Here is a 72,089-nt window from a genome sequence, read left to right as displayed (position 1 = left end):
CAGGGTAGAGCCCTAGAGTCTGAGAGTCCCCATTCGTGGGAAGGTTTCTGTCCCATTCTTCTTGCCTTCATGCTGTCTTCCCACTCCATTCTTCATTTTTCTTACTAAAATAGGGCCTGGCCACTCTGTCCCTAAAAGTGCCTCTTTCTATAGCAGGCATCTCATCATGAACTTGAATGAAATCTAAGATCTGGCTGCCAAATGTCCAGCTTATTTAAAGGACTCTCAGGACCGGAGAGATAGTTCAGTAGAGAAAGCATTTGCCTTGCATGCGGCCAACCTGGGTTTGATCCCTGATACCAAATATGGCCCCTCAGGTATTGCAGGAGTGATCCCTGATAATAGAGCCAGAAGTAAGCCCAGAGTTCTGCTAGGTGTGTGCCACTCCCCATCCCCGCCACCCCCCAGAGAAAGACCCCCAACCTGCCCACAAAGGCATTTCATTCACCTATGGAGTCTGGCAACCATAACAATACTGGAAATAATAAATGTCATTTGTTGAGCTTATTTTAGGTGCCAGGGACTTTTCACAGAAGTTACTATTTGTGTTCTCACAATGGGACAGTTGAGGAAGCAGGTTCAGAAAAGCTAAGTGGATTGCTCACCTACCAAGAAGTGAAGAACTGCGACTCAGGCCAGGTCTCTCTGAGTCCAGGGCCCACATTACTAGCCACATCCATGTTACTCTTCCTTCAGGACCTGTTGAGTCACTGTGCAGTGCCACCTCTTGGTCTCACTGAGTAGGGAAACCAGCCCCATTGGACATGTTGGTTTGAGGGACAAGGCAAGGACTGGGGTAGGCAGTGGCACACTCTCAAATGTAGTTACTACTGTGAGACCTCCAGGCATGGATCCTAAATGCTGGCAGTGTGTTGACAGGTCAAAATATTGCCAAGGCATTCTGCAGCCTTATGTGAAAAGGATATGAAATTCCAGAGAAATCTGGCTGGATCCCTAGAGGTAGTGCCACGTCAAACTCTCTCAGAGGGTCTGTCCGCCTGATACCACTAGAAAGGCCACGACACCCTGCTTCCAACTCTTGTCACATCTGCCTCAGAGGAACTGTCACCAATGGGAATGGCTACAGTGCTAAAGGGAACCATTTCTGGGTTCTAATTTCACTTTTGGAAAAGGTACTCTGATTAGTTCTTGCGGATGGTAAGTAGATGCAGGCAGGTGGGCAGTAGGGTGTTAGGAAACTCACCCACCACAAACTACATTATCTCCCAAAGGTGAGTGTGACCATTGATCAAGGTCCTTCTTTGGCACCAGTGTAGGTTTGCTGCCTTCGTCTCTGTGCGCTCACTCCTGGCATGTTCTCAAGGAACAGAGCTCCAGCACCAAGCACTTCCCTTCTCTCTTCTCACAGGGTACCCCCATTAGGTAGCCCCCTCCACTTGCTCTTCCCTTTCCGTCCCCAGGGCCCAGTGATGGACTGGGGGCCTTGAAGTAAAGTTCATAAAATAACAATAACAACAACAAAAAACACTAACTCAAGCTGTCTTATGCATGGTCTAGATCCCCCAAAGTTATAGATTTTGAAAATGAAGACCTTTGGGACATAATTAGGTGGTAAGGGTACAGCTCTGCTTTGGTGGGCCTGATCCTCTTATAAGAAGGTCAGAGGCCCCGGGGGTGTCCCTGCCACGCCTCCAGTCTCTCTCCAGAGACCCCAGAGAGAAGGCACTTGTCTGCAAGCCCACCAGTACCTTCATCTTCAGAACAATGGAAAAAAATCTCCATTATTTAAGCTATTCAACCTTTGCTGCTCTATGTGCCCTGCAAACAGATGCAAAAGCAGGAGCAGGAGAAGGACAGGATACCCAGTCACAGCACGAGCCTCAGTGCCCCACCCAGTCATGAGAAGGAAAGTTCTGCTCGCCCCATCTTTTCATCACAGACTTCTTCAGCAACTCCCGCCATATGTTCTGTGGGCAGAAGCCACAGCCTCCACTGGGTGACTGAAGGACTCAGCGTTCCAGCTGCCACATATGTCTCTGTGGCTTAGTGCCAGGGCTACCTGCCCTTTCCTGGATAGAAAATCTCCACCAAACTTGCTAATGGGTTTGGGGAAAGGCAGGCCTCTGGAACACCAGTCTTCTTTGTTGTTTTTCTTGGGGTCCACACTGTGCTTCTCTTTCTCTTCTGGGGGCTTGGGGGTTGACAGGGGTGGGGGGAGGGTGTGACTCAAACAGAGCAGAAGCTCGTTGGCTGGCTCTTTGATGAGATCATCAAAGTCTTTGGCTCTCAGGATTCAGGTGCTCAATTCTGTGAGTTCACTGAAGTTCTGGATGATTGGTTCAGGCTAATCAAACTCATGTGGCTGGCTGACAACCACTGAGTACATTTTCCCCAAAGTGGAAAGTGTTTTTGAAAAACCAAACCATTTATTCAAGGCAAAGTCACAGAACAGGGCATAAGAGGGTTTTCTTGGATAAGGCCATCAAGTCTGATGACCTGCTGTCCTAAGGGTTGCTCTGTTAACCAACGTGGCCTGGAGGTCTTGAAGCCCATCAAGACAACAATCCAGTCAGCACCATTTTTTTCTCTTTATATTTCAAGCAGCCAAAACAAGTACTCCTTCCAATCATCCAAATGACAGTTTCTGTAGTTACTACTTATGTCAGATAACTTGTATTCAGAACCCCATCTTCACCCTGCGTTTGGAAGGCTCTCTGGGCTCGTTTAACATGCACTTCAACCATCTTTTCAGCAATGGCTCATCTCACCCCAGAATAGCTCTTTGCTGACTTTCCCCAGTCCTGTCTGCAGTGCACCCTCCTTGGAAAAGTGCAGCGCTGAAACCAAGCAATGCTAAATGCATCAGAGTCCCGGAGTAAAAGCATTTGAGAGGGCGAGTCTACTTCCTCTCCTTCCAGTGTGGGTCTGGGAGTCAGAGCAGCCTATGGATCAGAGGTGGGCCTTTTCCTCTTGCAGATGGGTGTGACAGAGAGGCAACGTTTTCCCCCTTGACAGAGAGAAGAGAATGAGGTAGAGTCATGGGGGTGAAGAATCAAGAGGCCACACAAACTCCTGCCAGGCACAAGAATCCCTTCCACTCAGCAGGCACGAGGGCAGGCCCTGAGAGGAGAGAGTCACTAGCTTTGTTGCTGCTCCTGTTCTTTATCAGGGCCTTGTGAGGCCCAGCCATGCTACCTGTTCTCAGAGGCTGAGCATACCTCTCCACCTCTCTGTCCGTCTCTGTCTCTGCATTTCATTTCCCCCTTCTTTCAAACTTGGCTTTGTGGTTTGGCAGCTGAACATCTCTTTCCTGCCATCAGATGCCTTCCGCAGAATCTCCCAGCATGCCTCCAACCTCTCCTGTGTGCAGACCAGGAATCATCAAATAGATAATCTCTCTCACTCAACCAGCATGAGAAGGGTCTGGGAGTTAGTACAGGGGTTAAGATGCTTGCCGTTTATGTGGCCAGTCGTACTTTAATCTCAGGCATACATATGGTCCTCTGAGCACACCAGCAGTGACCCTGAACATAGAGGCAGGAGTAAACCCTGAGCATTGCCCATTGTGGACATAAAAGCTAAACAAGTAAATAAATACATAAATAAGCAGGAGAGACAGGCGGGGTATTCACCAGAAAGTAGAATCAGGAAGGATTGGTCAGAAGCAGGAGTCAAGTAAAATAGATGTAGAATGAGGGGGGCCAAAAGCAAGCATATGAACTTCTCAAATAGCCTGCCAGGTAATATTTACTTAAGTCCTAACATACAAGCCCTAACATATCCAGATGGCAGTTGGGCCTGCAGAAAATGACCACCATTTAGGGGACTGAAAGCAAGGCTTATTGTACCTCAAAACTGGGCAATTCTAGGAGAAGTAGGCCTTTCACTGCCTGAATTGCCAAGACTACCCCTCACTGCTAACCATATTGTCTACCTAATTGCCCAGCTGCCCACCTCACCTCACCTTACCTACCTGCATCGCTTAAAGTGATGCTTTAACCTGCACTAATTTGACACTCCCATGTTGAGTGTCAAATTGCTGCCAAAATGCTGCCAGTCTCCCTCCAGTGACCCCTTTCCTGTCAGTGCCTGTCTATCCCCAAAGTGGAGTGGATTGATGGGATTTTACCACCCCCTGCCATCACCCCAAGAAAAACTCAACATTTGTTATTCTCAGCTCTCTGTGCCTGGTGGTGGTGATTTGAATGCTGCTCTTGAAACGGTGGGGGCGGTTGAATAGGGCACCTCTCTCTCTGGCACTGTGTAAACAGTGCATTATTCAGTGCATCCAATGGCAACGCATTTCCCTCACCCTTGGGGGGTGTTATTGTGTATTCATAGCAGAGGTATAGTTTGAGGAGCAGTTTTCTAGCCGACCATCGGAGGTGTGGCGTTACAGATGTGAGGTGATGTACCATCGGCTCATGGAGTCCATGCCAGGTAAACACTGTGTTTGTGAGGGAGCCCATTTGAACATCCTTGCGCCCCACTTGCAAGTTCTAGGCAGCTCCCCCACAGGGGTCTGGCTTACAAAGACAGTTTCAGTGGGTCTAGATCACCGTCAGGAGCAGAGTCCCAAGTCATGGCGTGAACGTGCTCCCTGGGCTAGTGCAGCCCTTGAGCAGAACTGTTCTTTGGCAAGGCCCAGTTTACTGCTTCCTTCAGCTGGATTTGCTTTTCCCTAAAACAGATCTCATACCTTTATGGGAAATCTGTCACTTTGTTCAGCAGGGGTGGGGATTTTACTCCATTTTTAATCGAAACCCATTAACTATATATTATTTTTACATATTATTGTTATTTTGGCTTCATGGCCACATCCATTTTCTCAGGGCTTTCTCCTGAATCTGAACCCAGACCTCATTCCTGGAAGGGCTCCAGCACCATGCGTGGTGCCAGGGGTGGAAACCTGGTGGGCCTCATGCAAGGCAAGCATCTTAACCCAGGTATTATCTTTCTGCTCCCTAAAACCTTTTTTTTTATTGGCAGTTGAAATAAAGCATCAGAAATTTTCACCAGAAAACCAGGACTTCTGGAATGTTTTGGCAATTGGTGTGACGTTAAGTATAGTTGGTCTCTTTAGGAGGGTCTACCGTGCTCACCCCCTTTCCCCAAGCACAGGAATCCTGCCTGTGAACAAACTGGGAGCTTCTCCAGTTCTAATTCTCCTGCTTTGTTCCCGCTGCTGCAGGAACAGCCCTCCCGGGGAGGAGTCCCACTGCTTAAATGTGGATGGCATCTTTGAGTGCAAGGGCACATCCCTCTCTGACTTGCAGAAGGGAATTTGTAGTAGTAATTACATTGGCTTTGCAGTCATCAAGAGGGAGATTATTCTAGGTGAGCCTGGGTTGGTCAGGCCCTTTCAAAGGATCAGTGGCATCCTCAGATGCTTCAGTGGCCTTGAAGAAATTAGCTGCTGTGCTGTGAATGGGCCATATGGCTCGTGCCTGAGGGAGGCCTCTAAGGCAGTGACCTCTGCACCCACCCCAAGCTGCAAACCTTCAAGAAAACCAGGATCACAATCCTATAACCACAAAGGACTAAATTCTGCCAAACACCTGGATGCATTTAGAAGAGTTCCTGAATCTCTGATGAGATTGCAGGCTCACATCTTGACTTTAGCTTGTGAGTCCCTGAACAAGAGGATCCAGCTAATTTGGCCTGTACTCCTGATTACCCCCAATTTCAGAACACACACACACACACACACACACACACACACACACACCCCCCCCCTGTGAGAGAGTTGCTGTACACCTCTAACTTTGTGAAAACTCAATAGAAAATGAATACAGTAGCTTCAATAGCTTCTCTGACAGATCAGTTGCCTTCCCCCACATGCTCCAGACCAAAGCACAATTGTGTGACTCACTTTCACTTTAGACCAGCAAATACACAGAGTATAGTATGTTAACTCAATAGAAAGGCAAAGAAAAGAAGTCGCAAACTCTGATGTTTTCAAAACCACACGGAGTTCAAGTCTCTAGATTTAAGAGAGAATCCTGGTTTCTCCAAATTGGAAACATGTTCTTCGAGATTCGCTGGTCCAGCCACCACCCCCATTTGCAGATGAGCAACTGGAACCGAGAGAAGTTAGCAGGCTTCTCCCGCTCCCCCACACCCCTCACTGCACCACGGCCCCGCGCCTTAGCATGAACGGAAGCACTGTGAAGACTGGACTCACAGCAAAAACTTCTGGCGAGTGTAGGGAGGCTCGAGGATGCTGGTGGAAGGTGTCTCTTTGCTTAAGGAATCAGTGTATCAGCCCTTGAAAAAGCATTAAAAGTCCAAATTGTTCTTCATGTTGAAAATTCTATTTCCCTATATTGGCGGCAGCAGCTGGGCAAGCAAAGAGGTGGGGTGTTTGGTGTTTGCCTTGAGGGCTCTCATGTGGCCAAGGTGGCAGAGTGGAGGACCCAGAACCCTCCGTGGGAGGTTTGGAACTCGCCAGCACTTCTGCCCGCAAACCCCCTCCTCTGGCTGAGGCTGAGTCACACCTTTCCATGGCTCTGCCACGATTTTGCTCTTCCACCCAGACTTCAGGTCATCAATCCAACTTGGTGGGGGCCAACAGCTCACGAGGCACAGACACAACAGGTGCCAGGTGTGGGCAGGGCTAAAGATGTGGGGACACTATGCCACAGTCCCATCCTCGAACGCCTGCTCTGGAACCACCCATTCAAGTTCGCAGAGAGAACAGACAAGACGTGAGACTCTTGCCTGAAACCGTGATGCTGAGGGATTCTAGCCACTGTCTTCCCGCCTCGGCTCCTGTTCACTTTGCCTTCAAAATAGTCAACCTCGTGCTTAGACCACACCAACTATTTTGCTCAGCTCCCTGGTTTCAGCAGAGCAACACCCTAAACAACAGTGACAGCTGTCTCTTCTATTATTAAACATCTCTGAGGATAGAGACTCTGAGCCGCCCTTGGCCATCACTGCTGGCTGCCCCACCCCAGGACACCAGCTGGCTTCCCGGCTCACCCCACTCCCTCTCGGCTGGCTCCAGGGTTCCTGACCTTCCATTGCCAACCCCTAGTTACCAGTAACCAATCGTGTTTCCCTGGAGCTCTGTCCTTAGGTCCAGACGGTGATACATTTGGGTCAGCTCTGTCCCTGCTCGACTCTGAGGCCTGTCCTCTGCACCACGGCTGCCAGGAATGATGGGTTGCATCAGTCATTTCAAAGGGTGGAGTCCTAGCCTGGATTGTAGAAGACATTGGAGTCTGGGTTTCTCAGTCTTTTGTGGCATTTAGCGACGCAGTCTGGCCTGTGAATGACTGCCGGTGAATTCAATTCCACATGGGCCTTCACCACATCGGCCTTCACCTGAAGGACACTCAGCTGACCTGTGTCCCCTCTTAGTAAGTAGTTGATATGGGGTGCATTAAGGACAGTAGAGCTGACCTGTGGTGTATAGGACAGCTACCTACCCACCTTTGGACAAGTCTGTGAAAGAGAAGTAACCTAATGAACACCCTTAAAGTACCCAGAACTTGAGGTTTCCATCACTTACTTTGACAATTGTAGGCTAAATGGAACCATAACACCTAACAAAACACCGAGTTCTACATCTGTGCTATTCAAGCCACTGTGTTGTGTTGTTTTTTTTTTTCAATTGCAGTTAACATTGGTTCACAAGAGTGTCAGTGTGAGTTTCAGGGGTAAAATATTGCCACATCACACTCACCACCAAACTGCCACACTCCACCACCGTTCACTGTACACTTTCACACGCAACACATGTGGTAACCTCAGTTCTCTGGCATACATAGAATTTGCTTCCATTAGACTACGTCATTCCCTCATTTTCTTTGAGTGAGATCATATGGTCTGACTTTCTCCACTTGACTTATTTTCCTTAGCATAATCTCTCTAGTTCCATCCATGTTGTAGCAAAAGGTAAGACTTAATCCACTGTGTTTTAATAGTTCTATATTTACTATTATATATAATGGGTAGCCTAACTAACACACCTCATAAATATGCTTTCAACCCTTCGTATTTCTCCAGTAAATTCCAGTTGACAGACTTGTTGAGCATTCCGCTGTCCTCATTGCCACACTCATTAAAACCAACCCCCTGACCTTTCCCAGCACTAACCTTTTCTGTGAGCTGGGAATTGCCTGTTCTGTGGTGAGATGAACGCTCTCTACCTGAATCCTATCCACAAGCCAATGGTCTTTGACCAAATTACTCTCTTTGGTCCCTAAGCTCCCTTGGTACCATGTTTTCATTCTCTCTTAGAAAAAGATGAAGGCAATGAAAACAACCAATCTAAATTTTTGACTATTCTTCTGAATTGACACAGAAATTTTCATGCACCTATCTCGGAAAGCTAAATGTTATGTTATTGCGATAAATGGTATATGTGGCGCTTGCCAATTTGCTGTGAGAAACCACAGGTGGAAAATTACTTGCTGTTTAATGTTGCTACAAAAGAACTGCAAGACTTCTCCCTAGAAATCCTTTCCTTGTGGGCATGGGCTGTGCTCAAATGCCACACCCACCAATTATTTCTGCCCTGAACATGACAAAGGCTATCTAATACCTTGAAACCAATGTCCCCACGTGATCAGAACCCAGACACACCTCCTTCCAGAAAGAAAAGGGGGAGGGAAATTGCTCTGCGATTTAGAGGAAAATTTTTAACTCTTAAGTAGAGAACTGAAATAAATAAGGTAATATGAAAACAATTATTCCATTTGGCAAATAGAATAAATGGGCAGAAACATCTACGCTCTTTGGATGGCCTGGAGCCCTGAAACGTCTCATGTATGTTCACTTACCCAAAACACCAGCTACTAAGCCTGCAGAACAAAATGCTAATAAACCCTGGAGTTTGCAAGCACCTAACCCAACAAGGAGAGAGCCCAGAGAGAAGTGAATGGACTATTTCTCCAGTCTTGCTTTGTCCTTCACCTGCCTCTATATTTCAGAAAGCAAAACTTAAGGCCCCATGTGACCAGAATCAGTACCTGGGCTCCTTCGTCCCAGGAGCAGATCTATTCTGCCTGGCTTCTCTGCGTCTTCCGAGGCTGACTTGGGGAAACAGAGAAGAATTTCCATCATTCTGAAGGATGACTGAATGAACGAGCCCCTGGTCACAGAACACGTCCAGGGGCTGCCTAGAGCCCCTCCATCATCAATTTGCTGATCCTTTCACTCTTACCAAGGCATCTTCCCCCAGCTCCTGCCCACCCCAGTCTCAGGACAAGCTGGGACCTGAGCTGTTCTGGGTTCTGACACCTCCCAGCCAGTGCTCTGGGACTTGGCAGGACAGAAAATCTGGACTTCACCATGAGAATGGCTGGACATCTGGGGTTCTCTCTTATTTCCCAAATTGGGTCACCTTTGTGAATGCCTGCCCTGGGCAGGGGATCCTGTTCTCATTTTTATCAAATTGCCCTTGGAGTCAAGGGAAATGGTATAAAGAAGGAGGAGAAAGCAAGTACCATCCATCAACCCAAGCTGAGTCCACACACATGAGCATGCGCACACACACACACACACACACACACACATACACACACACACACACACAACCTGCCAGGAGTTCACGACAATCCTAGCTCATATCATCCATTCACCCAAGTGCTTCTCAACCTTCTTCTGACCTTATTTCTGTCCTGTGGTCCCTGTCCTATCCGTTGGCCTCCTAGTCTCATGCTGTGCCCCTACATTTATGTGATTTTCATCTGTGCCCCCTGCCCCTTGGAATGTCCTGGGGGCCCAGTGGATAGGCCCCAAAGGATCCTTAACTGAGAATCGCCAATTGTACTGAAATAGAAAGTGGATCAGAGGAGTCAGGCTGCAACGCCCAGCAGGGCAGCCAAAGGCAACTATGTCCCCATGGGCCAGGCCCAGAGGCGCTGTCCTCTCAGGTTCAGCAGTGGGAAGCCAGCCAGGGGCTGCCTGGAAATAGTTCGGAGGCTGACAGTGACCACTGGCCTCTGGCTTCCAGTCTGGGCTGTGTGTTCCCACAAGCACTCGTGGCCCAGCTTTTCCAGACCCAGGAGGGATTCGAGTTTGTTCACTCTCCCAAGGTCCTGTTGTAACTACCTATCTGCTGACCTGGGTTGCCTGGTGACAAGGCTGGGTCAGGGTCACTGACCACAGAGGGATCAAGATGCAAACATTAATATTCGACCAAGTCCAGGTGCACAGATAAAACAACAACAACAAACAACAACAACAACAAAAAACAGATACATCCCTACAACCATGAGGTTCTTTTTGGTATTAGGATTCAGAGTGATTTTTCATTCTTTCTGCTTTTCAGCGTAACTCCAATTCCCTGCAATGAATATGTATGACAGTTATAATCTGTAAAAGGTTAGTTTTTTAATTCATATAAAATTATAGTTTTGCAGTAGTCATTTTGCAATCAAATCTATTTTGCTTACATGTAGAATTCTTGTTTTTACTGTTCTTCCTTAGCGCCTTCCTCCATCTCTGTTTGGACTGCCCTGTCTTCCAGGGTCCAACCGGCAGGCCAGCCCTCCTCCCAGTCATGTGCTCTGCATGAGATCTGAGCCCAGAAAACTGATTCCCCAGGCCAGAAAGCTCATGCTGTGAGAAGCAGGTGCTTTTTCCTAAGCCCACACACACTCTGTTCCCTGGCCTTCGCACTGTTCCCTCAGGCAACCTCCCGGCTTCTCTCTGACAAACATAAGCCTACGTTCCCTCATTCTCTGCTGGAAATGTTTCCCCCTTAAGAAACCTCACACAATTCCATCTATGCACCCCCATGACGGTTCTTGGGCTGTCCAGCTCCCACCAGTGTGGGGCAGGAAGCAGAGTCACAATCCGGCACGACCCCTGACTTCCCTGTAGAGCTAGTGTCCCAGGTCACTTGAGGTTGGATTACAGGCAAACTGGTGTATGGATCTGCGTCTTGTCCATGGTATTGGCTGCAGTGGCTGGACTGGGAAGCAAGGATTGAACCAAGCTCGGGAGATCCTAACCAGCAATTATCACAGCAATAACTATCACCATATGGTCATAAAACTTACCCTATTATGCTACTAGAGATATACTTATATATAACATATATACATGTTCATATATATAAATTTTTGTAATTATTTTGACAATAACCAACAGTATACATACATCATTTTTATAGTATTATATAAACTCATAACATATCATAGACATACCTATCATAGATTATGGTAATGATTTTAGCAGTAGCTAATGCTATGTCATATATTATACCATACACATAATTATATAATACATACATAAGTATGTGTTTAGATATCATAAATTAATGTAATTATTTTAGCAAGCAAGCATTAACCTAACAGGATTTAACATTTCTCTGGAACCGAGCCTGTGCTAGGCCTAGTTTATGTACTGTAACCTACCTAATTTCATTTATTCCTCCCATCAGTCCTACACCATAGATACAAACCATAACTCTCCCCATCTTCCAGATTGAAAAACAGTGCTACAAAGAAGGGAAGTCATTTAACTTAAGCTAAACTAGTCAACGACAGGTTTTGGTTTCTAACCCAGGTCTGACTTCAGAGTTGCACTAGATTGATTCCCAAGTACTGATTCTAATGATGCTTTGTAGTAAGGACAGGCCAATGGAAAGTTCCAGAACAGAGCAGATGTGAAACAAATATTAGCCCAGACATCCTGGAAGGGACAAGGTTTAAGCTGGAACTGAAGAATTGAATGTACATCGGTCAAGTGAGAGCACAGCAGGGAGAAGAGCATCCTTGAGTAGAGGAACAAGGCCACTCTTTGAGGAAAGTCATTTCATCTGGGCCCTGGGAGTGTCTCCTCTACCAAGCTGGGGCCTATGTGCGCGCTCTCACTCCATCCTCACGTCCACACTGAGAGTGATCCTCTACCACTTCAATATGGAGAATGGATTCTTCAATGTGAGGATTCCACATCACAGTGACATGAAGGTGACCTGGAGAAAAGGGTCAGGAGCACATTCAGTGAAGGCCACAGGATCGGGAACAGAATCATCTTCCCTCCTCTTGGTCTCCATTGCACTGCTTTGTAGGACTCTGCCATCCTAGTTTTCATTTGCTAGAATAATGCCTTACAGCCAGTTGTTCTGAGTTGTTCATATATATAAATATTTGTGTGTTTCTCAACTAGACGGTAAGCGGCTTCCCCCAGGGACAAGAACCACTTTTAACAAATATACCTGCCGGTTCTTAGCGCAGCACTAAGACACAGATGAGAACTGGACACAGATGAGCTTGAACTGCCTGAATGATCATGTTTGTTATCTCATGGAAATAACAGTCATGGAATTTTGTCATCTAATGGCATCTCACTGAACTTGCAGCTAAGTTTTTGAAATTCAGCTCTTTCCTTTGGGTTTATAACCAACCATCAGGAGTGAAGTTAGGTAAGAAATGTCTTCTGCCCACTCTAAACTGCATGGATGATCAATGAAAGGAAACAATCATGTGCAGGTGAAGCCTGTATGTGTGTGACGATGCACTTGTGTGTACAGGACACTACAGGCTATGTTTCTCTTACCTGTATTTATGTCAAAGCTGGATTTAGCATCTTAAGGTCCATTTTTCTTTTCTTTAAGTCTTCTGAACGATTCATGCTCCGAATAACTAAATTATGTCTTGGTAGCTAAACAAATTATGCAAAATTATACACCATGAATATTTTATAATTCTAAACCCTGAAGCCAGACTCCAGACAGTTTTATGTCTGCAGCAACCCATAACATACCCAGATGAATTCGGCTAAAGACAAATGACTTCTTTGAAAAACTTAACTTTTTTTTTTTCCCCTGTTGCATTTCTTTTTAAGGAAGTCTCAAAGGTTTTACTATTCCTAGATTATGACAGAAAGTGCAAGCCACTTTCCTCCCGGTTGGCTAAAAGAGGACTTGTGCCTAGGACAGCATAATTTGCAAAAATATACATGAAATCAAGATTAACAATGTCGAACTTCAGGCATGTACAGAACAACTATAATCTTAGTGCACAGTTGTCAATCAGCCCAGGTCCTACCACAGCCACTTACTTCCTTTCATCTTTGAATGTTGAAATTGCCTAAAAAAAAAAACATTTTTCCCAGTAATGATGCTTTTCTCACCTAGGAATAAGAGATAGCGCCCCAGCTCTGTGTTGAGAAAGATCAGAATTGCTAGTGTGTGACTATTGGTCTCCTTTTCCTTCTTTCTCAAGTACCTTTGTGAGTTTTGATCCGCTGCTTCCAGTTTTCAAAGACAGTGAACCTCCAAAGGTTCTGGGCTGTGCTCACAAAGAGGGCAGCAGAAGCAAAGGCAGAGACTGTCAGTTAATAAGGCTGTGCGCTCGCCCCTCTCCTTGGCTCCCAGGATGTGGAGTCTTGCAGGTCAATGCTTCCAATTGAGCAACTCAACTTGGCTGTGATTTGGAGGTGCACAGAGGGAAACCAGTCTCACCCCCTTCCTCCGGCTGTCTTGGAGCCCAGAAAGGAATGGAGAAACCAGAAACACAGTGCATGTCCCCAACCAGAGGCTGATGAGGCAGGTGATAATACACACTACTGACTTGGGAGTAGCGATCAAAGGGAGGGGCCCTTAATTTTGGGAGAGAGCAGCATTTTTTTTTTAATGTGAGTCTTAGCATTTCCTTTCTGCAATAACTGACGTCGACTTCTTTTTAAAATGTTGCTGACTCATGGCATTCCAATGGGAAGGACTGAGCGACTGTTCCATGTAGTCAGCACCCCATTTCCAGAGAGAGCAGTTTGCCTTTTTTTTTCCAGGAAAGAGGAAGGAAAGTGGAAGCATAAAGATGTTACTAAGAGGCCAATAGTCAAGGATGATTCTCCACTTAGACAACCTGATTTAGGCAAAAGCCTTGAGCTGTGTCCAGGAATGGGGTGTCACCCGTGAGGGCAGTGTCACAAAGGGAACCTGCCTTCCGGGACCTTGTGGACAGTGTGTAAGATTAGCATGCTGACCCCCAGACGCTTTCAGTGTTACAGCTCTTTGATCTGACATTTCTTTACCTCGCAGCTTCTGTAGCTATATCTCTGTGAGCTGCAGGAACAGCGGAAACAGGGAAGGCCAGCTTCTGGGACAGCAACTCCGGCCACAGTCCCCCTTCTTCTTGCCACTCTCCACCCTGACTTGAAGCTCACTGCTTTGCAGTCTTGTTGCTTCATTGGAGCAAGCGGCATTGTCTTCTCTTGAGTTTATTAATACTATATATCCCTCCCCCTTAGTCCTTCTGCTCTTTCATTGATCATGTCCTATGTAAAACAGGTTTTAGAAAATGGCCAATCAGATTGCATATGCCCCAGGCAAACAAGGTTTGGTGAAATAGCCAGTCAGTTTTTGATTCTCTGGCCCTTTCCTCTTCAACTCTCATTCTAACCATAGCTCTTCTCTCCTCTCCCCTGTGTGGTCAGTCAGAAGCTAGCGTGTTAAAGAGAGGGACCCATGGTCACCAGGGTCAGGGGAAGGACCCTGGTGCTGCCACATGTCAGTGACATGACCTTTCACCTGTGAGTGAAGTCTGGCTGGGCTTTTTACCTTTTGAATGACGGCAAGTCCTACTGGCTTCTCAGGACTGTTGCAAGAGTGGCCTGAAACAAGCGCCTGGAACCACAGAATCTGTAACACATTGAGCGTTCAAGAGCCTTGAAGATGAGCCTCTCTTCGCTGGTGCTGTCCCCCCGACCCACCAGGAACCCCAGTATTCCTTCTCTGTGAAATATACTCCCCTGGATTCTTCTCACCAGTCTTCCTCTCTCTCTCTCTCACTTGCTTTCAGAAACTGGCTCAGAAAAGGATTTCACAAAAAGTATCTATACTCAAAACAAACACTTTCTACATTTTCCCTGTTCTTGGAGTACTTACATTTAATTAGGACTCAAAATTTTTTCTAGCAGAGCAATTTTAGGTTCAGCAAGTTAAGAGGAAAAGTCATGTTGCTTTTGTTTGTTTTGCTTTATTTGTTTGCAGGATGGCTTTTAAGAATTTTCTCAATTAGCTCTTAAAATTCTACCATTATACATCTCCTAACATGCCTGATTGAACCTTCAAATGTACTTCTTATCCTACAGAAAGCAGAGGGGATAGAGGGACATAATGAATGGCACTGAGGGACGGCAACCAGTAAAATTCAAACTGTGAGCACTTCTCCAGAGCAAATAATAAATATTTGTTAAGTAATTAGAGAACTATTTAATCTACTAAGCGATTTAAAAAAATTGAACACATACGTGGCCCATCACAAGTTGTGAACTTTAACTGTGTCCTAACTAAAATAAGCAAATTGTAAAAACTAAAAAGATGACATTGATGAGACAATTGGAAAGTTAAACACTAATTTAATTATACAGCTGCTGATTTTAGGATCATGGTTAAGTGCATTAAATGTAATAATATTATGGTTGCATTAAACAGGGACTTCTTTATTTTTAATATAATACCAAAATCATTTTTAATAAAAGGGTCTGTGATGGGGTGTTAACTCCTAGTCAACCAAACTAGGCCATGGTGCACAATAGTTTAATCAAACACCAGACTAGAATGTTGCTATGAAAATAGTTTTTAGAGAAGATTAACATTTTAATCCATAGATTTTGAGCAAAGCAGATTATCTTCCACAGTGGGTTTGTGTGTTGAAAAGGGGTTACTCGAGGGGGATTCCGCACTGAATCAGGGGAAGGCCTTAATACCGAAGACTGAGTTTTCTAGAATAAGCAACTCTACTTCACATGACCACATAGAAATTGTGCTGGAGTTCCAGCACAAAGAATTCAGAGTCAAGGATGAAATGTATATATTTTTTTCTTTTTGGGTCACATCCAGTGATGCACAGGGTTACTCCTGGCTCATGCACTCAGGAATTACTCCTGGAAATGCTTGGGGAACCATATGGGATGCTGGGAATCGAACCTGGGTTGACCACGTGCAAAGCAAACACCCTACCTGCTTGCTATTGCTCTAGCCCCTGAAATGTATACTCTTACCTGAATGTCAGATAAAAGGAGAAATAGGTGAATGGGTGTATAGATCAATTGATTGATAGTATTGGCTTTGTTTCTCAAGAACCCTGCCTCATGTACAGTCTTCTGTCTGAGGTTTGCTTCAGAATGATACAAGAAGTCATGGGCAGTGATGGGTGATTTAATGGAGAAAGGTCAACCATGAGTTTACGGTGATTGAGATGGGTCATAGGTACTATATAAAATAGAGCTAATGGTATCTGATTTTTTGTTTGTTAAAATTGCCCAAAATAATGTCTCTATTGTGAGACTTGTTGTTTGTTTTTGGCATATCGAACATGCCACTGGTAGCTTGCCAGGCTCTGCCGCGCGGGTGGGATACTCTCGGTAGCTTGCTGGGCTTTCTGAGAGGGACGGAGGAGTTGAACCCAGGTCAGCTGCATGCAAGGCAAACGCCCTACCCACTGTGCTATTGCTCCAGTCCTTTATCACCATAGCTTCTTAAAATGTTGACTACCTATATGCTATCCATCACAACAAGCAGCATAATTATTCTCAATGTTTTCTAGTTTAACAAACGCCTGCCTCGAGTGGGCATCCTAGTGCTGTTGGCATGCAGAAATGTGGCTTTGAGCTCAGCCTGCATCGGTATGCATGGAGCTTTCACCTCCACGCTGTGCAATTGCATTCTATAGTCCGGATGTACCACAATTCATTGATCTGTTTCTCCTGTGTCAGATATTGAGGTGATTTTCCATTTTCACTGTTTACAACCAAGACTGGGAGATATGTGCTCTTGCCGTTTCCTCGTGCACAGTTGAGGGCCTTTCAATGGGGCTCTTTTCACCTCATTTCCCCTCTGTCCTCTATCCCGCCAAGGGCCTGGGTCAATACAGGGACTGTCCTGTCTCATTCCTCAGAGCAAGTCTGTGCTCTGTGCAGTTCCAGGCAGAGGGCAGGACTGTGCTGCAGAGTTCGGCAGCCATCTCACTACCCCTGACTGTCCCCTCCCAGAGCGTCTCACTGGAAGAATCGGGTTTGGGGGACTTAGTTATCTGAATAATTGCCCTGTCTAGACTCAATCACCACCTCCCTGAAGTTCTTGGCAGTCTCCAAAAGGGGTCAGCGCTCACAGAATACAGTTAAATATAGACATCGAGGAATAAAGGGCCTAATTAAGAACCAGGAAGTTGCTCTTGGGAAATTGAAAAAGTTTGCCAAGACATCCGGAGCAGTGCCAAAGCCTCATTTGGCAGGGAACTACTGCCGAGAGCCCCAATTGAGGGGGGGGGGGGAAGGAGACCTAGCCCCCAAGTTACTAGGCTCGCTGGCTGCCTCCTTCTCGTGCTTCCCCAACCAAGTCACATTTCTTGGGCGGGGCAAGAAGGAAACCACAAACAAGTGGATTCATTTTCTCCTGCGTCCAAGTGGGTCTCTTATTCTTCCAAACCACGGATTCACCAGAATGTAAGATTTCAGACTTTGAGAATGCTTTCTAATCCAGAATGCAATTTTCCCCCCTTAATTGAGGTAATACAGTTTACAATAGTTTTGGCGTCTTGGTTTTATACTCGCAGAGCTGCTACTCACCAGCATGTCAAGAACCCTCCACTACTTCCAAGATCCCGCCCCTCCTCCTGCTCCCCCAGGCTCCTCAATTCTCAGTTCTTCCAGTTACCTCTCAGGGTGCGTCTGCACTGAGGATCATCTATTTCCCTACTTTGTTTCTTTATATTCTGCATCCAAGTAAGATCATCTGGTTTTTATCTTTATTTTCTGACTCATTGTATGTCACATCGCACCTTCCTCTGGTTCCATTCAATTGCAGCAAACGATAAGATTTCCTCTTTCCTTGTCCCTTGTGTATATAGAACATGGCTTTTTGGGTCCACTCTCCTGTTGTTGGGCACTGCGGTTGTTTCCAGATCTTGGTGGGCCAGTAGACCTGCCCAAATGTATTTCCAGTCCTTCACACCTGGAAAAGACTGACATTGACCTTGACACCTGCAGGGAGGAAAGAAGTAGGACTCTCAATGGAAGCATCATTTTCAGGAGAGAACAGGGTGGCAGACCATGTCTAACTCATCAGTTTTTGTGAATTCTTGCTACATGTGGCTCCTAGACACAAACAAACTCTCTTTGTTCCTCAAAGATGGGGTCTCAGTTATAACTGTTGGGGTCAAAAATAAACCTGTAGACCCACGAGCTGGTACAGCAGGTAAGGCATGTAGCCAACCCAGGTTTGAGTCTCAGGGATCCGTCTGTACCAGGTGTGATCCCTGAGCACAAAGCCAGGAGTAAGTTCTGAGCACCACCCGGTTGACCCCAAAAGCATTAATAATAATAATAATAATAATAATAATAATAATAATAATAATAATAATAATAATGAGATTGAATAAAATAGACAAATAAAAATAAGCTTAGATTATAAATACTCATTTTTCATAGAAATATTAATAAAATTCTTAAAACTCCACAATAGACCCTTGAAACAAAAGTGTAAAGCTGTGTTTCTGTCGACCCAACAGTTAGCTTTAGGAAGATTATGGAGATGGCTCTGACTCCCCACAGTAGGAAGGTTCTGACATCCCATATAAGTAGGATGCCTATCCCAGGGTTCCTGACAGATCAATGGCAATAACGACCTGGAAGGCACTTTGAAACATACAAAGTGCAATTACATGGCTTACTGATAGTCCATTGTTAATGTTGCTTTGATTGCCCAATGTCCTTGAATGCAATGAGGCATCATTCCTAATAAACTGTTTCATAACACAGACCTCTGCAGTCAATCTGAATGACCTTCCCTCCAGTGTTTGGGCACCCAGGAATTCAACCTAAAGTCCAGGAAGTGGCTATGTGGGTGTGGGTAGGGAAAAGAACTTCAAAGGCCATCTGAACCCAATTGCTGCTCCATGCCCTGAGGAAATATCCTCAACCCCTCCCACCTCACCCTGCAGCCCTGGCTAATCCTCTGAGAAGAAGTTTCTGGTGAGCGCAGCAGGGACCCCAAGTCCCTCTGTACCTGTGAGGTGGAGAGCAGACGCTGCCCCTCAGCACGGCCAAAGAGGAGGGGTCGTGACTCCCACAGAGCCTGGACAGGACCTGGCTGGAGGCCAGGGCAAGGTGACAGCTGCAGGTGGGCAGGGCGGCTCAGCGAGGGGGAGTGAGGCAGAGCGGCTGCTCCCTGTTTGAAGGGGAGAAATGAATCCTAGCGAGGATCGCTGCTTCGGGCTGGCAGAGGGAAGGCCTAAGGAAGGACATGTGGGCGCCGGGGTGTTGGGCAAGCAGGTGTCCTCCCAGCAGACAAGTGGGATGGTGGTATTTTAAGGAACTGGAGCTGGAGGAGCAAGGCTGTCCCAAGCTGCCCTCTTCTTTCTGCTCCCTCCCCCTTACTTCCTTCCCTGCTCTTGCTCTCCATAACCAGGATTTGTTCCCTTGTCCACTGGATGCCCCCCCCTCACTCCGTGCTGCATGGCCCCTCTCCGGAAACACAGGGTCTTCCCTGTCACCTCCCGCCCTTGTCACCCTCCTCCAAGCCAAGCTGAACCCCCCTACCCCACCCCACCCCCCCGTTTCTCAAATCCGCCCTCTCTGTCTTCCTCCTCTCGGAATTTCCCATCTCTCCCTATCACTAGACATCTCTCGTCTCTCTGGCCTCCCTCTGTCTCTGACTCTGCCGGTCTCTGTCGGTGTCTGTGGTCTTTATCACTTACTCCTAGAACTGACCCGCACTTCCTGACCCTGGGTAGCCAGTTTCTGCTCCGCATCGAATCAGCCTGCCCCAATATCTGCCATTCCCAAAGTCCAGAATGCTCTCCCTGCCCAGGGCCCCTCTCCCCGCAGTAGCCATATGCACCGTCCAGGCTTTCATGGACACATCACCGCCTGTTGCCTAATCTGGCCCCCCATCCTACCCTTTCCCCACTCAGCAGAGATCTGAGGGCCTGCTGTGGAAGGTGTGTAACTCAGCAAGGGCAGGGCTATTTTTGGTTTTCCATTTCAGTTGCGACTGGACATTTAGACACTTCCTGTTGAAGTTTCTGTGCCCGTGGGTGAGCCCGTCTTCAGTAGATGCTCTGAAGAGAGATCCTGGGTCAAAGGCTAGAGGCACTTTATTTTTTGTTTGTTTAGCTTGTTTGGTTGGTTCTTGGGCCACCCCTGATGGTGCTGAGGGCTTACACCTGGCTCTGTGCTGGGGAATCACTCCTGGCAGTGCTCAGAGGATCAAGTGCAGTGTGAACTCCTGTGAGACCTCTGCAGCCCCTGCTGTGTGCACCATAAGTGGGAATTGATCCCCAGGGACTGTTCACAAGTGTAGGGGGGCTCTTTTCTCTCCAGACTCCTAGAGCTTGGCCCTTTTCAGGGTCTAAGTTTGTGCCTACACGTCTCCGGGTTTCCTTTGCTTCCCTTTGCTTTCCCTGCAGGAACCCTACGATGGCCCAGTCAGTGCTCCTGCCTTTAGGTGGTGCATTCGGCGCCTGGTCTTGCTGTTTCCTGCCCCTTGGGAGGCCGACATGCAGCCCAGTGAGCGTCTCAGAAAACTGCTTGCAGCAGCCAGTAGGTTGCAAAGTAAATATTAGGGATCTTATTTTCTTGCTTTTTTTCCTTATTTTTATTTTTATTTTATTTTTCTTCAAAAGAACTTTGTGAGTCACAAGGGTGCGGCCCCACTGAGGGCTGGTTATTTGCCAGGTGGCTTTGGAAGCACTTGAAATGCATTATTTGATGGGAGCCTCCCAACAACCCCAGAGGGCAGGCCTCACCTGTAAAAATTACTTATAGAGTTTTACGGGTGAGAACACGAAACACAAAGAGGTAAGAAAATTTGTTCGTGATCATTAAATAAATGGCAGGGCCAGGAGTGGGAGTGGGTCTCCCTGACTCTGGTTTCTGCTCTTGCCAATCGCATCATAGCAACTTATAATCCTGATCATCCCATTGCTCCACTAGACCTTTCAAACCTACTGGTCTTTATATCACTGTATCACTGTCATCCCGTTGCTCATCAATTTACTCAAGCAGGTACCAGTAACGTCTCTATTCCTCCCAGCCCTGAGATTTTAGCAGCCTCTCCTTACTCGTCTTTCCCAATGATTGGAGGCTCTTTCAGGGTCGGGGGAATGAGACCTATTGTTACTGTTTTGGGCATATCGAATACGCCACGGGTCTTTATATACTCACTGAATATTATCCCTGCTTGTTTCACCTCCTAGGACTGGGGCTATGTAAATGGTGTCCTGAATTGTGATTATCCACAACTTCATTGATGACTTCCACTTTGATGTCAGAAATATCTGTCTCCTCTCGCTCTATTATTTCCCTTACTTGTACCACAGTCGCCCATGTGCATGTCTAACACTGGGAGCTATGAGTGATGGATTCATGTGTGTGTCCATGGAATGAACCAACAGCGAATCCCATGCGTTCATTCACATTTTCACCTTGAACCACATCGAGTGGGCTGACACCGTAAAGGAAGGAGTTGCGTCTGTTATTTCAAGATGATGCAGTTTTCTCCTAGTGGGAGTTTCCTGGTGGAAAGGCTGCCTGGAAAATCCCTAAAGCTCCCTCTTCCCACCCCAGCCCCCAACTTCCAATCCCACAATTTAAAAAAAAAAAATCTATTCCTCTACTTATGCTTTCCCAGCTTCTTGCAACTTGATCCCTGTCCCTCCTCCCCATCTCTCCCAAAATAATGATTTTTGTTTGTTTGTTTGTTTGTTTGTTTCTGGGCCACACCTGGAAGTTCTCAGGGGTTTCTCCCGGCCCTGTACTCAAAAATCACTCCTGCTGGTATACCTCGGAGACCAGATGGGATGCCAGGAATTGAACCCAGGTCGACCATGTGCACCCTGCTGTACTATCACTTGGCGCACCCCACACACACACACCACACACACACCAAATAATGAATTTATAGATCCTATTGGAGTGAGCATGAAACTGAGTGGTCATGGAAACTGAGCAAAGGAATCTACGGAACCTTGGAGAAGGGCGTGGAGCCAGCGGGTGGACTGGTCCTAGAGAATGAGATCACCGTCCATATAGGCGATGGTCTTCACAAAAGGAAAGAGCCCAGGGGTTGGAGACAGTATAGGAGGAAGGCACTTCCTTTGCATGCCCTGAGTGGGGTTCCATGCCTGGCACCACCTATGGGCCCCTGATCGCCACCAGAAGTCATTTCTGAGCAGGAGCATCAGGAAAAGGCGTTGGACACCATCACGTGTGCCCCGTTCCAAAAAGAGAAAAGAAAGAAGTGAAGAAAGGAGTCTAGTGCCACTTTTCTACGAGAGGCTTCCTTTGAAAGTAATGACAAAACTTAAACCCTGACATTTCAATCTTTATCCAAGGACTTAATGCCTCTATGGTGAAATGCAACTTTCACAAATTTTCTTTTAGGGAAATATTTTTTTCACCGCTCTATTAACCAGCTAGTGGTAACAAGAAATATAAAATAAATAATCATGGGCCTGCTACGAGGCCAAGCTTGAGGAGTGGTTGGGGAAATGGAGACAGAGACGGAGGGAAGGTGACAGCAGTGGCGGGATTGGCGCTGGAGTACAGATGCCTGTAACAAATAATCATGAACAACCTTGTAAAACACGGTGTTTAAATAAAGAGTGGGGGTGGGTGGGAAATTAGTTTTTATCAAAGCAGTTTTTAAAGAAAATAGCCTCCAAGGTCTTGGCAAAAAACTAAAAACCTGAGGTATTAGACCCAAAAAGGTCAGTTTAATATGCGTGGAGTGTCTATAAAGATGTGAACCAAATTGAATTGTACTTATCAGCAGAGAACAGAGTCTGCAGATCTCCCCCAAAAGTGCCCACTTCTGCGAGCGTGTCTCTATCTAACCTGCCCTTGGCTTGGGGCCCACCGTCTGCTCAGCACATTTTTCCCTTCCGCTCTCCCGGCCCAGCGCTTGGTGTCAAAGCGAAGGCTGCTGCTCTGAGTTGGGTGATTTTTTTCCCCCAGCTACCGGCCTTTCTTTCTGTTCTGTTCCCTTGTCCAGACTGGCTCTGGAGCCTGAATCTCTCAGGGGAATCTGCTCAGCTGTATCAGCTCCTTGGGTCTGGGTTTCTGCCTCTGGGCATAGGGCTAGGGGTGAGGACAAAGGGAAGTGATTATTTCATTAGCAAAGTGCTTTATACCATTTGCTCCATTAGCATCTTCCCATCTTCCTGCCTGGAATCCTTTGAGACTGGAGAGATAATGGTCCAGAGTGCTTGGCAGCCCCTCCAAGGGAGTTAGATGGTGCCCAGGACACTGGCCGCTTCCTCCTAAAGTGATTCTGGTTATCAGCAAAGCTCAGGCTCAAGATCTAGGGAGGGACCTGCACCAGGCAGCCGCGCGGCACAGGCGTCACCACGTTATCAATCATCACCAGGAACATCCATGTAATTTATCAGGTTCACTTTGGTCCACCGGGCCAAATAGATAAAGTAAATCTATAACCATTCTGTCTGAAACCAAGTGTTTCCAATTTTCAAATGACAGAGCAAATACAAAGAAACATAAACCCATTTTGGACCCGGAAGCAAGAAGTTGGAAAATATATTCACATTCAGCATTGCTTTTTGCTAAAAAAAAAAAAAAATCTGAATTCCCATGGAAACAAATCTGAGCAGGATCAAAGACTAACCAGGTAGGTACCTCCTCTGGGAAGCACCTTGGCCACCTTGGCCAGACACACCCCCCCTGCCCCGCCCCTAGCAAAGGAAGTTCAGCAAGAACCCAGTGACATGAAAGGGAAAGATCTGGTTCTTCCACGAGCTCCTAGAAATCCACTTCATTAACAGATCAATCTGGAGTGGGAGCAGATCAGAAAATCCGTTCAAGCAGCTCTCGGGTGAAATTGACAAGAGGGTTTGGTGCAAAGATGTGGGAAAAGAGAGAGGGAAATAGATCTCAAGGAAGTGCTTCCTGCCAGGTCTCTCTGCTTGGTAGGTTTCGAGGGCAAGCCCCTTTCCAGTGTCACAGCTTCGCCAAATTTAACTGCCTCTCTGTGTTCCACCAGCAGACTTCATTTCAGAATCCCACAAAATGATTTTGTCTTCTGTTCATTTGTATTAAGAATTTAGAGGCTGACATCCGAGCAGAGCAGGCTATGGGAATTAGGGAAATCATGTTAGAGCTATTTAGATTTCTGCTTTTCATTCTACAAATATAAGAGGAGGATTTTAAATATTCTAGGGAGGAAATAAAAAATGTATCAAGAGGTATTCAGAGGTAGGTCTTTATGGATTCATAATTGCAAACCTTTTCCAAATCTCTCTCCTAATTGTGTCTTGAATACCGAATTTGCTTCCCTATGGTTTTTTTTTTTTTTTAATGGCAACTTTCACCTTTTGTAGGATTATGTTAGGCCAAGAATCATGAACACAAGGAGCTCCTGACATAGCTCTCAACCCTGGGGTCCTGACAGCTGGGAAGCACGTGGCAAGTAATCTATTACAGATAATGAATTGTAGCCGATCGATGATTTATGATGCAGCATCCAAACAGACTACTTCAAGGTTATTATCATAATGATGCGTCTCACTCTCCCAAATTTCTAATTTGGTTTTATTTCTTTTCCTTTCGTTTTGAACCACAAACTTGAGTATCAATCTATAAAGGAAGGCTGTTCCTTCCGTTGTCGCTTGCTTTCTTCCTTCCTGATCCCCACCAGACTCCTTGACTCCAATCTTTATTTAGATATGTGGATATACTTAAATAAACTTGATTTTGCTTTCTTTCTCCTTTTATCCCATCTAACTCTGCTTTTGGAATCCACCCGTGCTGATAGATATAAATCTATTTGTGACTGCCGCCTGACTTTTTGTGTTGCTGGTGACCTTGATGTTGCCCTTCCAATGGAGTCCAGCTTGACGACAGTTCTTACTACAAACAATGGGGTGAAGGAGGACCCAGATGTCCTCTCATAGACTTGTCCAAGCCTATCTCTTTGTTCCCTTCAGAAGTGAGGTCACTGCAGCACAGACTAGAGACTGTTACAATCCCCTCAGAGGTGTCAGGGATGGAGGTGATGGGGGGAGGGGTTTCCTGTTTCCTCTACATCCCTTTCAGCATTTAATATTTATAAGATTTCCAATTTTGACAACCCAAAGATTCAGAGTGTTGTCAATGAAATTTGCATTGCTCTGATAATTGGGAAAGTAAGGATCCTTTCATATATGTGCTGGTTTGGATTTCCCCTGAGAACTACCTCTATCTTTGCCCATATTTTCCTTTATTGATTTCCTATATTTTTCTTACTAATCTACAGTCATTCCTCTGGGCATTAATTCCTTATTGATTAGACACAGCAAACATATTTTCCCAATGACAATCTGTCAGGAGGTTAACTGTTTTGAAGTGAAATCCTTACTTTCCTCCCTATAATTTACGTTATTTGGGTCTTGGGTGAGACATTTGCTCCATCCTCAGAAACACAATGGTATTCATCTACCTATTCTTCTAGATATGTATCTTTTGTCTTCCTATTTAGGTCCATTCATCCATTGAGCATTAATTCTTCTGTGGGTTATGAGTTAAGAATTCAACTTTTGTTTCTTATATGGAGTTGGTGCTCCCAACCCCATCCACTAGATGATCCAGATTCCTTACCAACTGGTTTGGCACCTCATCACAATGTTTCAGTGGGAATGAGCTTCATGTATAGTGGTGGTTCCACCCTATATACTAGGTGTGTATGAAGCTTTATTATGCGTAAAGTATACTTGATAAATACATAATTATACATCAACTATACTTGTGTAAGTATACTTGATGAATAATATAAAGTATACATTTGCAGAGCTATGGCCTTGCCTAAGAATGAATTTCAGAGGATACATCCCATTGCTAAGTGATACATGACCATATACCAGTTTCCCATGGGTTCAATATCTGGGCTCTCTATCTCTTTGGATGTTTTTCCTCTCCCTGTACCACTACCTTGCAATTTTATTGTGGTAGATTTTTTTAAGTGAAAGAAAAGGATAGAGTTATGTGAGTAGACTGGGAATCATATATAATCCCACAGACTCCCTAGTCCCAAGCTAAGAGTTCCCATATTAGGAAGGTATCTCCCATAAACATTACTAATACTGCATGCCTAAATGAAGGGGAACACTAAAATGCTAACTGCTTGTCCCATACATTTCCTTGGAATTAAAATGTCATGTTTTCAAACTAAGAAAGAAATCAAGATTTCTCTTAAAATTGAAAGTTAACACCTTGAGAATCTGTTAAATAAAACTATGGATTTTTTTTTAAAACTCTCCAAGGATGATTGAATGGTTATCCAAGAATCCTAAGGGAATATATACATATGTGTGTATATATATATATGTATATATATATAACAAGAATATATGTATGAGGGACAAAATAGTACTTAGGTCCATTCCAACAGTCAATCTGCCAGGGAACTGAAATGCAAAACCAGATTTCCTGCAAACTCTTTATCAATATGACAACTGGGTGTCTAGCAGCTCCTGTGTGCTGAGCATCCCTGCACGGAGGAGAGGAAATCAACAAACAAACAGGGTGTCTGCCTACATTTTAGTACATCAGTGACCTGCCAGGAACCTGAGTCTGCAACTCACGCATGGATGAATGGGTCTATTACAAAGTTGGACAGTCCTTAGTCCAGTCTATCAGCCAGAGGCCAATTCAAACACACTTTACACAGAGCAGCTGACAATCAGCCAGAAATTCGAAGCAGAGCCTGCTGTGGTGAATTTACTGGCCAAATAAAGACCTCCCAGTCTATAACTCAGATAAGACAAAATACCATGCCAAAATGTTCTTCCTGAACAGGAATTCAATTGGAGCTACATTAAGGTTTCTGGAAACCAGAGTTGAAGAATTTCCAGATGAAGGAAAAAACGGAATATTCAGAAAAAGGAAGAATGGTAGGAAGAGAGGAAGGGAAGGGAGGGAGGGAAGGAAGGAAGGAAGGAAGGAAGGAAGGAAGGAAGGAAGGAAGGAAGGAAGGAAGGAAGGAAGGAAGGAAGGAAGGGAGGGAGGGAAGGAGGGGAGGGGAGGGAGGGAGGGAGGGAGGGAGGGAGGGAGGGAGGGAAGGAGGGAGTGAAGAAGGAAGGGAGGGAGGGAGGGAAGGAGGGAGTGAAGAAGGAAGGGAGGGAGGAAGGGAGGAAGGAAGGAAGGAAGGAAGGAAGGAAGGAAGGAAGGAAGGAAGGAAGGAAGGAAGGAAGGAAGGAAGGAAGGAAGGAAGGAAGGAAGGGAGGGAGGGAGGGAGGGAAGGAAGGGAGGGAAGGAGGGAGGGAGGGAGGAAGGGAGGGAGGAAGGAAGGAAAGAAGGAAGGAAGGAAGGAAGGAAGGAAGGAAGGAAGGAAGGAAGGAAGGAAGGAAGGAAGGAAGGAAGGAAGGAAGGAAGGAAGGGAGGGAGGGAGGGAGGGAGGGAGGGAGGGAGGAAGGAAGGATGGGAGGGAGGGAGGGAGGGAGGGAGGGAGGGAGGGAGGGAGGGAGGGAGGGAGGGAGGTAAAAGGAAGGTAGGAAGGAGGGAAGGAAGGAAGGAAGGAAGGAAGGAAGGAAGGAAGGAAGGAAGGAAGGAAGGAAGGAAGGAAGGAAGGAAGGAAGGAAGGAAGGAAGGAAGGAAGGAAGGGAGGGAGGAAGCCCCAATGATTAGCGTTTTACAAGGCAGATCATTACCTTTAAAACAGGAGCATGAATGCATCTGTCTCACTTATAATAATAAAATTAATTATTGTTCATACTACTTATTTTCACTTTCTCTAAAGTCATATTCTGAAAGTAATTAACTCATCTATTTTAAAAAACCCAAGTGAGGCCAGGATTGTAGCTCAGTGTAGAGTGCAGGTCCTACTTGTGTGAGGCTCTGGGTACAATCCCTTGTTAAAGTCTTTGGACATATCCATATTATAGAATTTTATTCCTTATTTATGACTACTTAAAATCATATGGTTGATTAAGAGTAACAGCCAGAGTTAATTACATTTAAAAAGTCTGATAGACAGTGAGAGAATGCAGCCAGACTGTTTAAGTGTATTTTCTCCTTTATTGCTTAAGTAACTGTTATGCTCTGGGCAAGACCTTTAACTCCTTTGTGCCTCAGTTTCTTCATCTAACGGGAGTGGAAGACACTGATTCTCCTTCCCCCCACCAGTAATCTATGGAGGAAACATTCCAAGACCCCCAGCGAATGCCTGAGTTTCACTCCAATTTGCAACACCATATATAGTTTTTTTTCTGCATATACAGCTCTATGATCAAGTTTAATTTATAGAGTGGGCAGAGGAAGAGCTACATAGTAACCACTAATAACAAAATAGGAAATGACAACAAAATACATGCTAAGAGGTACAGTTCTCTACATCTCAATCTATCTCATTATACCTAACAGTTTGGAATGTGTTGACCAAATCTACAGAAAACAAAGTCTTTTGCAGAGAGGCAGGCTTAGAAATTATACCTACTCCTTAGGACTCGAGATAATTTAGTCAATTAACAAAAGGAAAAGCAAAGCGAACAGTTCCATAGTAACTGTCCATAATAAGCAGCCCAAGCTGTTAGCTACTAAAAATAGTATTATTACAATGGTATCAACTAATATTTCTCTCTTTATTCAGAACAATCTATAAAAATGTTCCAGGAAATGTTGACCATGTTTATATCTGGAGGGTAAGAGTATGAAAGGCTTTTTTTTTATGTTTATCTACATTTTTCTAATTTTCCCCAACCATGAAATGGAATTAATTTTCTAATAAAGAGAAATAGCATTCTCTTTAGTTTTTGAAAAAATAACCACATGATGGGTAGGGGTGGAAGAAAGTCACATCTACAGGATCAAATGTTCCCTGCGAATAGACATTCTTCCCGCAAGACAAAGTTTTGAGTTATATACCAAATAAATCGGGGGCTAGGGGCCTGATGAGGGGAGGAGAGGCCAGTGGAGGAAGGTGTGGCATTCTCCTTCTAATTTTTCACTGTGTGCTCAAGGTTAAGGTTCAGTATAGCAACACCATGAAGACAGAAATGAAGTGCCAGGAGAGGTCACTGAGACAGACATGGCCCAGTCCTGGAGTTTTGGAAAGCACTGGATCATTTCATGAGCATTAATAACATCTGCACTCCTGCTGGGCAGGCTAATGGCAGGGGAATTAGAGCCTGTACTTGAAGACAGATGGCTGCTTGTTGCTGGAGGACAGAAAGCCCTTCCAGGGGCCACCTGTGCTGGGAAAGGTGAGAGGGAGGCAGGCAGGATATTTAGTGGGAAAGATTTCACCTGATCAGAGCAAAGCAATGGCCCAAAGTGGCCACTAGAGGCAGACTTTTAGGTGCGTTTGGGGACTTGGATCTGGATCTATAACTGGTCCGCACTTACATTTTTTAATGAAATATTTTCATACCTCACATACCTGGGTCTTAGGCTTTAAAAAGACATTTGGTTCAACCTGTTGTGAAACCAGTCAAGTAATCAGTAATTTTCCACTCTATCACCTGAAGAAGTGGCCGTTTCAAGATGGAGTCTTTCTTTGCAAACAATGGGTTTCTTGGGAATATGTGGGCTTTTCTTGTCTCTAAATCAGTCTAAATGGTTCCAATTTTTAATCAAGATGACTAAAATAACCTTCCTAAAAGTTTTGCTGTGAAATGGAAACATAAATATTCAAAGTGACAGGTTTCATCTAAAAAAGCCACAGAATGAATCCTTTGATGAAAGATACGGTTTGAGACAGAAAAATGACAAAAAAAAGTATACTTGGAACAGTACTTAAAAATGTCACAGAAGCAAAGACTATATTAAATAACTAAATAACTAGATTTCGGTATGAGCTTCCTTTTCTGGAGATATTAGACCTCCTAAAGTTATGCTATGTTATTCTAAAAAATAAGAATCTGAACCAATTTTCTTTTAAGCATTTCTTATGGAACAAAGGTGTTCATCTAATATTTCTCCTGGAAAACCATGATAGAAAGAGAGCTGGAATGTTTAAAAGCACAAAAGCTTAACATCAGTAAGGGAGATGATGGCAGTGATGTCAAGGCACCATTAGATAGATAAAAATCAAAGAAAGCAGAGAGGATTGAGGACGTTCCTCTTCATCCCTGTGACATGGTAGACATTCTGATGAATTCCACTTCTAAAATATGCCTTGATCCTGGAAAATTACACGCAACAAATCTAGGGAGAAAAGTAGCTAGAAAATATGAGGGAGAAGGTAAAGCAATTGGGAGTCAAGTGAGAAAATGTGATCAAGTCTTATTAAGAGACAACAGAGAGAATTCAAGAAAGTCGGTGTGGATGAATTACTGAATGAACCTAGGAAACAGCCAGGAACCAGGCACAAGATGGGGGAAAGGAGGCGGGACAGGGTGCAGGGCATAAGATGGGGAACAGAGCATGGGAAAGGGCCCTGAAGGTAGGCTGGAGGAAGCAAGGGAACCTCATACCCTATTAAGGCAGAGGTGGGAGGAAGTGAAATAGTAGGAGGTTAATTCAAAGTTTGTAGAGTGAACAGTGAGACCCAGATTACTTCCCCAACTGCCAGTCAGAAGTTTGCTTGGTTTTTTTTTTGTTGTTGTTTATATATAATATATAAATATATATTATATATATAAATATCATATATATATATTAATTTTGAGCCACACCCAACTATGCTCAGGAGTTATTCCTGGCTCTGTAATCAGAAATTACTCCTGACAGTGCTCAGGAGACCACATGGGATGCAGCCAAACAGATTTCGAACCCTAATTGGCCTCATGCAAGGTAAATGCCCAACCTCCTATACTATCTCTCAGACTCCCAGAAGGTTGTTATTACTCTATCCCAGAAGACTGATGGATCTCTTTCTAGGGAAACTGAGTCAAAAGGGACTAGTCTTGGAGACATGAAGAATAAAGTCACCCATATTAATAACCTTCTACTTTTTACAGTTTGGAGGTATATTTATGAATGTTGATTGCACTACTGAGATTTTAGTTATTTGTTTAGCTAGTTAGTTAGGATTTGGGGGATATTGGGAAATTGGCTTAAAGAATTTTCTCTTCTTCCCTCCCTCTGACTCCTTAGCTGATTTCGCTGCTATAATTCTAGAGTCAGAACCACTCCCACTTTAATTGATGAGCCAGAAGATGGTCTTCACTGATAATCTGCTAAACCCCACCAGAAGTAATCCCTGTGCACAGAGTCAGGTGTAAGCCCTGAACAAGGCTGGGTGTAGCCCCAAAAAAATAAAGTTTTGAGCTCAAGACCAAATATAGAACACCTGGGAAAGAGCAGTTGATTTTAATCCAATTTTAATTTATTTTTTATAAAGTTGTTCACAATAATTCATTACATTTAATAGTTGAACACCAATCCCACCACTATTGCACCTTTCCATTGCCATATTTCAAATGTTTTCACCCCAAATTCCAAACCATGCCCCCCAAAGCAGAACGGAAACAATTAATTTTGTATTATTCCACCCCTCTCGGAGAGCCCAGCAAGCTACCAAGAGTATGCTGCGCGCACATCAGAGCTTGGCAAGCTACCTGTGGCGTATTCAATATGCCCAAAACAGTAACAACAACTCTCACAATGGAGATATTACTGGTGCCTGCTCGAGCAAATCTATGAACAAAGAGACAACAGTGCTACAGTGCTACAGTGCTACTTGTTATGAATAATCTGCTAAAAATGGTCCAATAAAGTTTCCTTAGAGGAAAGTGTGTGAAGATTGTTTTATTTCATCCTGTAGCCATTAAGCCCTTGTATAAGATTACTAACATGTTTGTTAAAGGTTGAGCCTTGATGTGTGTGTATGTATACACACATATACATATATATATATACATAATGTCTCTGTCTCTCGTCCCATTGTCCATTGATTTGCTCAAATGGGCACCAGTAACATCTCCATTGTGAGACTTGTTGTTACTGTTTTTGGCATATCGAATACGCCACGGATAGTTTGCCAGGCTCTACCATGTGGGTGAGATACTCTCAGTAGCTTGCCAGGCTCTCTGAAAGGGATGGAGGAATTGAACCTGGGTCGGCCGCGTGGAAGGCGAACACCCTACACTATTGCTGCATTGTTTTATATATATTTATTATATATTCCAGAAAAGAGCAACATAGAATGACACACTGAAGATATGTCTCCACACCCTATGCCAAGCTGTCATAAACGGAGCAATTCGGAGGGGCGCCAGTGATTTTCCCTCCCCACCCCAACAGAGCCTTGGCAGCCAAAAACCTCCAGAACTCAGTCGCTGCCATGTTCACAGCCGCTCTCCACAGGCTCAGACAAGCCTCACCCATGACTGAATCTGCTGTATAGTTGTAGAATTCCTGGAGCATGCAGCCCCTTTTGCGGCCACATGACCTCTCATACTCTATCCCACTGATGTAGCAAGAGTAGCACACAACATTTGATGGGGCTTAAAGTAGAAGGTAACTAATTTTAATTTTTAAAGCCTCAATTATAGCAAAATTTTACACATCAGTTTTTCCACTTAAAATATAGTGTATATTTTAAAAATTATAAACTATAAAGCAATGGGGGGGAGAAGTAATATTACCCATGATATCACAACTCCATTCTAATCATTTTCTTTATGGCATTTTTGGTATAAATTTTATAATTGTAATCATAACTTCCATATATTTATATCCTGCTTTCCCCCCTACAACTTTTAACTGTGATCAATTTCCAGCTTGCTGTGAAGTGTTATAACCAGTCTTCTTAATGGCTTGACAAGACTTTTGGATCTGAGAGTCCCACTCAATAGCATTGACCACCTCCTCTCACTCCCTATCTTTTTTTTAACGTTTTTCAGACACTCCTAGTTTCTGTTCCCCTAAGGGCCGCTCCCCGGGATGCTTTTCTTCCTTGAATCTGCTTCACTATCACCACTGAACAATCAGCGTAAATGCAATTCCCCAAAGAGCTTCCTGGATCCTCAAACTCTAATGGGCTTTTAAATTCATGGTCTATTTTTGTTTGGGCCATTTTCATGCCCTGGTCATTCCTCCTTATTCCTCCTTCTATATCTTCTTCCCTCCCTCCTTCCCTCTCCACTTCCTTCTTTTCTGCTTTCCTTCCTTCTTCCTTCTCTTCCTTCCTTCTTTTCTTCTTTCCTTCCTGAATTCCTTTCTTTTCCTTCCTTCCTGCTTTTTTTCTTCCTTCCTTCCTACCCTCTCTTCCTCCCATTCTTTCTTCCTCCCTCTCTTCCTCCCACTCTTCCTTCCTCCTTATCGCCCTTCCTCTGTGTCTCTTTTTCTCTCTATGTCTTGTCTCTGAGTGGATTAGGATTATAAACTCCATAAAAATAGGAGTGTTCCCCTCACTTTATGCCCAACACAGAGAACAGAATGTAGAACAGAGAACTGTTAGATGCTCAGTGAATGGATGCACATGGCTAATGGATCAAATGCACATTCCTTCAGGCCACAGAGGGAAACCTAAGGCCAAACTGGAATAACAGGGAGCTCGATAATGATGAGTTAGGGGGTTGCCCTGAATCTTTACCACCAACCAGGAGCGTGACTTGAGTGAGGTACACTTAGCCTCTCTCTACCTTGTTTTCTCCCCCTTAAAAGAAAGGGATGGGAGTAGGTGGTCCTCATCAGCTGGTTTAACAATATAAATGGGGTCAGTGCTTTTGGAAGTTCAGGGTTTCTGTTGCAAATTTTTAAAAATATCTTTTTGGTTCTTAACTTTCTGGTTTCTAAGGTTGATGGATGGATGGAAATTTCAGTCAAACAAAATTTTTTCTGCATGACAACAGGCAATTAATTTCAATAGTTCTTGTCCATCTTTTCTCTTGTGAAGAGAGAAACAAACTCATTGACGAGGCAAATGAAGCCGCCTGGAATGGGAGAAGGATTTGACATGTAAAAACTTCCTCGATACCGAATGATGTGCAGGGAAATTGTGTTTGGGATGGTGATTATATTTGTCCATTAGGGCTCCATAACACAACATCATTGTCAAGGTGGCTGTTAAACAACAGAAATTCATTTCCCATAGTTTCAAAGGCCAGAAGTCCAGAGTCAAGCTGGTCACAGACCACAGTCAAGTGGTTTGCTGAAGGCCACTTCCTGGATCCTCTGTGGTCTTGTCTCTGAGTCCTTTCATGGAAAAAGGGAGTTCTCTGAGAGCTTCTTGAGTGGTTTGTCTTAAGTCCATGCAGGAAGGAACTCACTGGAACCACTGTCTCAGAACGAGACAGAGCTGCTTTTGTCTAGATGGTGCAAGTCAAGAGGTGATCCAGGGCTAAGGCCAGGTCAGTCACCTCTGTGGACTCTGATAAAGGCATGAATCCCTTTCAGGAGGGCTCCAAACTGGCCATGAAATCCCATCCCTGAAGCCCCGCCTCCTCAAACCTTCACACTGAGGGTTGATTTAATATCTGAATCTCACAGAACACAAACACTCAGCTTATAGCAGTGGCTGAGCATAGTCTGATGTCACACGTGGCTGGTTTCAGGTAATCTCCATGAAGGAACTTGGCAGGTTACTTAGACAGAGAAGAATGTATGAAATGCACTGGAGGCCAGAGTTATAGGCTTTGTCTGAATCCCAGCTCTGGCACCTACTAGTTGTGAAAACTCTCATGTCCCAGGTTCACATCTGAAAATGTAGATAAGCAAGTTCCTACATCATCGGGTTTTTGTGAGAATCAACAAATTCCAAACTCATAAAACAGTTTGGCAGCAGGTCCTGAGCACACACACCGTCAAAAGTATCTGGCCTTGCGGCTGTTGTGATGTTGTTACTTAATCTCTCCAAGTCTTGTTTTGTCATTCATTCATTCAATAAATATTTACCAAGTGCTTCTGAAGAGGCATCAAATCGCTTCATTAACTTAAGATGAAGCTTCTGAGCCTCAATTATAATGCCATTAGCCTGCAAAGCTGGGATTAGGTGCGCTCATCTCTCTTGCCGTGGGTGTCAAACATGGCCCTGACAGTATGTTTGGAGAATTGCCCCCTGAAAATGCCAGTCATTTGTGGGTGCATGTCCCCCCATCCTCAGTGAGTCTCTCTTCACCACCCAATCAGAAATCAGACCAGTCTGTGCTTCCGGTTCCCAGTCCAGGCCAGAACAAGGCATGGGAAGTAAAGGACAGAGAAAAGAGGGCAAATACATCAAGCTGGGTGTTGCATTCAAATATTCAGAGGAAGAAAGACACAGGAACAAGGAACCAGAGCTGCTATCCTATAAGAGACAATTGATACAGACAATGTTGAGATGGGGCATTCATGTCCATGCCTACTTCCTCTGTAAATTTCTTCTCTTCCATTCGTAGGCTTCAGAGAATACTTCACAAGCAGGGATTTGGGTCAATTATAGTAAATTAAATGTAAAATTATTCAGAAACAAATGATAGCTACTTTAAAAGAAGTGCTTTAAGGGGCCAGAGAGATAGTACAGGGGTTGCAGCACTTATAAGTGGCTTTCTCAGGTTCAATTCCTGGCATAGCAAATGGTTCTGCAAGTAACACTAGGAACTACAAGTTATCCCTGAATACAGAGCCAGTACAAACTGATGTGAGCCAAAAAACGAAGAGAGAGAGAGAGAGAGAGAGAGAGAGAGAGAGAGAGAGAGAGAGAACTATGAAAGATGTATTGTTAAGATTGCATTCCACACAATAATATATAGAAGAATCAAAAAATTTAAGTTAATTTGAGAGTATAGTTCAGTGGTAAAACACATGCCTGACATAGATAATGCTCTGGATTGGATCTCTGACACCCAAATTAAAAATTTTTAAAAAACCTTTAAGGTTCTGATTAAATAAAGGAAGACCTAGAGTATAGCCATTGCATAATCCTTGGATTAATAACTAAAAGACTATCATTGTAGAGATTTTTATTTCCACAATTTAGAATTAACATCAATGCTCATGTTTCACTCAACGTCTTACTAGGACTTCAAGCTTCAAAGAGATATCATCAAACATGATCTACTTCAATGTCTATCTCCAGTGAACCAAACTATAAACCCTAGCAGTTATTCTCCACGTGCTCATTCTCTCCTCATATCCAAATCCTATTAGTCTGAGTACACAAGGTTTTCACAAATTGGCAAAATATTTTTCTTAGTTCAAAATAGTTATTTATAGTTGAAAGGTAAGTGAGATCAATAATAAATCATTGAAAAATAAGCAATAGTAGCATCAAAATAGAGGAAAGAACCACTAGAAACCTTAAAATAAAAAGTATACTGTGTATTTAAAAAGTCAGTAGCTGAAACTAATATAGTCCCAAAGATACTTAGTGAGTGAAAAGATAATACTGAAGAATTCTTCCAGAAAATCATCAAAGAAAAACAAAGGAATATTAAATAGGAAAGCGGAAGTGAAAGGCTTGGGTACTGGAACCCTCCCCTAATCAGCTGCCTTGTATGTCCGCTCTGGATGCACTCAGCTAGACTCTTCTCCAGAGATGTTCCCTGACCCTGCCCTGGAAGTCAAGGGTTTTATTGCTTTATAACATCAAAAGATCTTAGGGCTAATAGCACAACATTAACAGGTCCTCAATCTGGACTTTTTGTTTTTTCAGGCCACACTCGGTGTTCACTCCTGACTCAGCCTCCAAGCTGCTCTGTGCTGCTCACATGGGATCTCTGAGGGGTTAGGGCAGGGCCCATCACAGTCGGGTACCATTTGCTGAGTGACCGCTGCACTGTGCATGTGTGTGGTCAGCCGTCACACATGACACCTGCCCCACCCCCCTTCGGACACCACCTCCTTCCCGGTGGTGCCCTTTTAGGATAAGGCCGATCTGATGAGGGATCGTGGAAATTTGACTAGAGTCATGGCAAAATGTTCTGGGGAGGCATTAAAACTTACATGGTGGTGAAAGAAAAGCAACCGGTGTTGGTGTGAATGTGGGGAGAAAGGGAATCTCTTTCACTGCTGGTGGGAATGCCGACTGGTTCAGCCTTTTTAGAAAACAGGGCTCAAAAAATTAGAAATTGAGCTCCCATTTGACCCAGCAGTACCACTCCTGGGAATATATCCCAGAAAGGCAAAAAGGTATAGTAAAAATGACATCTTCATTTGTATGTTCATTGCAGCACTGTTTACAATAGCCAAAATCTGGGGAAAAAAAACCTGAGTGCCCAAAAACAGATGACTGGTTAAAGAAACTTTGGTACATCTACACAATGGAATACTATGAAGCTGTTAAAAAAGATGAAGTTATAAAATTTGCATATAAGTGGGTCAACGTGGAAAGTATCATGTTGAGTGAAATGAGTCAGAAAGAAAGAGACAGACTCATCTGTGGAACATAAAGTAGCAGAATGGGAGACTACTACCCAAGAGTAGTAGAGATAAGAACAAGGAGGTCTGCCCCACAGCTTGGAAACTGGCCTCAGATGCTGGAGAAAAAGGCAGCTGAGATAGAGAAGGGAACACCTAGTAGAGAATGTTGGGAGGACCCACTTGGGTTAAAAGCTGCATGCCGAAAGTAGACTATAGACCGAACATGATGGCCACTCAATACCTCTATTGCAAACTACAACAGCCAACAGGAAAGAGAACAAAGGGGAATGCCCTGCCGCAGAGGCAGGGTGGGGTGGTAGGGGTTGGGGTGGGGGTGGTGGGAGGGATACTGGGATCATTGGTGGAGGAGAATGAGCACTGGTGGAGGGATGTAAACCAAATGCAAACATGAAAGTTCATAAGTTTGTAACTGTACCTCACAGTGATTCACTAATAAAAATTTTTTTAAAAAGAACAAGAAAACTTACATGGTGGTCTCCCAGCCTTTCCGCCACCCCACACACTCAGGGCCTTGGGCCTGCTGAGCTGAAGTGGGGTCTAGAAGCTGGGGGAGGGGGTACCATTGAGAGCCTGTGTTTGCTGTTAAGTATGAGCTGTATCCTGAGGGGGTTGGGGGGACAGGGCTGGAACCCCTCAGGACTATGCCCCAGGAGTGGAACTGAGCCTGAGCTGAGACAGTGCCCCCGACTACGGGTCATGCACCCTGCAGAAGGGGCTGCGGCTGGGCAATGGGGGTCACTACTTCTGCTCTGTGAAGTCAGTGGCTCTGCCTCAAGTCCAAATCTTAGTCTTTCTGGAGCTGCTTCAGCACCTTCCTCCGGAGAGCAACTAAGGAGTTAGGGCAGGAAGGGAGGAGGGGAGACAGGGAGATGCTTTCTGGGGGCAAATCTGTCCTGGAGCACCTGTACTGGAGCAGGGGCGTAGGAGGCCAGGCTCAACCTGGACGCATAGGGGAACACCCACTCTGTGAGCGGGAATATCCCAAAGCGCGTCCACGGAGATCTGCAGCGGCCAAGCAGGGCCTGCGTGTGAAAGGGCTCCAGGAGCAACCGTGCCCGTGCGAAGAACGTGGTGGCTTTAATGGTGACTCGGGGTCCCTTATCTGATCACCTGACCTTTGGAGGCCAAGCCAGGCGCCCGGTTCCCTTATCTGGCTAGTCCGACAGGCGCTGCGGGCCGCGTGCCCTCCCCTCCTCTTGCCTCCTCCGCCCAGGAGGCCAGAGGCCGGGTCAGCGGGGCACGCCACTAATCAGCGCCCCGGTGAGCTCTCCTTCCGCTACGACCCACAGAGGTTATGCTTTTCTCTCCCCGCTTAATCCTCTCTTAAAGCAGTGGTTTGCAACCTTTTTACACCCGCAGATCTGTGAATAGAGGAGAAATCATTTGTGGGCTGCTAAAGCAGAAATAAAAAAAACAGTATTTAGAAGAGAACATTTATATATCATTATTTTTGAATGGGTGATGCTCAGGAGGTCTGAGGCCCCTCCTTGGCCAGCCAGTCGGTGCTTTCATGCAAGGACCTTCTAGAACAGCATGGACCCTGCTTAAATTCTCCAGTGCTCCAGGGGCCTCTTGAGCTGCCCCAGAAACGCTTAGGGGATCAGCCGTGCTGGGCATCGAACTCAGGCTGGTGTACTATTTCCCAGCCTCTGTATTTATCAATAATTTTGACTATCACCACATGATTTTTGGCATCCTTGTGGTGAAGCAGCAGTTCTGTGTGGAAGATCAGCAGGAAATTTCCAGAGATGGGCATGTGTCTGTGGGCCTGGCAGGTGCAAACCTCTGGCCTTCTCTCCCAGCTCTTTGGTTCGGGGGAATTCAGCAGCTCCGGGAAAGGGGCTGCCTCCTCGGGCACTCTTCTCACTCTTCCCCTGGTAAAGGGGCTGCCTCCTCGGGCACTCTTCTCACTCTTCCCCTGGTAAAGGGGCTTCCTCCTCGGGCACTCTTCTCACTCTTCCTGTCGGCCTGGCGCTTCCCTTGCCTGCTCTCCTCCTTGCCCCTACCCCTGGCCCATGGGCATTTCTTGGAAATGACAGGCACAGCCTTTCCCACTGGATGCTGGGTGTCGGAGTAACAGCTTCCACATTTCCACCACCTCAAGACACACAGCACTTATTTTATATGCCTCCTCTTCCAAACAGAACAGGTAGCAGAACATCTTAAAATGCAAGCTTGAGGGGCTGGAGCCATAGCACAGCGGGTAGGGCATTTGCTTTGCATGCAGCCGACCCGGGTTAGATTCCCAGCATCCCATATGGTCCCCTGAGCACTGCCAGGGGGTAATTCCTGAGTGCAGAGCCAGGAGTTACCCCTGAGCATCACTGGGTGTGACCCAAAAAGCAAAAAAAAAAAAAAACCTGCAAGCTTGAGGTGTGGGGGTGAGCGGGGTGTTACTCTGTAGCAATGCATCAGTCTTGCAGGCATGAGGCTGAGAGTTGGACCCCTGGCACCACCGTGCACCCAGCATGTTCCGCAGCACTGCTGTCTGTAATATCCAGTGCCATGTCAAAAGGGAAGCCCAGTGAGCACCCAAACTGAGTATGCACAATCCCGGATCATTTTGGTTTGTTCACCCCAATCAAAAAAAAAAAAAGGCAGGGGGTGGGGAGGAAAGGAATATAAAGAAGTGAATCAATAAAAATTTAAAAGGTGAAAACAAATTTAAAAGGTGAAAAATAAAATGCAAGATTGTCACAGAGGACTAACTTAGCCTCATGTCATTGAGTGACCTCAAGTATCATTATTTAGAATGGGAAGAATGTGTTGAAATTGAAATGGAGGGCCAGAGCGATAGTACAATGGGAAGCGCATTTGCCTTGCATGTGGCCAACCCGCATTTGATCCCCAGCGCCCCATAAGGTCCCCCAAGCCTCCCAGGAGTGATCCCTGAGTGCAGAGCCAGGAGTACTCCCTGAACAGTGCCAGATATGCCCCAAAAAGAATTTAAAAAGAAATTGAAATGTATCTAAATTGTGACACACAGTGAAGAGTGAGGGTGTCTGTCTGATGGACTGACCCACACCCAGTCCCTGCATCCCTGCTCCCTGTTCAAGACACAGGGGACTCCCAGCTTTCACAGGGACCCTCCTATCCAGCTTCAGCTCAAATTCTTCACTAAGGCTTCAGAATGACAAGTTTTGGCCCCATGAGCTATCTACCACCATACCTGTTACTTCGACAAATAAATAGTAGACACTGCGCTGTAGTAACAATAGAACAAATCAGAGATTCCAGGGGAACTGAGGTGACCCTTTAATGGCCAGGAAAGAGGTGGCTAAATACAGGGGAAACCCTCCAGAGGACACTGAGGAAATGCGTCTTAAAGCATGTTCATGATGTCAGAGGTCAGAAGTATGGATTATGGTGTGTTCCTGCCTCAGTCTGCAAATGAGTCTATTCCTCAAAGGAATATTACAGCCATTACACACACACACACACACACACACATACACACACACACACACACACATACACACACACACACACACACACACACACACACACACACACACACACACACTGGCCTGGTTCATTTTCACATCTGACCCAACCTTTTTCCTATAGAGTCCAACAAAGAGTTAAGCAGACAAATTCACACACACATTACAAACACAACGTGATTTCCATAATTTCAATAACAACAAAAATGTGTTTGTGACTTTGCTGGCAGCTGGTGGAGGAGTTTGAGCTGCTTTGATCTCAGGGGTCCTGAAATCAAACTCTGGAGCCAGAAAGGACTCTGGGGAACCCCTCAGAGGTGGGAAAGGGGCTCTCCTTGGGAGGTGTCAGGTTATTTTTCCAGGGAGGCAGGCAGGGAATTTTAGAACTGGAAGGTACATTTGAGAACATGCAGTCAAGGCCTCTGTTTTATAGATGAGAAAACCAGGCCCAGCCTAGGGAGAATACACTATCTGGGGCGCACAATCTGACAGGCAACTCCAGACCATGCCTGCACACCTTCTCCTATATCCCGCTACCCCTCACCCTGTGCCCTGCTCAGGCCGTGCCTGCATAGACAGTGACCTGCCCTCCCTTCCAGGGCGCCCACAGCTGAGAAGATAAAGGAAGGACCTTGTATGCCAGCCAGTCTCCCCTGCCCGCCCTGAGTTAGGTGAGTGCTGGCCATGGTCATCCCCGATCTCCTCTTCCTCCAGGAACATAGATGCTGAAGGGGGAGCCCCCATTTCCTGAGGAACTCTGGGGTGAATGATCTCTGATTTGGACAGGCCTCCACCAACCTCCGTCACTCCCCAAGCACACAGAGGCATCAGCCTGTGCTTCCCTAACCCTAGATGTTGACTTTGGGTATTTCTTCACTTGATCCAAGGTCGCCTCCAAGGGGCCAATTCCTCAGGGTCTGCAAGGTGAGAGGAAGCCGATGGACTTTGTGTTGAATGTTGAGGCTCCCTCTCCTTGTGGAGATGTAGAGTCTACTCACCTGTCCTCCTCCTGCATCACCACCATCACCATCACCACTACCACCATCATTACCACCACCACCACCACCTACGGTTGGGCCTCCATCTCCTTCCCACCGCTGTTGATGTCTCTCTTCACTTTCCCTCAATTCTCATCTGCCAGCACATGGCGGCTGTTCACACATTTCTGCTTTCCAGTTGCTCCTCCTCGGGAGAGTAATCAGAGCTCATGAGACAGAATGATGTCTCTTATTGGCTCCCATCTGTTTAGCTGCTAAGAGAATGAACAAAAGCCAGCCTCTCCGGATGCAAATAGTATTGGCACTATCATTTGCTGGCTGTGTGACCTCTGGAAAATTACTTAACCTTTCTGTGCCCTGATGAGAATCAAATTGAGTTCCGGCATGTCAGCATTTAGATCATGGTCTGGCACAGACTGAGGGCTTGGTCATTGTCAGCTGTTTCTACTATTACCTTTCAGCTTCCACCTCCCAACAGAAACTCTGTGTTCTATTCCAAGTCTATATTATCCTTATGCAAGTCCCAAGCTTTTCCGCCTTGCTGTCTTGGGCACTCTTCAATATCGAATTCTACCCTTTCTACCAGTTCTTCCTCATTTCAGAGCCTCTCCAACCACTTCTAAGTCACCAGAGCACATTTGTCCATTGTGTTTCTGTCTAATCCTTAATTGTAGTGTGCTTCAGTTTGTTGTTCAACCTAAATAAAATCCAGAGCTTCCCATGGTCCTCTGGGATCATGGTAATGACCATGGCCCAGTACCATTTTCAGAAAAAAAAATGCAATGCAACCATTTAAATTAACTCCCAAATGCTTCTGTTCTTTACTCCATCTCGCCCGCACATGTTGAAGGAAAGAGTGAATCATCAGGCACAGCAAACATCATTGACAGGAAAAAAAGAAGTCTCTTCCTGTTACAATCTCTTTCCATAACTTCCAGATGAAAGGAAGCAAACGCTTTCAATTGTGCTCCTCCACCATGTTCCCTTTCCATTTTACACAAACCAGAAAGGACCAACACTTCCCTTCTCCTCAACCCCCAACTGGCTCACATAAGGCTGGCGCATGAGGTATAATTCCATCTGTCCCAAACTCTCCTCAGATCACAGGACAAGCACACAGCCTCCTGGGAAGTTTAACACTGTTGAGTTACTTTTGTGTAATTCTCTGCTTTATGATTCGGGTAAGATTACTCCAACCCCAGGCCCACAGGTTGCCTTTCACCAGCAAAGGCACTCGGTACAATTTCACTCAGGAGACCACAGTTCAGGTGTGTACTGGAGCCCTGCATGGGATGGCCTTCTCGGTCCAGAGGAATAGGTCAGTCCAGTCAAAGCAAATGGCAGGACTTGCTGCAAGAGAGAAGCTCTTCCTTGTCTAGCTGGGTGCGTATATGCAAACATTGGCCTGAGGCTGTCTGTGGCAGCCTTTTTGTGGCAATGAGGAAGGCAATTCCTATGGGTGGATGAAGTCTAAGTGTGAAGAAAAGCCAAATGCAGAGCATCAGAGATGCAAGAACAAATCTCTGACGGAGTCACGCTGGCGTCTGTTGCATTCTGGAGTGCACTGAGTTCCCTAAGTCAATGCATTGCTGGTGTTTTCTGAGGCAGTTTGAGCTCAGTTTGTGATTAATTTGCTTCCAAAGGTATTCAAAGCTATATAGACCAGCAAGTTAATTAACTTTTACATTCTAAATTTCCTTTTCTATAAAATGGAATTTTAAAAAATCACCTTGCCTCACGGGACTTTTCAAATTACCTGCACTTCATGAGATTGTAAGAAATACCCTATGTAAAGTGCCTAGTTCTTTGTCTAACCCTGGATAAAGAAGCTCTTAGTAAATGGTTTTCTTTTCCATTTCCTTTCTCCCATAAAGAGCTGACAATTAATAGGGCGATTAAAGACACAGGCATCCCAATTCTCAGCAAAGAAAGAGGAAAACGCTGTGTAGAATGCCCAGCCCAATCGCAGGAACAACGAGCCTCTAAGTCAAGTGAATGGGGAAGGGATCTGAGACCAAATTTTCAAAACTGATTACAACTTTGTGCTCTTTCCTTCTCTCTCAAATGTAGGAATCTCTAGGATTAAGAAAGCTAAGAGTTGGGGCTGGAGTGATAGCACAGCGGGTAGGGCGTTTGCCTTGCACTCGGCCAACCCGGGTTCGATTCCCAGCATCCCATATGGTCCCCTGAGCACCGCCAGTGGTAATTCCTGAGTGCATGAGTGCAGAGCCAGGAGTGACCCCGGTGCATCGCCGGGTGTAACCCAAAAAGAAAAAAAAATAAAGCTAAAAGAGAGAGGCAAGGACCCACTGATTTAACAGGTACGGTACTTCTCACTGGGAGAGTCACCTCATTACATTCTTTTGGTCTGATTGGGCCAAGACAGAGCCTTGTGAATAGTTCGGTGCTGACAAGGGCCCGCACTCCTGAATGGACAGGGTCAGTCAGGGGAGATCAGACAGTGGAGCCCTCCTCAACAGCTGTCACCTTTCTCCTCCTTACTAAGCCAAAACAATCCCCTGACATCTCTCCCCCATTTTCAGTGCATGCCATATTTGTCCACAGCATGTTCTCCAATTATACCCACCTACCTCAGCCTTCAGAAACATGCATGGGTGTATGTCACCCAACCAGTGCCCTGAGGAACTGCCACATGGTAATAAATTGTTAGGTCGCCCTGACAGTGCCAGGCTTGAGAGACCACTCGCAGCACGCCTCACAGCCTACTCATGCTCCCCAAGCTGTGGAAATGGTTCTTCTGTCAACACAGCCCCTCTATGTTATCCAGTTATGCCCATGTTCTGTGGGTGACAGATCCACAGAAGGTTCGTTGAGAGCTGAGTCACACCGCCAGGACCCCTGCAGTGAACTGTGACCTGACGACCCGAGGTGGCTCTGTCGTCCGTCTGGGAGCTCTGTGCTCCCTCAGCCTGGGCGCGACCGAAGAGAAACCCCGCAAGGGCAACCCAGGAAGGGCCGCCCCTATGGCCCACAACAGACTCCGAACCCACTTTGCTGAGGAGAACTTGCTTCTTCCCCTCACCCTCCTGCTGGAGACAGGAGAAAAATTATCCTCCCGAATGTAAAAACAACTTTTCCCGCCATCTATGGAAAACCGTTTGTATAGGGGGAAGTCCAGCACACACCCAGTAGCCATCGGAGGTGAGGACCGTCTCCTCCTCGGGCCTCAGAGCAGCCACGGTCTCTCTCGGGTCCCTCTCGCCTCAGCAGTACAACGTCTCACGTGCTCTTTGCAGAAAGTTCAAACGCCATTTGTCAGAGGAAATCTAATTTATTTCGAAAAGACAGCAGCTCTTCCTGGCAACGTGTCTCTCCCCCCACGGTCCCATGGACCAAGACACCTGCCCTCACACCGGGTCACTCCATCCTGGCAAAGGCATAGTTGTGCTGGCCTCACAAGTAGATAATAAATAATAAGACTGACAAGGAATTTCAGTAGATGAGCACAAAGGCTTGATCAACACCAAGTATCATTTTAGTAAATTTACTGCTCCTGGAAGGAAGCCTGAAAGAAAATCCCATTACCAAGTCTTAAAACGTGAAAAGGGGAATGATTTAGGGGTAACACGGGCTGTTTGATAATGTTGAATTTCCCCCTAACTTAAGCTCCCCATCTGAGAGGATATTTTTAAAGGATTTACTAACAGGTGGGCACCACAGCCAGCACCATCCCTTCATACTTCCTGCCACCTCAGGTCTTGAAGGGCAAAAAGCCTGACAGGCAGAAGCTTCTGTTCCCTTCTAGAGAGGTGGATTGAATAGTGGGGAAGGCAATTTGTATCCCTTTAATTTCCTTCTGTTGTACTTTTGGGAGGCTACTTATCTGGGGGCTAGGGCAGGGGGAAGAAAAAAGTCTGCTTTCTTGTACCTTTTTTAAATAAAAAGTTGAAGAGCTACCATCTTTTGCCCCCCTATTCCCAGAAAGCCTGCCTCATCAACTTGGGGGGCTCACCTTCTTTTATTAAAGGGGGTATTACTTTGCCTTGAAATAATTTTCTGAAAAAAAATCATTGGGGAGTTTATAGAGCTGTGATGTACTTCTCATATCTTAATTTCCTTCTCGAACATGTACCTGTTTTGATCTTTGATTTCCTTTAAACTTACAGTGAGGCAAATGCAGTCTCTAACCACTACCTCTGATGCATCCCAAATTATACCCCTTGGAATTGCTTCAGCATTATTCATTTCAAAATGGTTTCTCAACATTTCTTGAATTTCATTTATACAGGTAAAGTCTTTAAGCAAAAGGTTATTTGGGGGCCAGCGTGCACCGAATCCTGAGCTTACTCAGCCTCCTGAGACGGCTTCCTTTGGAACCAGCCCAGGAAAGAATTCAGGTTGAGAGCTACAAAGCACAGCAAAATGGGCTGAGAATTAAATATACCGCTGGATGCGTTTGCACTTAAAAACTGCAGTGGAGTGCTTGATTTTCATTTTCAAAGACCTATTAGATTGATATGTTTGTTTATTTTGTCATTTCATCTTTCAATTGCAGATTAATATCCAATTAAATCCCACTTTTAAGACAACCTCATTGCAGAGAATAATTACCATGTAAAGAAAAGAAGCTGGCTCGTTATTCAGGGTCTGTACAGAGCTCATGCGACTGCGGTGGACCTCACTAAAAAGATGATTTCCAGTAGCCAAGTAGATGATTGGGGAAGTAATTATGTTATTGAAGCCCCTTCTCCAGCTGAAAGAGGAAACACATTTGCATAGGTGAAACAGCCTCCGTGGAAGAAAACAAACCAAATTTGTTTTCGGAAACAAACAAAAGAAATCATGCTTCCATAGTTTTTCTTTCTGAAACATTTTCTTGTTATTGTCAGCCGATGGAAGTTGGGAACCAAGTCTTCAGGACTTTGCTTGGGACCCTGCGGCAGTCTTTGAGGTCCCAGGCCCCTGCTGAATAACTGAGGCATCATTGTAATCCCGTGTCAAGTGATCTGAAATTCAGTTCACAGCTCTAGAAGCCAATTCATTTATCTAGAAGCCAACATTGTGCTCGTAGGGGTCAACTCTGTGATCTAGAAACCTACGCAGTGATCTAGAAGTCAACTTTTGAAAGACACTTTGTACAGTCACTTTCACAACATCATTCCCAATATCTAAACCAGAGCCACATACAACACACATGTCCATCAATGACTAAGTGTGGCACGAGCACACCATATGACATTCTTTAGCTTTCAAAAAAAGGAAATGTTTACATTGCTACAATATGGACGAATTTTGCAGAAATGATGTTAAGTGAAATAAGCCAATCATATAGAAGGATGAACTTAGATGAGGCAACCAGATTTAAATTCATAAAAATGGTAAAGAGCTTTTTGTTTGCCAGGAGCTGAGAGGAGATGGAAAGTGTCTACTGAAGCCAGAGTCTCAGTTTCATGATATGAAAAGTTCGAAGGTGGGTGGTGGTGATGGTTACACAATATGTACATAATACCCCTGAACTGTGCTCCTAAATGGTTTCGTGGTTGGGGCCAAAGAGACAGCACAGGGGTTGATTAATTTGCCTTATACACCATTGGTGTCTCTCTTGGAGAGCGCCTGCAAGCTACCGAGAGGTATCCTGCCGCACAGCAGAGCCTGGCAAGTTACCCGTGGCATATTCGATATGCCAAAAACAGTAGCAACAAGTCTCACAATGGAGATGTTACTGGTGTCCGCTCGAGCAAATTGATGAACAACAGAACGACAGTGCTACAGTGCTGTACACCATTGGTCCCTACAGCACCCCCTAAGAGTGATCCCTGAGCACAGAGCTAGAAATAATCCCTGAGCACCCACCAGGTGTAGCCCCCAAACCCATAGGTAAATAAGCAAATAGTTACAGTGGTCAATTGATAGTGTGTATGTTTTACATCATTTTCATCACTTTTTGAATGTTTATCTGAAAAAAATGTGAAAACACTTTTGGATTTAAGGCAAGAGATACCCCTCCAAGGTGTCCTTGAGAGGTACCACACAACTGCACACTCCACAGGTATCTGTATTCTCACCTGTTCCCTTCCAGTCCCATCATTACTGGAGTTCAAGGTCATATCATAGCCTACTGAAAGAGTCCTAAACATGGGATTAGTGCTCAGGAGTCACTATCTGGATATTCTTAGCCAGCATGGCTTTGCACATCGTGCTTTGTAAGTGACTTCTAATGGGACAGCGAAGTTTGTCTGGGGCTCTGAGCCTTGCCTGGTATTCTATGCTCCCAACCCCTCAAACACACACCAGACAGGTCTCAGAACTGAGCTCCCTACACCTGTTCAGGAGCAACCTGCACCCCTGACCCCCACCCAGCAAGCTGACTATTCTATGTTGCTTTTGGGAGCCATCCCCTCCTCAGCATTGGTTCAGGACATGATGGGAAGTGAATCAGACAGAAACCAAGGTCCATGTGCCCTCAGTGTGCCCACAGCCTTCCTGGGAGTCTTCACTGTGCCCCTTCCACTGGATCTGCTCCGTCTTTTCCTCCTTCCACCCTCCTTGAGCCTGGCTTGTGTTTGTGCCCCCTGGTCAAAACCTTCAGGGACCAGCCACATAATATGAATTCTGTAAAGAGAAATTTCTTTAATAGTTAAATGCTCATCAGCCTTGACGTTTCAAAGAGCTATTGCACAATTTGAAAGAAAATTGTGCACAAGAGGAAATGAAAAATCCAGCCCTGGGCTCCAGGTTCAATCCCAGCAATGCATGACTCCTAAAACAGCTGGGTGCAACCCTGGGATATCCTAGCATCACTGGGGAGCCTTAAAAACTAAAACAAAACTCTGGAAAGGTGCAATTCAGGTTAATAATTTGAGTGTTTTATTCCTACTTAGAATGACATATCACAAAATTTGAAAGAAAGAAAGAAAGAAAGAAAGAAAGAAAGAAAGAAAGAAAGAAAGAAAGAAAGAAAGAAAGAAAGAAAGAAAGAAAGAAAGAAAGAAAGAAAGAAAGAAAGAAAGAAAGAAAGAAAGAAAGAAAGAAAGAAAGAGAGAAAGAAAGAAAGAGAGAGAAGAGAGAGAAAGAAGAAAGAAAGAAAGAAAGAAAGAAAGAAAGAAAGAAAGAAAGAAAGAAAGAAAGAAAGAAAGAAAGAAAGAAAGAAAGAAAGAAAGAAAGAAAGAAAGAAAGAAAGAAGGAAAGAAAGAAAGAAAGGAAGGAAGAAGAAAGAAAGAAAGAAAGAAAGAAAGAAAGAAAGAAAGAAAGAAAGAAAGAAAGAAAGAAAGAAAGAAAGAAAGAAAGATGCCAAATCTAAAGAGAAAGAGCAGAAGGAAAAGACTTTCTATATTTGTGTGGTTATAATTTTCACTTATTAGCTATTTTTTAAAATCCTTCATCAGTGTCTTCCTACTTTTGAAAAGTGGGGTACAGATTTTCACTTTGCACAGGGCCATGCAAATTAGGTAGCAGGTACTGCTAATGGATATTAGCTTGACCTCCAGAAAATGTGTTAGGAGACAATGATTATGTCAGCATAAAAGCAAGGGCCAGCAGAATTCTCCTGAAAAGGTCCAGAAACAATATATTATTATTTGGGAACTTTTCTGGGCCGTCCTTGGCGAGGAGAGTGTTGGGGTCACACATGGCAGGACTCAGGAGTTATTCCTGACTCTGTGCTCAGCAGTGACCCATTGTGGTGCTCAAGGGGCTATATATGGTGCCAGGGGATGCCAAATGGGGTTAAGAGAAAACGAGGGGTTAAAGTGCCTTAACCTCAGTGCAGTCTCTCCAACCTGAGGTCACACAGTCTTTATACCAACTTCCCAACTCTCTCATCATTGCATGAAAACAGGCACAGACACCATAGATAAATCTCAAAAAAAAATTTACAAATAAAACGTTTGACAATTCCTGGGTTAAGGGGTTCATCCCAGCCTCCCTTCAATCCCACTTCCCACAGGGTTCTGAGTTAGGAAGCAGATGCCAAACATAATGTAGAGATAAGTCCCAATTCTTGTTTTGTTTGAGCTAAATGAGTCTGGAAAACTGTAGAAAGGATGAACATGTGGTAGAGCTAACAGAATTCAAGCAGGCTGGTATTAGCACATAAACAGGCTAAAAGACTGACAATTGAAAAAAGGTTCCAATCAGGAGAGAAATTTTATTTTCTGGCAAAAGTGTGTTCTCATATCAATGAGAAAAAGATGAATTTTCAAATAAGTCATGTAGGGTTCAATAAAAAAGTTATATGGAAAAAGATAAAATTGTATTTTTATGGTAAATTATATTCTTTCTAGATACAGCATAATCAATTTTAAATGTACCAGGAGTTTAGCTGTAAATAAAAAATGAAACAATGAACATATTAGAATAAAATATGGATGAATTATCTTATATAATATGGGAGTAGAATGAGTAAAATTTTTTCTGACTCAAAATTCAGATGAAATAAGGCTATGACTCATATTCGTCTGCTTAACAATTTATGATAAACATAAATACTTTTATATGGCACAAAGCACCCTAAGCAAAATAAAAGAGAAAGTAAATAAGTGACAAGCTAAAAAAATACCTGCAATGAATTCACAAATAAAATAAAATTGATGAGGTGAAAATCCCATCACACTAAATTTGAATTGGAAGTATCAGTATGAATTCAAAATCCATTTTATCTTTTAAACATACATATTGAACCTGAAATTATCCAGCAATTAAATAAATCCTGTATCAATAAATGTCCCCGTTGTGCAAATTGTGGTCCTGCAATGTCTTTTCTACTCAGAGGAACGCGGAGAATACGCTAATGTCACCAGCGGGGAAAGCTGACTCCAGGTCAAAGGTAGGAAATGGACAAGATGATCCTGGAGCATCTTGCAGCATGGATCACAAGGAAGACATCTAAGTCCATTGGAAGGAACTAGGTCCAACAAAATTGGGAGCCAATTTGAAGAGATTCCCAGGAGCCAAGAAAAGAGAACATTGTGATCATCAACAAGAATAATAAATGCAAAGGATTGAAATACTTCGTATACTCTTAAATCCATGATTTCAGTATAACATTGAACAAAGAAATGAACTGATCACTTTTGATGACTGTTAGGGGACTAGCAACTTTGAACCAAACAATATCTTGTCTTCTCCATATGAGCTGACCTCAGTTGATAAGCCAACCAACAAGTTGATAAGGTGTTAGAAGCAATCTTGTTACTAAGTGAAAAATGGATGGTAGAATTCAGACATCACCATTTTACACCTGCTAATAATTTAATGGAACTGGACTATAATCAGCAATGACCACTTGATGAGGCAAAAAGACATGAAGTGTCTTGTGATGAAGGTGACAATTGTGCCTTAGAAGTGTTGCCCCCAAACTGGGCCTGAATCTTAGTGAGATTCAAGACTAGATATCAAAACCAATTTAAGAAAAATAGAGTGGATAAAGGGACATTTTAAATAACAAGGTTAGAATGTGGTCAGCAAAAACAGACTGGAAGATCACAGGAAAATGATGAAAAATGATTCTTTCATCAACAAATATATAGCACAAAAAAGAGAGTGAGTGAAACAGCAAAGAGGAGGAATAACAAGAGGAAGATAAGCTTATTTGAAATGACTCAAATGAAGAAACTATAAAAAGACATCCATTAGACAGGGAAATTTGAGCACTGATAATTTTTAAACAATTATTATTTCATTTTGTTGTAGTAATGTTTTGGTTACTTTTTCTTTTAGAAACAGGTACTGCAATATTTATGAAGGATATGATATAACATCTTGAATTCTCTTCAAAATCAATAAGGATTTTCTTCAAAATTACCATCAAAATAGAGAGTGGGAATATGTAAATATAGAGATGGCACAATAGTTAATCATTCCTGAATCTGTGTTTTGAATATATGGGACCTTGTTGTGCTATGCTATTTTTTTAATACGCTTGTAAATTTTCATTAAAAATAACCTTTTTTTTTGTTTCGTGTCTACAACTTCAAAGTTATCCCTGAGTAGTGCTCAGAGATAACTCCTAACTCTGTTCAGGAATCATTCCTGGTAGGCTCAGGGGACAATACGAGGTGCCAAGGATAGAACCCAGGTCAGCAGCATGCAAAGCAAGGGCCCTAACCACTGTACTATCACTCCAGTCCCAAAATATCTTGTTTTAAAATTTTGTTTCCCAAAATTAAGGACCAGATAATATCAAAGAATGGATAACTACTGGCTTTATATTATAAAACTGAGATTACCAAGCAGTGTGTGAGGATGACAAGATGGACTAGAGACGACATAAGCAGTGAAGGTCTTGGGCACTATGATGATGGTGAAGAAAGAGTTACTGTACATCAAAACCTCAAACATTAACAATATTGTAACTATGTTACCTAAACCATGGTAATAATAAAATAACAAATTGACCTTTCTTCCCGACACTATAAAAAAGCATTTGTTTCCTTGTGTGACAACGAAGTTTATAGGCACTTCAGTACAGTGAAGGCACTCAATGAGCAACTACTACACACATCTACTGTATACATAGCACTGCAGCACTGTTGTCCCGTTGTTCATCGATTTGCTCAAGTGGGTACCAGTAATGTGTCCATTGTGAGACTTGTTGTTACTGTTTTTGGCATAACAAATACACCACGGGCAGCTTGCCAGGCTCTGCCGTGCAGGTGGGATACTCTGTAGCTTGTCGGGCTCTCCGAGAGGGACAGAGGAATCGAACCTGAGTCGGCCACGTGCAAGGCAAACGCCCTACCCGCTGTGCTATTGCACCCCAGTCCTACTGTGTACACATGGCAATTTAAGAACCTGCTATATACAGCAGAGAGAAACTACCTGAGAACATCCTGCAATAGATCAGGTGAAAGGTAACTAAAGAATTATGTTACTGGTGGTGGTGGTGATGGGGGGTGGTGGTGGTAGCAGAAATATGCTGAGGGATAGAGCACTGTTTCTTTATTAGGAAAAATGTCAGCCATCATGAAATCTATGCAGACCCCCACCAAGGAACATTCATATGTGTTTCATTGAATGTCCTTGCAGGAACAGATGAACAAGTCAATTGTCTGAAAAGATAATAGATTTCTCTATTTGAATGGAAGTTTATGTCCTTTGAATTTCATTAAAATTAAATACCTTGAGAATTTACATCTTTTTATTCATTTATGTTCAGAGACCAAACATTCTATTACAATTTACAAGGCCTGCACTGTTATCTATAAAATAAATGGATAACTAGACTCCCCATAGAATAATTCACAATGCTCCATATTGTTGTTATGACTTATCAATCATGACTTTTATCATTTTACCTTTTAATTCTGACCTCTGCCTTCTCACAGAAGTCCACTTGTGCTTGAGGCCATCTCTTCTGAGTGCCTATGAAGGCTCTGTCCTGGGTTTGCGTCAAGGAAAAGGAGGTTTGCTCAAATAGAAAGAGAGTCCAGAAGTAGAAAACCACTATAGCCAGAATGACCCCAGAGTCCGCTCATTCCTCTGAGTCCCCCTTGCTGACCCTGCATGAACCACGCAGGGGTACAGCGCCCTCTCCTTCCTTGAGTTTCCATGTTCTTAGCCCACACAAGGTCCACTGGGGCCTCCGCCAGACCCAGAGCCTCTCCGTTACCATGCTGTTCTTACTGCCAATGACTGGGTGAAGTAATACCCACTGCCAAGCCAAGCTCCCCACTGCTCATTTTATAGACCACGCCAGGACCAACGCTGAACCTTGCTCAGTCAGCTGTGGGCGAGATCAAAAGCAGACTGAGTCACAGCATAAAAGGTGGAACCTTGAGCTGTCCCTTAAATGGCCCCAGTGGATAAAGCAGAATTTCTTAGAAGGTGCCATGGGCACTTTAGTAGTATACAGATTTGCAGCACATTCTGCCCACCTTACTTCTGCTGCTGTTCATTTTGATCTGAGTCTCATTTAATCTGAGGCCATTATTTGCCAAAGCCCCAATTCTAACACATCTCAAATGACAGATGATTCAGTGAGGGCTCGGCAACCTACTCATGCAACCCATCAAGAAATGACCTTGGGTCCCAAGTTATTTATTATTAACCATTATTATTACCCTCTGCTACTCTCTCAGCTCTTTTAGAAGATTGAAATGGGGGAGGGGGACTCTGTCTTGGTCACCAGAGGAAATGCTTGAGCTAGGGAGAGGGTTCCAGTGGTTCAGTGTTTAGGGCTGCCAGTAGTGATTTGACAAACTGTAATTTGCTCTGTGCCAGGCAGAGTGCCCAGAATTTTATATGTGCCACCTTAATGAACCCTTCTAACATCAATAGACACAACTTCTATTTGACAGCTGAGTAAACTGAGGCTTAGGCTGAACAGTCTTCCTAAGGTGATACAGCTACTGAGCAATATATCCAGATGCTGAATCTGGAATAGATTCCTTAAAACTGATGTTGCCTGTGGCACCCAGTTCATTGGATTCTTTGTTGCCCAGTGGCCTCTGGTTCTGCCTCTTAGCTCACTGGGTCACGATGAGTTATTCTTCAATGAAAATTAAACATATTTTGAATATTGAATTTTTTTTCAATTTCTTTGGATATTGCTAGGTGTCCAAGCTGTAGCATCAGTAAATGGAGTAGCTCAATCCAGAGACAAACTTCCCTGATTTAATACACTCGTCCTAACACTGCTACAACATTTTCAGAGAAGGGGGTCTTGGCCTGCACAGCATGCAAATGCATTTCAAAATGAACTCATTTATGATCACATTAAGAAAAACTCCAACATAATGAGTTTCTGTGGCCTTGTTTATAAAAAAGGAACTTTCAGATGCTGCAATTACCCAAAGCAGTAAAGCAGCAAAGAAAACCAGCATGTTAAATAATAATTGCAAATGTTATATAAATGAGAGTAGTTTGATTGAATTTATTAGATGTGTGTTGTTGGAATTTTAAGATATAAAGCATTTATCACAAAACGATGATTTCTTCACTTAAGCTCATTAGGAAATCACACATCAATTCACGCATAATTATAGAGGAATTTCTGCTGCTCCCCACAAATCATTACCACGTTAGCTAAAGTTGAATTGGTTTTCACATAATTTGGAAAGGTGGGTTTTTAATCAGAAGGTACGGAGAAAAAAGCTATCCCTTACTGGGGCCCTGGTCTCCTTGAATTGGCCAGAAGTTACCTGAGTACTTAGGCAGGAATCTGGGACTAGTCTCAATGCAAACTTTCTGCTAACTATCATCTCACTATCTCAACACATGAACCATATGTCCAGATCCTTAATGAGGAGTCTAGAAAGAACCATTTGTAGAAGACAGATGATGATCACATTTCAGGGTAAATTAGAAGGATAAGTTAAGAGGTGGAGAAAAGAAGGGCATATAAATAATAAGTTGGAGACATTTGTTTCATGTAAGCAAAATTTATAGTCAATAATCAAGATATCAAGCAATTAAGAGTTCATTAATCAATCAAGAGGAAGGGCAGTCAAAAGATACTGATGGCAAAGCCAGGAACAGAGCCTTTCTGACTCCATAACCTCTTCAGGAATGTTTTATAAAATATGTTCTCACTGGATCTTCAAAAGTGTACATCCTTATAAAACGGACTCATAATTCTTTCCATATGAACACCAGAAAGTGAATAGGAAAGGCAAGGGTGGTAGTGAGAGTGAGAAAGGTGATACAGAAGAGTAATAATTAATGGATAGAAGTTAAGGGAAGAGGAGGTTGAGGGCATGAATCATTGATTTATTTCCTTGATGTACAAAAGGCTTTTGTGAATAAAATGACTAATTCCGGTTTTAAAAGCAGATAAAGATCATGCAGAGAAAGAAATACAAATGATATTCTAGTGCACAGATAAAATCAAACTTATTTAAATTAAATAAATGTAAATTTAAAAGATAATTAGATGCAACCTTTGGGAATGGGGTCTCCCAAACAGTGCTTAGGGTCCTTAGGGCCACTTCCAGGGCCTTGAAAGGCCAGGGATTGAATCTGGGTGACTGTGTATTATTTTTCCTGGTCCTGAGATACAAAATTTTACCTTTGAGGTTGATTGATCAAAAGGTTGGTAATATAGCCATTGTGTTAGTAAGGATGCCAGGAAGTACTCATACTTGGTAAAGTTTCATGTGATATAACATCTTTGGAAGCAAAGTTTGTTTTCTTTGCGCTAGGGCTGTAGCTCAACAATAGAGCAGTTGCCATGAATGTTTAAGCCTGGAGTTTGATTCCCAGTACTGTCCCCCAAAATAATAAATATACAAATTACGTGTATATATGTGAATATATATGAATATTCATATGTGTATATGATTTGAGAATGGAGAGATAGTATGGTAGTAGGGGTGTTTGCCTTGCAAGTTTAATCCCTGGTACCACATATGGGTTCCAAGCACTGTCAGGAGTGATACCTGACCACAGAGGCAGGAGAAAACCCTTGGCACTGCGAGGTGTGCCTACTCCCATGAAAAAACAAAACGCTTTATTTCTACAATATTTCCAAAAATGTACTTACATATGTTGCCAGTTTGCACAGGGATATTTGCTATACATAGGCATATAGAAGCAAAAGTCTGGAAAATCTAAGGGATTAAAGAATTCCATGTATCTGGGATCAGAGAGATAGGACACTTGCCTTTCATATGCTCAACTCAGATTCAACCCCAAAACACATTTGGTCCCACACATCGCCAGGAGTGATCCCTATGCACAGAACCAGGAGTAAACCCTGAGCACCACCAGGTGTGTCTCCAAACAAAACAACAACAGTGACAAAACAAACATGTAGCAATTAAAAAAGAATAAAATCAATTCATTTCTGTGTGTCAATACAGGTCCATGAACTTTCACAAAGAATGAAAACTGGGAAATAAACTACCTAATGTGCTAACATTTGTGTTAAGAACCAAAGAATGAATGTAACTATATGTTTAATATTTAACATATTCACATAAAGGTAATATAAAAACTGAAACAACACTAATTTCATTGAGAATGGCTAATAAAGCAATGAAATTTCTTATTCTTGCTCTACAATAACAATTATAAACTTTAGGGGTCAAGGATATAGATCAGTAGAAGAGTAACTTCCTTGAATGTGTGAGGCCCCGAGTTTGATCCTTAGCACCCCTTCCTTCAGTGATAGCCATTCAATATTAACTCTAAAGATTTCTTATTCTTTTCCTAAAGAAAAGCCATCTCTGGGGGTTGATCTCTGGTGTGGGTGTATGTGAGCACATATGCTTGTTAATAAGAGCTTTCTGGAAGAACATCCCCAAAAGTGTGGTTGCTTTTGGGAAAGGAGGGGTCTGGTGGATGTGGGGTGAATTTTTTTTACAGCAAATTCATTCATTGAATTATCTTTTTTTTCAAAACCAAGTTTCTATATTACATTTTTAATTAAAATCCTGACAGAGGGAGGGGGGAATCTCCTCACACTATAAATGGAAATACCATCTGTGAGAATGATTGAAGCGGAAGGAAATCACAAAGTTCGTGTCTTGGGAGCAGCAGGTCCCCAGAGCAGAGAGATTATGTCACCAGGCAGACAGTCGTCCTTGCCTGGACCCCACAGGCTACCTGGGGACACACCAGCTTTTGTGTCTCTGCTTCCACACCCCAGAAATGGTGGCAACGGAACCTATTCTCAGCCCTTCCCAGGAGACCTTTCAAGGTTGACTCAACTCTAAGACGAGGAGCTTCCTCAGAGCTCTTGTATACCAAATTCCCTCAGAAAAGGTGTGGGAGAGGCTCGACAAAAATACCCCTTTTAGAGAGCAAACCATGCTGAAGAGAGAAAGCAGTCAGGAAATTGAAAGAATTTCTTCAGCGACTCAAGCATGTCAAACATCTTCAAGGAAAATCTCCTCAGTGAAGCCTCCAGACTTCTTCCTATGGGTGATTTGGGGAATTTCTTGAATTTCTCTTCCCTGTTTTGGGCTTCATAAGATATCAGAATGTGTGGGGGCCCTTGTCTCCCAGCAAGGGACAGAGGGAGCAGCTTCCAGAGCATGGCTGTTTGTCTTTGGTAAAAACATTAGGGGAGATGGGGGGGCAATCCTCCTGTGCCGCCAGCAGGAACCCCCCACCTCCTGGACCTGACTTAATGCTTAGATACCAGAACCCCAGTCACTCTCAGATCTCCTCAAAGCACCCAAGGGTTTGAGTGATCTTACCTTAGTTCCCAGGGGACCTAGTGTTGCTGAGAGCCCAACATTTCAGAACTGTGGGGGACCAGTTAGAAAATAAAAACCAGTGCTTCCTGAAGCACTGGCTGGGGTGGAGACCCTGGCCCTTCCTGGCATTTTGTCCAATGAATGACCTTGGCATCATGCGCTCTGCAAACTGTGAGCCTGAGGCCGGAACAACTCAAATGCAAACTTGCTAGCTAAGAAAACAGCAAAGTCTTTGAAGAACTTTATTCCTTTTTGTTTGGAGCTACACCCTAAATGGTATTCACAGACTAGTCCTAGCTCAGTGCTCAAAGGTGACTCCAGGGACCATGAGGAGCTGGGAATGGAATCCAGGCCTCCCACATGCAAAACTTTTGCTCCATCCAACCCATTGATCACTCTGTCTCTTCTCTCCCTCTCTCTCCCCTCTCTCTCTCCTCTCCTTTCTAGCTCTCTCTCTCTTTCTCTCTCTCTCTCCTTACTCCACCTCTTGCAGTGTTTGAAATGCCAAGCAAGGAGAATGGGAAAGAGATTCTTTCCTTCTGGGTCAGAATGAAAGGGTGGGCGGGGGGGGGGGAGGGGGGGTGGAGGGGGAGTGGCTCACCTCTCTTTTGAGATGCTGAAGGAGAAAAGCAAAAAAGCAATGAATAGATTCCTACTTTGGGGGGGAAAGAATAGTTTTCACCTTCAAGTAACTGCAGAGGTTGTTGGAGCTTATACAAGGAAACTCTTCAGAAAGACAGGGACATGAATCATGGGTCGTTTTATCTCCACTTTAAAGCACTCGAACATTCAAATTCCCTAAAGAGAAGGAGCCGGTGGTGCGAGCCATCCAAATCGAATGGATTTATTAACATGCCTAGCACTGGCCCGGGGAAGTCCCTGGGTTTCTGCGGCTGACACCCGATGTGTTTTTTCACTGCTTCCCCAACTGTAGGGTTGAGGTCACTGGCGAGGGGAAGTTCGAGCCTCCTGGGTGTGAGAAGTGGGGAGGGGGATGTGGACCCAGCAACTGGGAGTCATGGCCTGTGGAATCCAGCTGCTTGATGCCAGAAGTTGGACGAATATCTCGAGAACGTTCCGCTGACAGAGAGAAGGTTCCAGATCGCCCCTGGGGAGGAGCAATCCAACTAAGTGCCTTTCAGAGAGACCTGGGCAGGTGACTCAGTTGGCCCCAGGCTCCTCCAGGTCAGAAAAAGGAATCCACAGGAGCAGCAAGAAGCTGGCGGGCCCTCCTTGTGATCTATGGTCCCAGGGCAAAAGTCTTGTGATAGGAATTTATTTTCGTGCGGAAAGGGCTGATGCATTTCCTTTTCCAGCAACATACATCAGGCCCTGACATTTATTTGACGTTCGCTCATCAGCTATTCATGAACACACACCCCGAGCGGAGCGTTGTACTTGGAATAGGGTGGGGAGTGATGGATGAGGCCCCTTCCCTCGGGAAGTGTGCAGGCGGCTGTAGGGTCCAGGAGAAAGAGACTCTGTGTGTAAGTGGAGACGACCACAGGGAGCACCCAGGGAAGGTGCTTGAAGGTGGTAACTTAAAATACCAGCGAGGGGAACTTGGAAGAAGAGGCAAATGACAAAACGGGAAATGGTGGAAAAAATATATATAACAGAACCCAAATGTTTTGGACCTGCTGACATGCTAAGAGCCTGAGAGCAGCTTCTGGTTCTAATATTGGCCTTTGACCCTGATTCCCTTGGGATTTCCTGGGCGAGAGCAGAGTCTTTTATTCTATTGAGGTGGTTTGCAGTAGGGGGTGCTTGAATGGGCTGAGCATCAGAAAGATCAAACTGTGACTGGAAGCCTGGAACCTTAGGAGCTTCCCTGACCCCTCCCTCCCGTATCCTCCATGAAAGGGATAAGGACTGGAAATGGAGGGAAGGGTAGGATCAATCATACTGACATTTTATAAAGCCTTCCTAACGCGCTCCCCCCCACCCCAGGTAAAGGGTCTGGAAAGCTTCTTCTGACAGGACGATCCCCTCTACATGACGGGATCTGCACCCCAATTCCAGGAGATGGAACTTTCTGCCTTCGGAATCCACCTGTCCCACGTGTATCTTCCTCGGGCTGCTCGTCTGTAACCTTGTTTCCTTTACCAAAAAGTCACTGGCTGGTGCCATTCCTGATTTCTGCCAGCTGTGGGTCAGTCAGCCCCGGAGCACAGTCAGAGGCAGCCTGGTGCCTCCCTCTTGAGTCCGGGGAAGACAAAGGCAGCAGACCCTGGGAACCGCCTGGGACTGGCTGTTGAAGTGAGGCCTGTGTCAGGACAGAATTGGGCAGGAAGGCTGAGCGGGCAGAGCAGAGAATCCTCAGCATGGGAGAAACACGACTTGGGTGGTGTGGCCATGAGGTGACTGGGGCAGGGCTGTGAGTGTCCAGGGGGAGTAGTGAGAGGGATGCAGACCTTACATAAAAGGAAAGGGACATTTCTCAAATGTAAGTGTCAGCTTCAAAGAACTCAGAGCTGCCTTCAGTCCCGGCCCACGCCTCCCTCTCTGTCTGGACGTTGGCCTTTTGGCTCGAATCCTCACTCGGGCCTTTCTCCATCTGTAGAGAGGTTGGTCCCCACCCTGGAGCACAGCCTGTCCACCCCTGTGTCCGATGCCTCTTCGCTCAGGTCTGGCTTTCCCAGCTCCAGCTCAGCTACTGCTCCAAGTTCACGTCTCCTCGACCTTTCTGATCTTACTGGAAATGATAAAGAAGGGTGTGAGGGACAAGTAGGCGACAGGAATTCACGAAAGGTTCCTGCCAGGAGCAGAAACAACACTGTTTTTTAATCCTTAAATGAAAAGGATTTTCATCTAAGCTTCTCAGAGCAGCTGGAGCTCCATTCCATCTGGCCTTCCTCCACCTCAAGCCCTGGTGGGTGAGACCCAGAGCTGACAGGAAAAAAGAACATTCAATCTGACAACTAATTTTTCCACATCCTGTCAAGTGTCCCTTTTGAATGCTTTACATTAGATTGTCCAAATATTTTCATTTTCTATTACAGACTCTTACTCATGTGGTATTTTCCAGAAAACCCTACTAGACCTTCCTAATAACCTCCTGCCTTTCTATCTCTTTATTCCCATTGTGCCCAACCTACTCCACAGATTGCTTCAGAGAGAATGACTTTGGCTGTCCTTGGGTTAATTTGAAGTTGCTCAAAGGCAAAACGCCCAAAGAAAAAACTCTCTCCACCAGATGAGGTTAATTTACTTTGTAAAACTCACAAATGGCTCCCATTACTCAGGAGAGGGAAGAAAGGGGGTGTCTCAACTTTTCTCACTCACAGCTAATCCGGTCTATACCCCACTGCTCCCTGGGAATGGAAGGCATCCAAATAATATCTGTAAATCCAACACTGCCCAAAGGTATTTCATCTGTTTAAACTTCCCAAGGTCTTGTTTATATGTCAGAAACAGAACCTTGGGAGAGGAGAAAAGAAATACATCCAGGAGCAAATGTCTCGACTAATAATTTTGAGTCTTCCTAGGGTTCACTCTCAGGACATCTCCTTCTGCCTCTGGTCTAATAGGCCACCACTTTGCCAGGTTATGCAGGTCAATCCCCCGGATGCTCAACTACACAATACCCCAAACCCTGAAAATTAGATCTGGGGCCCCATTCCCAATCCTTACCAGAAGCACCAGAACAATCTGTTTAGGGCATCCCCACCCTTACCCCATAGTACAAGCTCATGACAGCTCCCCGCCCAATACATCTTAGAGAGTTGTAGTTGAGCCCTTACCATCCTGGAGGGTTGGGTAGGGTGGTGAGGTGGAGGGAAAGTCCTGATTGGTTGCTGGCTTTGCCTTTCCATACTTTAGGCAGAAACTGAAAGACATCCAGGGTGTGGGAGGAGACTCCTAGGAGTGCTCATCATTTCCCGGAGAAGCACAGGGCACAGACCACAGCAAAGCAGACTTGTGAGGTGGATGTGAGTGGCAGGATGGTCCTGGGTGACATTCGTCTTCATACCCAGCAAAGTGGTGGATTCAGTACACTCCGGGCTATAAGACTAAGAAAATATATCCTGAGAGTCAGGATGCTAAGTGAGTGGCCTCTAAGACACCATAAGATAACCTTATGGATGTAGGTGCCTCACAATTTGAAAAAAGAAACACAAAACTCCACATCTGTTGCCCTGAAGGTAGCAGGATGGAGCCTGGGAAAACCATCCTGCAAGACTGAACAGAGACAAGTTCTTTGACCGCATACACAGTTTCAGACAGAGACTGAGCCTCCTGGGAGACACGTGTCTGGCATGGTCAAGCTTTTCCTGAATTTTCAGCAGAAAAACCAGAGGCCCCTGGACAAGGCAAAGGGGCCTACAGAGGAGCACCCATGAGAAGTGCCCCCAGCTAGTGCCCAAAACAGGTCTCAACTGCTGACGTGGTAGAAAATGCTTCCTGGCCTGAGGCGACAGCTGAGTACAGAATGTGAATAGATGCTATTAGCCCATGTTACTTCAGTTAAAAAATAACAAATAAATAATGCATGGCATGTGAAGAGAACAGCCCCAGAGAGTCATTCTGCCATATCACCCTTCCTTCTTCCCTTTTTCCCAAGAATGCTCACAGAGGACAGTGCTGATTGGAGCCTGTAAATTAGATGAGAATTGGGGAGATGAGCGTGTGGCTCCTGGCGAGCTTCACACCAGTGTCCCGGCTCAAGTGAGATACCAACAGCCAGTCTCCTCTTAGGCCCGAGATATTCCCACCTCGGGGCCCCTTGGCATCTGTGGGAGCATAACCTTCTCCCTGAGGCTGCTGTGTGGGGCTCAGGCTTTCAGTCCTGGACCTAGACCGCTGGTGTGGTTGAACCAACTTCCGGTAGCGTCCTGAGGAGAGGGGACCCCTGGCCACAAGGAACCAGCAGAGATGGGTCGTCTTTCCTATTCCTTCATTCGTTTACCCAGCAGACCCGATCCCAGATACTCCCTGCATCCGTTCCGCTCAGAATCAGGGGGAAACCATGTCTGACCTGTTGCCAGAGGAGTCTCTCCTAGTGCAGGTCCTGGACCAGCATCTCTGCAGAGGCCCCAAGAGTATTTTTTTTTATTAAATCACTGTGTGGAAAGTTACAACCCTTTCAGGCTTAAGTCTCAGTTACACAATGCTTGAACATTGTGTAATGTTCACCTTCACCAGTGCACATATTCCACCACCAAGAACCACCGTAACCCCCCCCCCGCCCCCCAGCCCCCTACCCCGCCTGTGTAGCTGATAAATTTCACTTTACTTTCTCTTTACTTTGATTACATTCAAACAAAAAACTCACTATCATTGTTTGGAGTTCCCCCCCTCCCCCCCAGAGTCGGACCTGCTGGAAAGGAAGCATTTGATAATTTGTTTTTCATTGCTGAGAATGAAGAGATATGAGGTCATGTGGCCACAATAGCGGCCGCGAGGTTTTGGATTTCTGTATTTTAGTATTTTAGTAACTAAGTCCAGAGAAATTTCTGCCAGAAGTTGCATCATTGCTAGCTCATACCTCTCTGCTACTTTATATTCCACATATGAGTGCAATCTTTCTATGTCTGTCTCTTTCTTTCTGACTCATTTCACTCAACATGATACTTTCCATGTTGATCCACTTATATGCAAATTTCATGACTTCATCTTTTCTAACAGCTGCATAGTATTCCATTGTGTAGATGTACCAAAGTTTCTTTAACCAGTCATCTGTTTTTGGAGGCCCCAAGAGTTTTTGCAAGTCACCGCTGAATGTGTACTGTAGGATCCAGCAGCTCAGCCTCCACCCATCATCATCCAGTCCTCTGAGACCATTTCTCCCTTTCTTTCTGGGTGGGGAAGAACCATTCAATGGGTCCCTGAGTTCCAAGCTATGTGAAAGTGGTCTCACCACTGGGCTGTCACCCAAGGGGTCTGGGCCTTGGCATGGGGATGGAGTACAGAGTTCCATCTGTCAATAAACTTGTCTGAGGAAGGCCATTCACTCATTCAGCAATATTTTTGAGACTTTTGATGAAGCAGACCTTCTTCTGAATGTTCCTCCTGCCAATGGGTCATACTGGAGAACTCAGAGTTCTGGGGGTATCTCAAGGACCCCCCTTGCAAAATTGGGTCCCTTGACAGTCAAGCTCCCCAATCCAAGGAGGGACTCCTATTCCTAGGAGAATCCCCTAGAATTCTAGAATCTTCTAGAATCTTCTGATGCATTCTCAGTGTCTCCCACAAAGGCTGTGTAGGTCACAGTCAGACAGAGAAGGCCTCTGGACCAGGTCACAGGTTGAGACTGAGTTGAGTCGAGAAAGCTCCCTCACTCCCCCTCTGGCTCTCAGCTACCTGCTAAGTTCAATTTCCTCTTCATCTAATTTTCTCAGCTACCAGGCAGCCAGAGACAAAGAACAGTCTGTCTCCGAGCTGGAGCCCACACAAGTCAGTGACCTGGCAGGACCGTAAAGACGGTGGTGGAGGAGTGCAAGATCCTACACAGAGGAAAACGAAAGGGCTGTGTAACCTCACGCTATTTCCTGAGATATTAAGGTATTTTTATGGGGCAATCTGTGTTGTATGCCATAAAGAATATGAACTGATTTAATAGGTATTTGAAGAGTAGATGTAAAACAACCATTAACCATCATTTTCTTGTAGTAACAAAAATAAAATAAGAGTCTGGCTGTGCCGGATGTTACCATCAGTTTGCATAGCTGTGCCAGTCTCTGGCAACTCCCACCCACCCAGTCTACTTAATGACAGGCCTAGGGGTGCTTCACAAAGGTCTCTGCAGCTGGCTTGCACCAGGGGAGACGCCCTTAGCAAAAAAAGCAGGTGGAGTGATGGTGGAGGTAGCAATGAGGGTGATAATAGTGGAGAGGCGTTCCCTTCTCTTGCGTGCCAAAAGTAGACTATAGACAGAACATGATGGCCACCCTATACCTCTACTGCAAACTACAACACCTGACAGGAGAGAGAACAAAAGGGAATGCCCTGCCTCAGAGGCAGGATGGGGTGGTGGGGGTTGGGGGAGGGGTACTGGGAACATTGGTGGAGGAGAATGGGCACTGGTGGAGGGATGTAATCGATCACTGTATGACTGAAATGCAAACATGGAAGTTCATAAGTTTGTAACTATACCTCATGCTGATTTACTAATAAAATTTTTTTTTAAAAATAAAACTTTTCATGACCAAGAATAAATGTGTTAAAATACAAAAAAAAAAAAGAGTGGAGAGGAATTAGGGCAGAGCTTGTGCGTAGTGAAGGGGTAACAGTACCATTGGTACATGGAAATCATGTAAATCATCCAACTACTGTCCATTTTAAATAATATCCTATAGACAGTTTTAAACACTCAGTGAAAAATGAAATTCCAGCCACCGGTCTCAGTCCCTTTTAAGTATTTCTCTCTATGCTACCTAGAGGATAAGCAGTCTCTCAAAGGTCAAATCGTAATGGTGAATTATTTTCTATCTCCAGCTTCAGGATTTGAACTAAAACTGACTCTGTTCCAGGCGTAGGGGATGAGCATCCTTACCTCTGCACTTTCCCAGCAAATTCCACTTGCAGCTTCTTTATAAGCTTTCTAGAGTTGGTATTTCTCCCTCTTCTTGCCTTCAACATAATAAGTTACCAAGACCTAAAGGCAATAAAATCAATGCAGAAGAGACAGGGGTAGGGGCTGGAGAGATAGTACAGAGGGTAGGACACTTGACTTGCATGCAGCCAAGCCAGGTTTTATCCTCGGGACCCCATAGAGTCCCCTGAGCCCCACCAGGAGTGATCCCTGAGTGTCGAGCTAAGATTAAGCCCTGAACACTGCTGAGTGTGGCTCGAAAACAGAGGTGGGGTGCAAAGCAGAGCTAGAAAAGTCTAAGAATCATGTCTTTGTTTTTGCACCTTGGGAGAACACCATCTTATTCATTCATTCATTCCTCCCTCATTCATTCAACATGCTTTTTTTTGGGGGGGGTTACACCCATCGATGCTCAGGGGTTACTCCCAGCCCTGCACTCAGGAGTTATTCCTGGCGGTGCTTGGGAACCATATGGGATGCTGGGAATCGAACCCGGGTCGAACCTCGTGCAAGGCAGATGTCCCACCCGCTGTGCTTTCACTCCAGCCCCTCAACATGCTTTTATGCCTAGCACTCTGCCTAGGTCCTGGATAAAATCAAATATTCTCTTCCTACCCACCAAGGATCTCCAACTCCAAAAAGATACTTTAAGAGTGTACTCCGATTCAAAAGAGGAGACAGGGCTGAGCAGGTTTTACCCTCCCAGGGATTTGTGAAGAAATGATAAAGCAGGTTTTGAAATATGACTTTCTGAATGGCCTGTGGCAATCTTTTTAAGATCTCCCTGAAGGATTCCAGGGCTCCATAGCAACTAGCAAGCTCAAAGGCTGTTCCTCAAAGTTGGTCCACGAACGAGTGGCATCATAACCAGCCAGCACATGTTTCAAAGACAAGTTCAGGGGTCCCAACAGCTGCTCAATCAGAATTTCTGGGGGTGGGAGCAGGGACTTTGCCTTAAGAATTTTTTTTAACATACTCTGGAGAAATTTGGGTGCAGACAAATCACTCAGCTAAATATAAGGAAAGGAATGGCAAAATCAAGACTGAACTAGGATTTTTATGACCAAAGGATGAAACTTGGTCAGTTTCATCTTGGTCAGAAATTGGTCAGTTGGAACAGTTTAATGGAGATAGGTTTTGAATAGCAGAACATTGGATAAAATTTTTGGAGCCAAGGGACCCTGTTGCAAGATACATCGTCTTTGCTGTTGTATTGCCTGCCTTGTGGGACAGTTGCTTAGTCCATATTGTAAAGAGCAGAGCCTAGATGGGCACTGTCCAAGTTAATGACCACTGCCAGAGAAGCAGGCAGAGGCTGGACACGAGACAGCTATGAATTGAGAACATGCTTCCAGAATCAATAACACACACAAAATGTTCTGTGACCCAAATATTCTGTGATCACATGTTGATATGGTAGTATTTTGGAAATACTATGGGATAAAGTTGCTAAATAAATATCAACTGTGCCTTTAAAAACAATTTTTGGTGGTTTGGGAACCAAACCACAAGCAGTGCTCAAGAGCTTTTCCTGGCTGTGATCAGGAGTGATTACAGTGGTTGGGGACCATGTGTGATACCAGGGATTCAAACCAGGGTTAGCAGGATACAAGCGCCTTAACCCCTTTATTGTTTCTTGAGCCTTAAAACCTTTCGTAAACATGTCTGCCAGAACATTTAAAAATTGTGCATGTCTTGTAAGTGTAACATTTAGACAAGCGCTCTGACCTGCTGGTTGTTGGTCCTCTCTCCATGAACTCCACCCAGCATTGATGCTCTGCATTATTTTTGTTTCATTTCATTTTATCTTGTTTTATTTTTTGAGGATTTTGAGACCCCCCCATAAAAATAAATCAGTTTTGTTCAGGTCTTACTCCTGTGCTCAGGTATCACTTCTGTGGTTGCTCGGAGAATCACATGTGATGCTAGGGATTGAAATGGGCTTGGCTGCGTGCAAGGCAAGTGCCTCAACCCTTACTTTATCCCACAAACCCATCTCTTCATTTTTCAATAGATTCATGGGGAATTGACAGAAAAAGTCACCCAGATTTTGGTGGGGGTGGGCATAGGGCAAGACTATATGGTTCATGGCCAGATACTGGCACTTCAAGTAGAAGGTCATGCTATCCAGGGCAGTAGGAAACTGCAGACAGAGAAGATAAATGCTGAAAAGTCAGTGTAACACAGCTTATCACAACAACAAATTCACTCCATGTTTAATCATCCTTAATCTCCCTTGGGGCTTTTGTGACATTTCCTCTGATCTCTAGCCATGAACTAATGATATTTTGAGAATTCTAGAATGATTTGGCAAGGGGGGCGGGGGCACCCCAGGGGTGTTTGATGAACCATGCTGTGCCAGGAATAGAACCTGGGCTTGTGCATGTAAAGTGTGTGCTTCCGCCCTTTGAGCATCTCCTTAGCCCTAGAATGAAATCTTTGAAGTGAACTTGTATTTTTCAGTGTATTTTATTTCACTGTGTCTTGGAGACTTTACCCTACTGAATATTGGAAACTTTCCTTTGACTTGTCAAAAAGGAAAAAAAAACATTTATTTTTCTTGTTTCCATAGGAGCGGAAGTAAATTTTCTTTTATATTTCATTCCTATCTTTGCTAACTCTCCTATGTTAAGTAAGTGTATCTAGAAGTAGAGGACCAGTTTTCTAGAAAGTTCTTACACATACCTCAGTACTGTGATTTTGTCTTTTTTTTTAATCTGGTACTGACCTTAGCTCCCCTCTTTCATTTTAGTCCTTGTCCCCGCCTTCAAACTCCTGGTTCTGCAACCTCACTGGCTGCTCCTAGGGCTCTTTCACCTGGTCCTCCTTTCTGCAGCTCAGACGGTGGTGGAAGGTCTCCAGTGCAAGACAGCCCACTCTTGTGTGTGCTCCTCTGCTTTGGGGTCACTTGGCATTTTTCACCTCCCCCTCACTTGCCCAGCTGAGCACTGGGTCAGTCCCCTGCTTCCCCCCTCCCAGGCTTTCCTCAGTCCATGCTGATTTTGACCTTTTAGTGAATGGACTCAAATCCTACATGTCCACCCAGGCCCCCTGCTCACTCTCCCAATGTCCTACCCATTTCCCATTTCTGGACCTATTGACTGTCCCTTCTTGCATAGCAAAAATCTCTCCCTCTCCCCACCCCACTGCTCTCTACCTCTGGGGGCCAGAAACCCCCTTCATACCCAGATTTATAGTCTTCTCATTGGTCTCCAGATTCCACTCTTAAAGTACTGGGTTCGACCCAGTGTCAGACTGAAGCTTTTCAGATGCAGATGAGCCCTGGCCCATCTCCCCTGCTTACTCTCCCCCCTCACCCCTCCCCTTCCTGTGACCCAAGGGCCTTGGCCTGGCTGATTTTTCCTTCACAAAACACAGAACAAGATTTGACTTAGTAAGTAGAAGTTCTTAAAAGTAGGGAGAATCATCTCTCACCAGCTGAGACCCTACAATATATTTTGCATAAATGAATGAATAACAAGTATTTCCCAGGGTGAAATAAAAGATGAACGAATGATACCATTAATTAGTGCATGCATGTCTGTGTGGGACCCATCGCTCCAAAAGTGTCAGATATGCTTTTCTCAAGATGCCCAGAGCGACCTTTTGTCAACAAATGTGACCTTGACACAGGGACCCAAAGATCCACCAGGTCCTTGTGGACTTCAGAAGATCTGCAACAATTGTGAAGGAAAGTCTATTACTTAAGTGACAAGACATGAAGTTCCTTCAAACTGAGAAGAAGCACTGTGTTCTTATCTCAGACCTTCGCCCCCTTCCCAATACAGGAAACAACTACTGCACCCACATTGTATGCACTTGAAAACCCCCCTCTCGTGTGGTATCTCATCCAAGTGCATATTTCTCAGTGCCAATGTCTTCTCTGAGAAACTCAGAGTGAAAGACAAGAATCTCCACTGCCAGGTGAAGATCCCCCCCCCAGCCCACACCCCGAGCCCTGGCCTTTCTCTCTACTTCACACCCAGGTCTCGACACGGGACATAGCTCCCTAATTTGCCCTGTTCTACTTCCCACCATTTACAACCACATCAGTTCTTCATCTGTATGTTACTAAATTGACTTTTCCTTTGCCTCCTCGTCTGGTATGTTTAGATTGCTCATCCAGCCTGAGAAGAACCCAGAGCAATGGGAGATTCCCCCTGAGCCTCAGGATGGCAGAGGCCGAGGAAACTCTTTCCTGGGGCTCAGGGATAGTAGGAACAACCCGTAACCTCTGACTCCTTTTTCTCCTTTCTCTCATCAAGACTTACCATCCTACAACAGGCATCATCCAGTGGCCGTACGCCCCATGGAGCATACACTCACCAGCTCCCATGAGCGATTGTTTACCCAGAGGCAAGTGAGCACATTATTTTCAAAGGCCCATTCAGAGGGGCGGGGCTTCTGAGGAACAGTGATATTCAACCCAGACTCCAGAGCAGACCAGGAAGGACTTCCCCACGGGGAGTGAACTGAGCTGAGTCTGGAGGGATAAAGAGGACGGGTCACAGGGACAAGGAAAGCAGCATGGCAGGCAGAAGCAAACAGGACCATAAGCCAGGCACTTAGGGGAGCAACAAGGCCCCGGGACAGCCCCACAGGCCAGACCAAATACAGCGTTAGAAGCCAGAGGTGAGAGAAGTGGACCAGGGCGACTGTCCTAAGGGACTTGTTCACACATTGGTCTTGATGCCTGTGAAACAGCCTCTGAGTGTGACGAGAGCAGAAGCAGCAGCCGCCAGCGAGGCCGAGTTGAAGCTGCACACGGGAGCCACGGGGGGCGGGGAGGGCGCCTCCTCTGCAGGCTGGACCCCTGGGTCAGGAAGGAAGCGACAAAGCCTCAGAGGGACACAGTCAACAGAAGGGGAGCCAGGCAGGCAGGCAGGAAAGAGGAGCTTTCCTGGGAGAGGAACAGGAGGCTTCAAAGCCAGAGAGTGAGAGGAGCGGCACAGCTGAGCGCCCACACCGCCGCCTACTCTCCTGGCGCCTACAGGGCACCTCCCGCCCAGAGAGTCACGCGCTTAATCCCCTCCTCCTCCTCCGCGCCACCCTACAGCCAAGTATCCCAACACCAAGTGCTCTGAGATGTGCCGGAACTCAGGGCTTTCCAACCTCTCCTCACATACCCTCGCTCAAGGAGGGAAACCCAGTTTTTTGGGACAAGAGAGTGTAAATTTTACATTGGGAGCGAAACAGTATGGATTCTGATACAAAAATAAAATAATCCTCCCTTCTAAAATCTCCTAGTGCGGGGGACCCTTCACAGGAACGTGCATTATCCTTGTTCACAGACATCCCGACACCACCCTGTTCTGGTCCTTCCTCCTTTCTGAGGAGGCCAGTAGAGTGGTTGTGCCACAGGGGGGTGAGGTAGAGAGAAAGTTGGGACCAGAGCTCGAACCCGCTCCTTCCTCACTGCCCTGACTGAACGTGGTGCCGAGTCGCTCCCCTTCCTTCCTCCTCTTCCCCTGGTTCACAGACTGCTGTCCTGTTGTCACATTAAGGGATCCCCTCCTCACTTTCCTAGGGTTCCAGAGCGCTCAGAGGCCAAGAGGAGGGAAGAGAAGGAGGCCCCAGGCAGAGGCAATCCTAGGAAACGGCACTGAGAGACCGGGGCCCACTCCGCCATTGCTACAGCTTCCCTTCCTCCAGGATCAAGGGTTTGTGAGGGATGGTTGGGGCTGTCCTTGGCTACTTAGGCCTTGGCTTACTGAACATTCTTACACCGGATTTCAGAGTTTGGCCTGGAACACAGAAAGAAAACCGAGAGGCCCAGTGCCTGACCCAGGAAAGCTCTCGCCGCCATTTTCTCCTGAGTGGAAGGTTCAAGGAGCTTCTCTGGCAGGATCCCCGGAGAGGACAGTGCCCAGACTTTCCTCCCACAATGCCTAGGAGTCTTTGTGCAGAAGGGCTGTCATTCTGCAGTCCCCTGAGGCAGCCAGCACAAAAGGAAAGCAGTATCTCTCCAAAATGAAACTCTGACACGGTTGGTGACTCTATCTACCCAAATCACCTCAGTCACTCCCGATAGTATCAGGATTCAGGATGCACCTCCCTGAGGTGGCCTGTCCCGTCCCATCCAGACTCTGTCATTCTCCAGCTCTTGCCTTTCTCTCCTTCGCCACACAGATACCCCGTGCTTCTCCTCCCCTACATCCTGCCCTGGCACTCTCCCTGCCTCACCCCCTCCCCACCCTCCAAATAAATTAATAAATAATGAACAAATAAAGTGAATCCTAGATCCAGTGAGTTCAAAAACCGAAATGGTTAATGAGTGAATAGAGAACAATGTAAAGGCTTGAGGGTCCAGGATTTAATGTACTTGGATCTCCATGTCTGTTGAGGAGTGTTGATTGGAGTTTGCAATAGTATCCCTCATTGTTTCCCATTGTGCCATCTGTAAGTATCGTTTATGTGGCCGTTATGAAGGAGTACTCTGCTCAATACTCCCTGGCAACCCTCTTTCCCTTGTTATCACCCTCTATTCCAATCTTCAACAAATCCTACCAGCTCCATTCCAAGGTATTTCCAATTCCATCAGACACATAAAAGGAAGAGTTTATCACCAAGAAATGCTCACGAAAGGAACTTTAAAAGAGATACTTTTGAAATAGAAGAACATTATCTCTGAGGGAAGATCTAAGGTAGAAGAAGAAAAGCAAACCAAGAATAGGCAAGTAGGCAAGCGTACAAATAAATCTACATGATGGTTACCAAACAAGGATGCTAAAGTAACTTTTCTTTTAGGGGGTTTTAAAAATCAATCGGCAGTAATATATCATATGGGAGAGAATAGTCATAGTTATCATGCCTGTAAATATTTAGAAATACTAAGAAACTTTAAGAAATACTAATG

Source organism: Sorex araneus, chromosome 7 (genome assembly GCF_027595985.1).
Source record: "Sorex araneus isolate mSorAra2 chromosome 7, mSorAra2.pri, whole genome shotgun sequence".
Lineage (NCBI taxonomy): Eukaryota > Metazoa > Chordata > Mammalia > Eulipotyphla > Soricidae > Sorex > Sorex araneus.
The sequence above is the reverse complement of the archived record's forward strand: the minus strand, read 5'-3'. Positions refer to the sequence as shown.